Source organism: Ranitomeya variabilis, chromosome 1 (assembly GCF_051348905.1).
Source record: "Ranitomeya variabilis isolate aRanVar5 chromosome 1, aRanVar5.hap1, whole genome shotgun sequence".
Taxonomy (NCBI): domain Eukaryota; kingdom Metazoa; phylum Chordata; class Amphibia; order Anura; family Dendrobatidae; genus Ranitomeya; species Ranitomeya variabilis.
Genome location: NC_135232.1, coordinates 908,578,269 through 908,650,357, shown reverse-complemented (window position 1 = coordinate 908,650,357; position 72,089 = coordinate 908,578,269). Strand labels below are relative to the sequence as shown.

General features: G+C 45.0%; 1 protein-coding gene across 1 annotated transcript; it reads left to right on the top strand.

Annotated features, from left to right (window-relative positions):
- Window positions 1–26,345: 26,345 nt before the first annotated feature.
- On the top strand, window positions 26,346–69,565 carry CYP2U1 (cytochrome P450 family 2 subfamily U member 1). Its single transcript, XM_077279010.1, has 5 exons — window positions 26,346–27,083; window positions 45,949–46,584; window positions 50,903–51,064; window positions 53,776–53,943; window positions 68,130–69,565. Exons 1-5 carry the CDS (start codon window positions 26,588–26,590, stop codon window positions 68,306–68,308), a joined length of 1,641 nt encoding a protein of 546 aa, XP_077135125.1. The 5' UTR covers window positions 26,346–26,587; the 3' UTR covers window positions 68,309–69,565.
- The last annotated feature ends 2,524 nt before the right edge of the window (window positions 69,566–72,089 follow it).

Here is a 72,089-nt window from a genome sequence, read left to right as displayed (position 1 = left end):
AACCCGATGTTTACCCTGGTTACCCGGGGACCTCGGCATCGTTGGTCGCTGGAGAGCGGTCTGTGTGACAGCTCCCCAGCGATCAAACAGCGACGCTGCAGCGATCGGCATCGTTGTCGCTATCGCTGCAGCGTCGCTTCGTGTGAAGGTACCTTTACACCAGACGTGTGCTCAGGTCTGAAGTTGGCACATAGGCTCCAAATAATGTTGCCACTATAATACTGGACATGTTATGCCGCTCTCCCAGATATAATCACTATTCAGCTGTTCAGTTTGCATATCGTGGAAAATAAGTTCTGCATTTGTTTGTTACCTGCTAAATGTATTATCTTATGTCACTATCTGCTGGTCAGTATTTGTAACCGCTTCCTCTTGTTCATTCCAATTAACCCCTTAGTGACAGAGCCAATTTGGTACTTAATGACCAGGCCAATTTTTACAATTCTGACCACTGTCACTTTATGAGGTTATAACTCTGGAACGCTTCAACGGATCCCACTGATTTTGAGACTGTTTTTTCATGAAATATTATTTTTCATGTTAGTGGTAAAATTTCTTTGCTATGACTTGTGTTTATTTATGAAAAAATGGAAATTTGGCAAAAAAAATTGAAATTTAGCAATTTTCAAACTTTTAATTTTTGTACACTTAAATCAGAGAGTGGTGTCACACTAAATAGTTAATAAATAACATTCCCCACATGTCTACTTTACATCAGCACAATTTTGGAAACATAATTTTTTTTTTTTTTGTTACGACGTTATAAGGGTTAACCCTGCTGTTCTCTTCCCATGTACTATACACTTGTATTGCTCCTAAGTCACTATGACCAGGTTTATTAAATCTTGATTTTAGATACTCTAACTCAATTATTTTTATACCTTTTGCTTACTAGACTGTATGGAAACATGTTTGGAAATAAAAAAATAAAAAAATTGAAATCTTTATTTTTTTTATTAAAAAAAACTTAGTAATAAGCAAAACGAAAAATAGCAAACTACACATATGTGGTAAAAGAAACAAACCAAAACTAGCAAATCAAACATTTTGTGAAAAAAAATTAAAGATAATAAACACTTCAATTTGAACATATTTACATGGTAATGTAAATTTATGTATTCTTGCATGAAGAACAATAAACATGGGCTTTGCATAAGAATTTTTTTGCATCCAAAACATGTAATACTTGTTTTATTATCACAATAATAAGGGCAATAGCTGTACCTTTTTCCTTTTATTCTGGAAGCACCGAAGGTAGAGGCCATGGGGGTAGAAGTGCTTGTGGAGGCCATGGTTTCACTTTCCTGAGCATGTTGATGGATGCTCTGTACAAGGCCTGCTGCACCTTCAGTTCTGAAATCAAGGAGATAAGACAGGAAGACAGACTTAGGGTATGTGCACACGTTCAGGTTTTTTTGTGTTTTTTTCGCGCTTTTTCGTGATAAAAACGCTATAAAAACTTATTAAAAACGCATACATTATGCATCCTATCATTTAGAATGCATTCTGCATGTTTTGTGCACATGATGCGTCGCGGTAAAAAAAAAGCAGCATGTTCATTAATTTTGTGGAATTTCTGCGTTTTTCCCCATATTCTATGCATTTGGGAAAAAACGCACAAACGCGTCAAAAACGCGGTAAAATTGCTGTAAAAATGCATGAGGATTTCTGGCAGAAATGTCCTGTTTTTGTCAGGAAAATTTCTGCAAGAAATCCTGACGTGTGCACATACCCTTACTTAGCCAAAAAAAAATCATTTGCAGGCCTTTAGAGCTCAGCTTTACAAAATAAGGCCCTCTTACACAGCACGCTCTGCGCAGTCCGTTCTGCGCAGAATATACACGTGTAGTGCACAGCTAGTGATCTCTCTGGATGCGCTCTACATTTTAGTATAGACTGTGCACCAAAAATAATCAATATAAAGCCATTTTTATGGTGCGCAGATCTCAATGCATACACCCGGCAGAGTGCGTGTACGACCCCATTTAAATAATTTAGGAAATAAATAAATTGATATACAATAGTAGATGCAATAAATGGACCCAACAGAGGTTATAACTCCTTTATTTCACTGAAAATATGGCCTCACAGCTGTAAAAAATGTGTCCGGATCACTATGACCCAAACACGGAAAGTGTACAAATCGGCGTGTAGCAAAAAGTAAACACAAAAAAAAAATAAAAAAAATACTCATAGATAGGTCCCCCCAAATGAGGAAAAGTCAAGTAACCTCAAGTTTTAGAAACTTATAGAAAAAAATCTGCAGGGCCTCACAAATTCTCTACGGGTCACTATGACCCGAACACAACAGCAGGGTTAAAAGTTGACCAGCGATTTCTCATTTTTCCAACAAAATTTACAAAACCATTTTTGAAATGAATTTGGGGGGTCAATATAACAGAAAATACCCAAAAGTGACACCATTCTAAAAACTGCACCCCTCAAGGTGTGCAAAACCACATTCAAGACATTTATTAACACTTCAGGTGTGTCATGAGAACTAAAGCAATGTGGAAGGAAAAAAATTAACATTTTACTTTTTTCACCCAAAAATTTACTTTGGAACCAATTTTTTTATTTTCACAAGGGCATCAGGAGAAAATGAACCACAATATTTGTTGTGCAATTTCTCCTAAGTACGCCAATGCCCCGTATGTGGGGGAAAGCCACTGTTTGGGCGCATGGCAGGGCTCAGAAGGGAGGGAGCAACGTTTTGACTTTTTGAACCCAAAATTGGCTGGAATCAATGGTGGCGCCATGTCGCGTTTGGAGACCCCCTGATGTATCTAAGCAGTGGAACCCCCTACAATTCAAACTCCAACCCTAACCCCAACACACCCCTAACCCTAATGCCAACCATAACCACAACAATAACCCTAACACACCCCTATCCTTAATCACAACCCTAACCATAACCCCAACACACTCCTAACCGTAATTCCAACCCTAACCGTAATTCCAACCATAACCACAACCCTAACTTTAGCCCAACCCTATCCCTAATGGAAATAAATACATTTTTTTATTTTATTATTTTTCCCTAACTAAGGGAGTGATAAAGGGGGTTTTATTTACTATTTTTATTTTTTATTTTGATCACTGTGATGGGTTCTATCAAAGTGATCAGAATGAACCAATAGGAAAAAGTTCCTATTGTTGCCAGGTGCCAGCAGGCAGATCTCAGCGGGTGCACTGCGCATGCACCTGCCATTTTCTCCTGGGAGAAAATGCTGGCGGCCCGGGGACTTCAGGGGGAGTTGCAGGGACAAGTATACTCACTTTAGTCTGCATTGCAACCACAGCTACGCCTGTGACTGCAATGCACTCTCATGGCCTCAATACGCCTCCGTGCCCATCCTGGTGTCAGGACTCTGAAAATTTTTTATTACCTTTTTGTGCATTACTGCCCTTTTCCAAGATGACGTCTTTGGTCTCATATGCACTGTGTCTTCCTGCTATAAAACTCCACCCCAGCCTTCAGTCTGTGCTAGAGTATTCTGCCTTGCATCCAGCTCCTGACCTCTGGTGACTCCCTGGCTATATACCTGCTCCTGTGAACCTGTGGGGTTATCCTGCTACTCTGCTCTGAGTTCCTGCTGCATACACCAGTTCCAGTAATCCTCCTTCATCTGCTGCTCGTGTTTACTTCTATCTGCATTTGCTGTACATGTAAGCTGTTTCTGCTTTGCAAGAACCTGAGACTATTACCCAGACCTCCCTGGTTGAGCTAAGATATGATTTGAACTGCCTTATAAGCATATCTATCTGTGTTTTGGACTAAGCAAGGACTTATTTGTGTCAAGTATCCTCAAGAATAATTGTGCTTCATAGACTTTCTGCATGATTTTCCTCTGAAGTTCCCGGTGATGCGCCCTCTGCTGGATGTCCTCATATGAACTCGAGCGTGGGAACTTTTCCAAGGCTCCAGTTCATGAGGAAATCCAGCAGAGGGCGCATCACCGCAACTCAAGGTAACTACAGATCAACCTGCTTTCCATTCAGTACCCGGGGTTTTACAGGCAGGAGCCAGTGCATTAGCAGAGCTCCTGGCTGTAAAATGATTTAACCCCTTCAGATGGATTTACATCGTGGGACATAACGACGGAAGGTATGGAATATTGTTGTTTGTTTTTTTAACTTTGTTTCAGGACGATGGTCTTCAGGTGGATTAAGAGTCTAATAAAATATTACAACAACATGTGTCTTTATTTCATTAAAATACTTTGCAATAATGTGTGTGTGTTTTATTAACTATTTCGTACTATTGGATTAATAATGGATAGGTGTCATAATTGACGCCTCTCCATTATTAACCTGGCTTAATGTCACCTTACAATAGCAAGGTGACATTAACCCTTCATTACCCCATATCCCACCGCTACACGGGAGTGGGAAAAGAGAGGCCAAGTGCCAGAATAGGCGCATCTTCCAGATGTGCCTTTTCTGGGGTGGCTGGGGGCAGATGTTTTTAGCCAGGGGGGCCAATAACTGGAGCGTCCCCAGACGCAGGGCCGCGGGGCACTCGGTACCGGGCCTCTCTGTCTCAGTTCTGGGGTTGTCACGGTGGCTAGACCCGGTCCGTGACCCTGCTAAGGGGCATCCAATGAAAGGGTGTAAGTGGTGGTGCGTGGTGCAGGTCGCGATGAATAACGAGGACACATGGTTGCAGTCTCTTTACCTCTTTACTGAAGGCTTCAAGGTCCTCAATCCAGAGTACGGTTAACAGGGCTGTAAGAGACCGGCCGGTCCGATGGCACATCCAGAGTTCCCTTTGCAGGTGGGAATCTGTGCCTCCCTTCTAGCGCCTGTGTGTTGTAATACTTCCCTGCTGAGCACCACGGGATAGTCCTCACAACTGTTGTGTCTGTTTCTGATGTTCTTTCCCACAACTTAGGTCTGTTCTGATGTTCTTCTCCGTCCCCCAGATGATATGGATAGGACGCACCCGTATGACGGGTAGGCCTGGAGTTCTTCCGGGACCCTAGCGTCGCCCCTCTCCCACTGTTGCCCCCTATGTCTTCCTAGGTGATTTTGGTGAGACAGCCAACCTAAAATCAACTGTCCTGCCTCTGTTTGAAGTATTGCTTGGAGTCTAATACTTCCTCGGCGTTCTGGCCACCGGCTACGCGCCTCAATAGGATGTTGCCTCGATCTTACAGCACGACTCCTACTGGTGTTATCTCCTTTTTGCTTTGATCTCGTTTCTCACTCTCCACAATAAACCTCGCTTCTTGTCCTTTCTTGAGATACCGCCACGATGTAGTGCAGGCGCGGTTCCTTAACGTTCTTTCCTGTTCGCTAGGCCTCTGTCAGGATCCCATCCCTGATAGGGACCCCCCTGAATCTTCCCCTGCAACACCCTCTGCCACAGGATGTTGCTTGGTTCCAACCCAGTCAGCTTTCTGTCTAACTTTCTGCCTAACCCCCAGTTTTACCAGATTGTGAGGAGTGGCCTAATACATAGCGCCCTTAGCTCCCCCTGGAGGCCAGACTATGAAGTGTATTGGTGTCTGTGATACCTGGTCAGGTGAACTCCTTCAGTTCCATCAGACGTACCATCACTCCCCTTAGTGGCGGAGCATCAGTACTGCAACGACCAGGACTCTGGGGCGCTGCACTCCCCCCCGGTTAAATCTAGTACTCCCGGACTGGGAAGAAAACAACAATACATGTCAGCAAAAGATATACAAATTTTGAAATGCAATAAACAAATAACAAGTGAAAGTAACAATGCTTCCCTTTATGGGAGGTGAGGATTCTTGAACGTTACAAACATGGTTTATTATTTTTAAATAACAGTCTATAAATAACTTCTATTACCCAGCCGGGTATTCTACTAAGTGCAAATTTTTTAACAATAATTTAACTTTGCCTCTAAGGACGTGTAAGCTGAATCCACTAAAGGCCTATAATAAAACTAAAATATAAATTAACTTTTCTTCATCTTCCTTTCCTAAGTGCAATATTTTCTTTTTACTCTCTGATTGTCTCATGCAGGACCGCCTGTCTATCTGCCCAGGCCTACTGCCTCTTTTCTTAGTACAGTACCATTGAGCCATCTCTCTATGGCTCCTAGGAAGACTCACTCACTAACCCCTACGGGTTCACTCTCCTGCCCTCGTTCTCTAACACATTATTAAACATTTTCTATAATCAACTAACTAATTACATATAACTTTCCTATGCAAAACATTATTTCTAGCTATTCTCTCTCAAGGCGACATTGTATCTTAAATACAACTAACAAACATTCCCTTTAAGAGGGAGCCAAGTCTCTTTAAGGTGGTGCAGCTACTCATGCTGCAAGTCCGTGTAGGTAGGAACTCCAATGCTGTCCCAGGAACAGTTTCTTCGCAAAGAATTCTCTTTGTTGTAAAACCAGTAGAGGGCACCCTTAAGAGGGTGCAAACTATTTACAAAACAGTTTGTGAATCATTCACCGTCCATGATTCGGTAGTCTTTAAAACAGTGGTAAACAAAACAAAAAGGCAAAATAGGGATCCGGGGTCAACTAAGGGATCCCTTTAAGAGATAACCCTGATCGGGTTTTAGCAGCAGGAAAAACACAAAAAGACAAACAGTTAACTATATACATTCTGTAAAGCATTTATGCTTACTCAGGTTCTGGGCACCAGCTTACACCGCGGCCAAACCTCCGGCCACCACAGCGGTGGTGGTAGCAATGGTGCAGGTTGTGGTCTTTACCATAGTACAAGTCGGGGTAACCACCGTATAAATCCAACCAAAAAGAAAGTCAGACCGCACCCAATACCAACTTTGTCTTCATGGACATCAGAGCGCACGTCCACACCAGGGGGTCCTCCTGGTCATAGTCCACAATAAGTATATAAGCAAAGGACAGCGCCACATCCGGGAGTGTCAGGCAATAACACACTTTATTCTGCCTCCTGCGGCAACGTTTCGGTCCGAGGACCTTTGTCAAGCACAGTACAGTCACCTCTTAACCACCATTATATACCATTAAGACCACCCCCATAGTTAACACAGAACCAATGGCAGTGTCATGATCACATAGAAAAAAACATCAGTATAACAAATTACATAGAAACGCATAAAAACACAATTATACACTACCCAGTACATATAGTATTCGTCCCCTAGTGTAAACACACCCCCTGATCGCTCTTATGATAACATACCAGTCCCCAAACGTAGTCTCTGCAGCCCTGGCTATCCGGATGTAAACACACTGTGTCACCCTATCAGAACCGTGCTTCAGCCGTTGCCATAGTGCAGTGGGCGTGTGCAGGGCCAGTGCGGCCCAATCAGACACCAGTGCCGGTCACATGTGACCGCACTGAGTCATACAGGCAGCGTCCACTGTCACCCTCCTCCACAAGCACCAGCAACGCTGCGCACGCCTGGGCAAAGGATCCTCCCACCGAACTCCCACATCATCCCCATGGAAACAAATTACAACAGTTCACAATGCTCTATAAGAGCGCCGGTCCGGATACAGTTCAATACAACTATGGAGACACATTACAGCATTCCATAGTGTTTAGTACGCCGGTCCAAATACAGTTCATTATAATCATAAAAGCCAGTATTTATCCAGATGCGATGTTCCACTTTCTTCCTTCAGAGCACAAGTTCGATTCCAAAAAATGGACGGTCCACAACATCATTGTCCCAGTGCGCATATATTTATAGTCTTATCCTTACAAAGAAAGCCAGCACGCATTCTTTCAGGGCTCCACTTCTCCACTCAAGTGGATAATGTTGTGTCCATAGTTTCACAATTTTGACTTCACATAGCCATGTTGAAAAAGAGCATCGGGGATATCCATTATTACCCAGATCCAGTAACATTCTGATAGAAACCAATGCATAAATTCAATTTGATTGGTATTATAAAGCATCCCCCTGTTCCTTGGATATCACACCAACCCTGCAAAGATACATAAAAAACATACAGGGGGAAAACAAATCCAATCGTACAGTGTGTAAATTAATACCAAATTGGCGCAAAAGCAAAACCTTACATATATCAAATTGAATATATGAACATCTATCCATCTCACCAACATATATCTCTAGATGCAATTATATTATAAACTAAACATACGCTAATAGGGCTCAACAGCTAACAGCATTTAGAGTATCCATCATGTGTATCATAATTCATAATTTTCTTTAAGGGAGAAATAAATGGCTCAAAAGCTCCCATATAATAGGGGAATTAGGGATAATCAAAATTACACCACCGTACATGGGTACTACATCAAATCACATCATAAATTTAAAATCATGGTTAAAAGCAATACACCGGCGAGGATCCACAACCAACCCACTTAAACGCTTATAGGAGACAATTCTGTGGATATTCTATATTCATACCCCTTGGAAAGAGCGTGTCCAGGTCAAAAATCCATTGGAGTTCCCTTTTCTTCAAAATAGAGACCCGGTCTCCGCCCCGTCTCAACACAGGGACGTCATCTATTACTCTATATCTCAGTTGATTAACCGAGTGTTTCATCTCATGGAAGTGTCTGGGTACTGGAAGTTCAATGCGTTTAGTCCTAATTGTGCTCTTATGCTTGCTGATCCTGGCCCTAACCTCCATTGTGGTCTCTCCCACATAGTAGAGACCACAAGGACAGCTAAGGACATAGATCACAAAGCTACTTTTACACGTATATCGTCTCCGTATCTCATATTTCTTACCCGTGTGGGGGTGATAAAATACCGCCCCCTTCACCATGTTATTACAGCACGCACAATTAAGACATGGAAAGTTCCCCAAACTCGGGCGACTCAGAGTAGTCTGTAGATCCTTTTTAGAACTTCCAATATCAGACACCACCAACTCATCTTTAAGATTTTTATTTCTCCTGTAGGAGAATAGAGGGGGCAATTGAAATTCCTGAACATTGATATGACCTCTACTGAGCAATGGCCAATGCCTCCGTATCACTCCAGAGATCCGGTTGCTAAGGCCATTGTATGCCGTGACAAATGGAATTCTCTTATTGGTCATAACTCCTGTCTTAGGTTTTAAAAGTTCAACCCGTTCTTTAGATAGAGCCTTAGTTTTAAATCTCTCCAGATCAATTCTGGGATATCCTCTGGCAAGAAATTTTTGACACATTTCACTCAATCTACTATCCACTTGAGTGTCACTTGAGACAATCCTCCTCACTCGCAACAATTGGCTCCATGGCAAAGACTCCACCATGCGACGTGGATGCTCACTAGAGAAATGCAACAGATTGTTCCTATCTGTATGTTTAACAAATAGGTCGGTATAGAGGAGACCCTCAAATTTGTACACACAAGTGTCCAGAAATTGCATCCTGGATTGTGAGCACTCCATAGTGAACCCCAAGCCAGAATGCACACTGTTTAGGTACAAAAAGAACTGTTCAAGCTCAGTACGATCCCCATCCCACACCAGGAAGATGTCGTCGATGTAGCGCCGCCAGCCCCTAACATAGCTCCAGAACCGCGAACCATATACGTGTTCACCCTCCAGGACAGCCATATAGATATTAGCATATGTGGGGGCCACATTGGACCCCATGGCTGTCCCGCGGCGCTGCAGGTAGAACTCATCACCAAAGAGAAAAAAATTTCTCATGAGGACGAACTCCAGCAGCGCCAGGGCGAACCGTGCACAGTCCGGAGCCATGTCGGACCCGGCGAGCGCCACACCGACAGCAGCCAAACCTCTGGTGTGTTCGATGGATGTATACAGTGAGGTGACATCAAAGGAGACCAACCACGTAGAGTCACTGACCTGTACACCCTCCAAGGATCTCATAAAATCGCTGGTATCCCTCACATATGAGGGTGCAGAAGTGGCAAATTTTCTCAACAATTGGTCCAAAAAGACCGCTACCTTGTTACATAGGGACCCCCTTCCCGATACGATCGGGCGACCCGGGGGCCTCCGCAGATCCTTATGTATCTTTGGGAGGGTGTACAGGACAGGGACCACCGGGTGGTCTACCTTAAGATATGTAGAGAGTTTGATATCAATGAGGCCATTGTGCAAGGCTCCATCAATCAAACTGTCTAGTTCTGTTTTGTACAACTGGGTGGGGTTCACCTGAAGTTTCTCATAAACATTAGTATCAGAAAGCTGTGACATAATCTCGCCAACATACTGTGCCGTGTCCATCACCACCAAGGCCCCGCCCTTGTCGGCTGGCTTGATGGTGATGGACTTGTTTCTCCTTAGCACTCCAATTTCTCTCCGTTCAGCATAGGTTAGATTAGGACGAGATCTATTACTCACTTTCTTTAGTTTGGTTATATCATCCTTCACAAATTTACAAAAGGTATCAATAACAGGGTCCTGTACCGGAGGCACAAAATCACTCTTGTTATATAGCCCAAAAGTTTCTAGGGACATACACGTTGGTGAAACTGGAGATACCATCTTTTCTTTACCCGAAAAAAACAGTGCCAATTTAAGACGCCGAAAAAAATAGAATAAGTCATTGTCCACATTAAACCAATTAACGCTCCCTGTAGGGCAGAAGGATAAACCCCTTGAGAGTACTTTAGTTTGTAAATTAGAGAGAGTAAGCGAGGATATATTTACCACTAACGATGATGTTTCATTCACTTCTTCTTCACCTTGGACCTGGTTACCAGACCATGATTCACCTTTTCGATGTTTCCTGCCACCCCTGTGGCCCTTCCGTCTCCTTGGGGAACTCCGCCGGTCACTTTGCCTAAAAAATGAGAAGTCTCCATATTCGACAAACCACCATCATCCAGGTCAGTGACTCTACGTGGTTGGTCTCCTTTGATGTCACCTCACTGTATACATCCATCGAACACACCAGAGGTTTGGCTGCTGTCGGTGTGGCGCTCGCCGGGTCCGACATGGCTCCGGACTGTGCACGGTTCGCCCTGGCGCTGCTGGAGTTCGTCCTCATGAGAAATTTTTTTCTCTTTGGTGATGAGTTCTACCTGCAGCGCCGCGGGACAGCCATGGGGTCCAATGTGGCCCCCACATATGCTAATATCTATATGGCTGTCCTGGAGGGTGAACACGTATATGGTTCGCGGTTCTGGAGCTATGTTAGGGGCTGGCGGCGCTACATCGACGACATCTTCCTGGTGTGGGATGGGGATCGTACTGAGCTTGAACAGTTCTTTTTGTACCTAAACAGTGTGCATTCTGGCTTGGGGTTCACTATGGAGTGCTCACAATCCAGGATGCAATTTCTGGACACTTGTGTGTACAAATTTGAGGGTCTCCTCTATACCGACCTATTTGTTAAACATACAGATAGGAACAATCTGTTGCATTTCTCTAGTGAGCATCCACGTCGCATGGTGGAGTCTTTGCCATGGAGCCAATTGTTGCGAGTGAGGAGGATTGTCTCAAGTGACACTCAAGTGGATAGTAGATTGAGTGAAATGTGTCAAAAATTTCTTGCCAGAGGATATCCCAGAATTGATCTGGAGAGATTTAAAACTAAGGCTCTATCTAAAGAACGGGTTGAACTTTTAAAACCTAAGACAGGAGTTATGACCAATAAGAGAATTCCATTTGTCACGGCATACAATGGCCTTAGCAACCGGATCTCTGGAGTGATACGGAGGCATTGGCCATTGCTCAGTAGAGGTCATATCAATGTTCAGGAATTTCAATTGCCCCCTCTATTCTCCTACAGGAGAAATAAAAATCTTAAAGATGAGTTGGTGGTGTCTGATATTGGAAGTTCTAAAAAGGATCTACAGACTACTCTGAGTCGCCCGAGTTTGGGGAACTTTCCATGTCTTAATTGTGCGTGCTGTAATAACATGGTGAAGGGGGCGGTATTTTATCACCCCCACACGGGTAAGAAATATGAGATACGGAGACGATATACGTGTAAAAGTAGCTTTGTGATCTATGTCCTTAGCTGTCCTTGTGGTCTCTACTATGTGGGAGAGACCACAATGGAGGTTAGGGCCAGGATCAGCAAGCATAAGAGCACAATTAGGACTAAACGCATTGAACTTCCAGTACCCAGACACTTCCATGAGATGAAACACTCGGTTAATCAACTGAGATATAGAGTAATAGATGACGTCCCTGTGTTGAGACGGGGCGGAGACCGGGTCTCTATTTTGAAGAAAAGGGAACTCCAATGGATTTTTGACCTGGACACGCTCTTTCCAAGGGGTATGAATATAGAATATCCACAGAATTGTCTCCTATAAGCGTTTAAGTGGGTTGGTTGTGGATCCTCGCCGGTGTATTGCTTTTAACCATGATTTTAAATTTATGATGTGATTTGATGTAGTACCCATGTACGGTGGTGTAATTTTGATTATCCCTAATTCCCCTATTATATGGGAGCTTTTGAGCCATTTATTTCTCCCTTAAAGAAAATTATGAATTATGATACACATGATGGATACTCTAAATGCTGTTAGCTGTTGAGCCCTATTAGCGTATGTTTAGTTTATAATATAATTGCATCTAGAGATATATGTTGGTGAGATGGATAGATGTTCATATATTCAATTTGATATATGTAAGGTTTTGCTTTTGCGCCAATTTGGTATTAATTTACACACTGTACGATTGGATTTGTTTTCCCCCTGTATGTTTTTTATGTATCTTTGCAGGGTTGGTGTGATATCCAAGGAACAGGGGGATGCTTTATAATACCAATCAAATTGAATTTATGCATTGGTTTCTATCAGAATGTTACTGGATCTGGGTAATAATGGATATCCCCGATGCTCTTTTTCAACATGGCTATGTGAAGTCAAAATTGTGAAACTATGGACACAACATTATCCACTTGAGTGGAGAAGTGGAGCCCTGAAAGAATGCGTGCTGGCTTTCTTTGTAAGGATAAGACTATAAATATATGCGCACTGGGACAATGATGTTGTGGACCGTCCATTTTTTGGAATCGAACTTGTGCTCTGAAGGAAGAAAGTGGAACATCGCATCTGGATAAATACTGGCTTTTATGATTATAATGAACTGTATTTGGACCGGCGTACTAAACACTATGGAATGCTGTAATGTGTCTCCATAGTTGTATTGAACTGTATCCGGACCGGCGCTCTTATAGAGCATTGTGAACTGTTGTAATTTGTTTCCATGGGGATGATGTGGGAGTTCGGTGGGAGGATCCTTTGCCCAGGCGTGCGCAGCGTTGCTGGTGCTTGTGGAGGAGGGTGACAGTGGACGCTGCCTGTATGACTCAGTGCGGTCACATGTGACCGGCACTGGTGTCTGATTGGGCCGCACTGGCCCTGCACACGCCCACTGCACTATGGCAACGGCTGAAGCACGGTTCTGATAGGGTGACACAGTGTGTTTACATCCGGATAGCCAGGGCTGCAGAGACTACGTTTGGGGACTGGTATGTTATCATAAGAGCGATCAGGGGGTGTGTTTACACTAGGGGACGAATACTATATGTACTGGGTAGTGTATAATTGTGTTTTTATGCGTTTCTATGTAATTTGTTATACTGATGTTTTTTTCTATGTGATCATGACACTGCCATTGGTTCTGTGTTAACTATGGGGGTGGTCTTAATGGTATATAATGGTGGTTAAGAGGTGACTGTACTGTGCTTGACAAAGGTCCTCGGACCGAAACGTTGCCGCAGGAGGCAGAATAAAGTGTGTTATTGCCTGACACTCCCGGATGTGGCGCTGTCCTTTGCTTATATACTTATTGGGGTAACCACCGTAGTCTTGGTGGTGACGGTGGTTCGGTCACAGGAGGGTGTCTTCACCGCAGGGGGCTGTTTCGCTGGCACCTTGGTTGGGGGTGTCATGGGGTCTCGCCTCTTGTAGACATTCAAAGCGAACCACCCCTTCTCCCCAAAGTGCCGGGTGTAGGTAACTTGGTCCCCCGGGTAGAGGTCCCGGCCCAGATGACCCTCCCTCAGGTGGGACTCGACATCCCTCCGGTTGACAAACACTTCGGCATACAAGCCCGGCTCTTTAATAAAGCCCCAGCCTCCACGGAGCCTAAAGGCGATGACGATGCCCTGCCTGCGCGGGGCCTGATGAGAGGTGGGGTCCTTGCGGGCCCGGTCCTTTACTGCTAAGTCCTTTTGGTGATGAGCCTCCAGCCCGGCCTGGTACGCCTCCTCCTTCTTTTCCCACTGCCGTTCTAGCTGGGCCTGATATTCTTCCCAGCTGAGGGCTTGCACCATCTCTCCTTCTTGGATCGCCACCCCGGGGAACCCCATAAAGTTGGACCCGGGGTTCACCCAGCGGCACACTGTGCGCTCGGCATAGACCGCGCCCGGCAGGGTGACTGGCGATATCGGGGCCTTTAGAAGGTTCACTATGCCCATGGCCTGATCCCAGGGAAGGAGGTGCTGGAGCCGATAGGTCCCCGGGGGAGGTGTGGCTGCAACTGGGCCTATCAGCAGGTCCTCCGCTAGCAGGGCAGGGTCGGCAGGCTTACCGGCCGGTGCAACGTCCTCCCGCGTGGCTGGCTCCGCTGGTGGTGACATCGGTGGAGACGTCGGCAGCGATCCGAGCAGCGGTGCAGGAACCGAGGTCAGGGGATCCTCCGCTGGCGTTTCCTGGGATGCGGTCTTGGCTTCCACCCGCAGCTGGAGAAGTTGGTCAATTAAGTCCTCCATCTCGAGTTGCAGGAGACCCACATCGGCTGTGGAGACGGGGCTACGCTCCTCCGGGTAATTGGGGGAGTTCTCCACTTCAACCCCACACTCTGGGTCTGAGCGGTCAGCCATCGCATCTTCCACGTGGGTCACTTCCTGGTCTTTTTCCCGCTCTCTCCTCCTTGGGCGGTTTCTTTTTCTGTGTCTCCGCCCCCCATTGATGTTTATGAGGCGGATCTCAGCTGCTGACGGACACGTCCTCAAGGTACAGAAATATTTAGACTGGGCGGCCATTGTCTTTCGCGCTCTTCAGCTTGTCTATGCCCACTTCCACGCCCTTCTTCTTCTCCTGCGCCCTTCTTAGCGCTATAATGGCGGCGGTTTTGGCGGGAACTTTTGGCGGCCAGTGGCAATCCACAGTCTTTGCAATAAGTCACAGTCCAAGCACAATAAATCACAGTTCCAAGGCACACATGACCTGACTCTTCAGGCTTGAGTAGATCCTGTTTGTGACGCCAAGATTTGGAGCGCCCCCAGACGCAGGGCCGCGGGGCACTCGGTACCGGGCCTCTCTGTCTCAGTTCTGGGGTTGTCACGGTGGCTAGACCCGGTCCGTGACCCTGCTAAGGGGCGTCCAATGAAAGGGTGTAAGTGGTGGTGCGTGGTGCAGGTCGCGATGAATAACGAGGACACAGGGTTGCAGTCTCTTTACCTCTTTACTGAAGGCTTCAAGGTCCTCAATCCAGAGTACGGTTACAGGGCTGTAAGAGACCGGCCGGTCCGATGGCACCTCCAGAGTTCCCTTTGCAGGTGGGAATCTGTGCCTACCTTCTAGCGCCTGTGTGTTGTAGTACTTCCCTGCTGAGCACCACGGGATAGTCCTCACAACTGTTGTGTCTGTTTCTGATGTTCTTTCCCACAACTTATGTCTGTTCTGATGTTCTTCTCCGTTTCCCAGATGATATGGATAGGACGCACCTGTATGACGGGTAGGCCTGGAGTTCTTCCGGGACCCTAGCGTCGCCCCTCTCCCACTGTTGCCCCCTATGTCTTCTTAGGTGATTTTGGTGAGACAGCCAACCTAAAATCAACTGTCCTGCCTCTGTTTGAAGTATTGCTTAGAGTCTAATACTTCCTCGGCGTTCTGGCCACCCGCTGCGCGCCTCAGTAGGATGTTGCCTCGATCTTACAGCACGACTCCTACTGGTGTTATCTCCTTTTTGCTTTGATCTCGTTTCTCACTCTCCACAATAAACCTCGCTTCTTGTCCTTTCTTGAGATACCGCCGCGATGTAGTGCAGGCGCGGTTCCTTAACGTTCTTTCCTGTTCGCTAGGCCTCTGTCAGGATCCCACCCCTGACAGGGACCCCCCTGAATCTTCCCCTGCAACACCCTCTGCCACAGGATGTTGCTTGGTTCCAACCCAGTCAGCTTTCTGTCTAACTTTCTGCCTAACCCCCAGTTTTACCAGATTGTGAGAAGTGGCCTTATACATAGCGCCCTTAGCTCCCCCTGGAGGCCAGACTATGAAGTGTATTGGTGTCTGTGATACCTGATCAGGTGAACTCCTTCAGTGCCATCAGACGTACCATCACTCCCCTTAGTGGCGGAGCATCAGTACTGCAACGACCAGGACTCTGGGACGCTGCATAACCATGGACCCTCTCTAGGCTATTAATATCTGCCCTCAGTCACTGGCTTTACCACTCTGGTGGAGAAAATTGCGCGGGAGCCCACGGCAATTTTTTCCGCGATTTAACCCTTTATTTTACAAGCTACGGTGGCCAAATTTTGCACACACACACTACTAACATTAGTAGTGTGGAATATGCGGAATATGCAAAAAAAAAGGGGGTATGAGATGGTTTACTGTATGCAAACCATGTCTCATATCATGTCGGGTTTGGGAAGGAGAAATGAAAAGCCGGCAATTGAATTACCGGCTTTTCACATATATCGCGCTGAATTAAATATAAATACAGAATATATATATATGTGTCTCAATGACATATATATATATATATATATATATATATATATATATATATATATATATATATATATACACACTGTATATATGTTTTAACGAACATTTGAGCACATAAATCCATTAGATGTCGGTTTTGCAAGCCTGCGAGAAAATCTCGCAGTACGGATGCCATACGGATTACATACGGAGGATGCCATGCGCAAAATACGCTGACACACCCTGCCTACGGATGACATACGGACCACTATTTTGGGGACTTTTCTGCATATTACGGCCGTAATAAACGGACCGTATTTATATACGCTGAGTGTGAGGCCGGCGTAACACCGCTGCTTATTTCTCGCAAGTCACACTGCTGGTCCATGTGGAATCCGTATTTTTCTCGCCCCATAGACTTTCATTGGCGATTTTTTTGCGCAATACGGTGACAAATGCAGCATGCTGCGATTTTCTACGGCCGTACAAGACCGTATAATGCGGATCAGTAAAATACGGCTGATAGGAGCTGGGCCATAGGGAATCATTGGGCCGTGTGTTATGTGTATTTTACGGGTGTATTTTCTGCGCTCATAAGTCCGTAAAACTCGCCAGTGTGACGCCGGCCTAATACAGGACTATGCGCCCTGGTGGAGGGAGGCACACAGCAGGCTCCGTATAATGCCACCACTGTCTATAATACAGCCGGACTATATGCCCTGCTGGAGGGTGGCACACAGCAGGCTCCGTATAATGCCACCACTGTCTATAATACAGGACTATGTGCCCTGGTGGAGGGTGGCACACAGCAGGCTCCGTATAATGCCACCACTGTCTATAATACAGGACTATATGCCCTGGTGGAGGGTGGCACACAGCAGGCTCCGGATAATGCCACCACTGTCTATAATACAGGACTATGTGCCCTGGTGGAGGGTGGCACACAGCAGGCTTCGTATAATGCCACCACTGTCTATAATACAGGACTATGTGCCCTGGTGGAGGGTGGCACACAGCAGGCTCCGAATAATGCCACCACTGTCTATAATACAGGACTATGTGCCCTGGTGGAGGGTGGCACACAGCAGGCTCCATATAATGCCACCACTGTCTATAATACAGGACTATGTGCCCTGGTGGAGGGTGGCACACAGCAGGCTCCGTATAATGCCACCACTGTCTATAATACAGGACTATGTGCCCTGGTGGAGGGTGGCACACAGCAGGCTCCGGATAATACAGCCACTGTCTATAATACAGGACTATGCGCCCTGGTGGAGGGTGGCACACAGCAGGCTCCGTATAATGCCACCACTGTCTATAATACAGGACTATGTGCCCTAGTGGAGGGTGGCACACAGCAGGCTCCGGATAATACAGCCACTGTCTATAATACAGGACTATGCGCCCTGGTGGAGGGAGGCACACAGCAGGCTCCGTATAATGCCACCACTGTCTATAATACAGGACTATGTGCCCTGGTGTAGGGTGGCAAACAGCAGGCTCCGTATAATGCCACCACTGTCTATAATACAGGACTATGTGCCCTGGTGGAGGGTGGCACACAGCAGGCTCCGTATAATGCCACCACTGTCTATAATACAGCCGGACTATATGCCCTGGTGGAGGGTGGCACACAGCAGGCTCCGTATAATGCCACCACTGTCTATAATACAGGACTATGTGCCCTGGTGGAGGGTGGCACACAGCAGGCTCCGTATAATGCCACCACTGTCTATAATACAGCCGGACTATATGCCCTGGTGGAGGGTGGCACACAGCAGGCTCCGTATAATGCCACCACTGTCTATAATACAGGACTATGTGCCCTGGTGGAGGGTGGCACACAGCAGGCTCCGGATAATGCCACCACTGTCTATAATACAGGACTATGTGCCCTGGTGGAGGGTGGCACACAGCAGGCTCCGTATAATGCCACCACTGTCTATAATACAGGACTATGTGCCCTGGTGGAGGGTGGCACACAGCAGGCTCCGGATAATGCCACCACTGTCTATAATACAGGACTATGTGCCCTGGTGGAGGGTGGCACACAGCAGGCTCCGGATAATGCCACCACTGTCTATAATACAGGACTATGTGCCCTGGTGGAGGGTGGCACACAGCAGGCTCCGTACAATGCTACCACTATAATACAGGACTATGTGCCCTGGTGGAGGGTGGCACACAGCAGGCTCCGGATAATGCCACCACTGTCTATAATACAGGACTATGTGCCCTGGTGGAGGGTGGCACACAGCAGGCTCCGTATAATGCCACCACTGTCTATAATACAGGACTATGTGCCCTGGTGGAGGGTGGCACACAGCAGGCTCCGTATAATGCCACCACTGTCTATAATACAGGACTATGTGCCCTGGTGGAGGGTGGCACACAGCAGGCTCCGTATAATGCCACCACTGTCTATAATACAGGACTATGTGCCCTGGTGGAGGGTGGCACACAGCAGGCTCCGGATAATACAGCCACTGTCTATAATACAGGACTATGCGCCCTGGTGGAGGGTGGCACACAGCAGGCTCCGTATAATGCCACCACTGTCTATAATACAGGACTATGTGCCCTAGTGGAGGGTGGCACACAGCAGGCTCCGGATAATACAGCCACTGTCTATAATACAGGACTATGCGCCCTGGTGGAGGGAGGCACACAGCAGGCTCCGTATAATGCCACCACTGTCTATAATACAGGACTATGTGCCCTGGTGTAGGGTGGCACACAGCAGGCTCCGTATAATGCCACCACTGTCTATAATACAGGACTATGTGCCCTGGTGGAGGGTGGCACACAGCAGGCTCCGGATAATACAGCCACTGTCTATAATACAGGACTATGCGCCCTGGTGGAGGGTGGCACACAGCAGGCTCCGTATAATGCCACCACTGTCTATAATACAGGACTATGTGCCCTAGTGGAGGGTGGCACACAGCAGGCTCCGGATAATGCCACCACTGTCTATAATACAGGACTATGCGCCCTGGTGGAGGGTGGCACACAGCAGGCTCCGTATAATGCCACCACTGTCTATAATACAGGACTATGTGCCCTGGTGGAGGGTGGCACACAGCAGGCTCCGGATAATACAGCCACTGTCTATAATACAGGACTATGCGCCCTGGTGGAGGGTGGCACACAGCAGGCTCCGTATAATGCCACCACTGTCTATAATACAGGACTATGTGCCCTAGTGGAGGGTGGCACACAGCAGGCTCCGGATAATACAGCCACTGTCTATAATACAGGACTATGCGCCCTGGTGGAGGGAGGCACACAGCAGGCTCCGTATAATGCCACCACTGTCTATAATACAGGACTATGTGCCCTGGTGTAGGGTGGCAAACAGCAGGCTCCGTATAATGCCACCACTGTCTATAATACAGGACTATGTGCCCTGGTGGAGGGTGGCACACAGCAGGCTCCGTATAATGCCACCACTGTCTATAATACAGCCGGACTATATGCCCTGGTGGAGGGTGGCACACAGCAGGCTCCGTATAATGCCACCACTGTCTATAATACAGGACTATGTGCCCTGGTGGAGGGTGGCACACAGCAGGCTCCGTATAATGCCACCACTGTCTATAATACAGCCGGACTATATGCCCTGGTGGAGGGTGGCACACAGCAGGCTCCGTATAATGCCACCACTGTCTATAATACAGGACTATGTGCCCTGGTGGAGGGTGGCACACAGCAGGCTCCGGATAATGCCACCACTGTCTATAATACAGGACTATGTGCCCTGGTGGAGGGTGGCACACAGCAGGCTCCGTATAATGCCACCACTGTCTATAATACAGGACTATGTGCCCTGGTGGAGGGTGGCACACAGCAGGCTCCGGATAATGCCACCACTGTCTATAATACAGGACTATGTGCCCTGGTGGAGGGTGGCACACAGCAGGCTCCGGATAATGCCACCACTGTCTATAATACAGGACTATGTGCCCTGGTGGAGGGTGGCACACAGCAGGCTCCGTACAATGCTACCACTATAATACAGGACTATGTGCCCTGGTGGAGGGTGGCACACAGCAGGCTCCGGATAATGCCACCACTGTCTATAATACAGGACTATGTGCCCTGGTGGAGGGTGGCACACAGCAGGCTCCGTATAATGCCACCACTGTCTATAATACAGGACTATGTGCCCTGGTGGAGGGTGGCACACAGCAGGCTCCGTATAATGCCACCACTGTCTATAATACAGGACTATGTGCCCTGGTGGAGGGTGGCACACAGCAGGCTCCGTATAATGCCACCACTGTCTATAATACAGGACTATGTGCCCTGGTGGAGGGTGGCACACAGCAGGCTCCGGATAATACAGCCACTGTCTATAATACAGGACTATGCGCCCTGGTGGAGGGTGGCACACAGCAGGCTCCGTATAATGCCACCACTGTCTATAATACAGGACTATGTGCCCTAGTGGAGGGTGGCACACAGCAGGCTCCGGATAATACAGCCACTGTCTATAATACAGGACTATGCGCCCTGGTGGAGGGAGGCACACAGCAGGCTCCGTATAATGCCACCACTGTCTATAATACAGGACTATGTGCCCTGGTGTAGGGTGGCACACAGCAGGCTCCGTATAATGCCACCACTGTCTATAATACAGGACTATGTGCCCTGGTGGAGGGTGGCACACAGCAGGCTCCGGATAATACAGCCACTGTCTATAATACAGGACTATGCGCCCTGGTGGAGGGTGGCACACAGCAGGCTCCGTATAATGCCACCACTGTCTATAATACAGGACTATGTGCCCTAGTGGAGGGTGGCACACAGCAGGCTCCGGATAATGCCACCACTGTCTATAATACAGGACTATGCGCCCTGGTGGAGGGTGGCACACAGCAGGCTCCGTATAATGCCACCACTGTCTATAATACAGGACTATGTGCCCTAGTGGAGGGTGGCACACAGCAGGCTCCGGATAATACAGCCACTGTCTATAATACAGGACTATGCGCCCTGGTGGAGGGAGGCACACAGCAGGCTCCGTATAATGCCACCACTGTCTATAATACAGGACTATGTGCCCTGGTGTAGGGTGGCACACAGCAGGCTCCGTATAATGCCACCACTGTCTATAATACAGGACTATGTGCCCTGGTGGAGGGTGGCACACAGCAGGCTCCGTATAATGCCACCACTGTCTATAATACAGCCGGACTATATGCCCTGGTGGAGGGTGGCACACAGCAGGCTCCGTATAATGCCACCACTGTCTATAATACAGGACTATGTGCCCTGGTGGAGGGTGGCACACAGCAGGCTCCGTATAATGCCACCACTGTCTATAATACAGCCGGACTATATGCCCTGGTGGAGGGTGGCACACAGCAGGCTCCGTATAATGCCACCACTGTCTATAATACAGGACTATGTGCCCTGGTGGAGGGTGGCACACAGCAGGCTCCGGATAATGCCACCACTGTCTATAATACAGGACTATGTGCCCTGGTGGAGGGTGGCACACAGCAGGCTCCGTATAATGCCACCACTGTCTATAATACAGGACTATGTGCCCTGGTGGAGGGTGGCACACAGCAGGCTCCGGATAATGCCACCACTGTCTATAATACAGGACTATGTGCCCTGGTGGAGGGAGGCACACAGCAGGCTCCGTATAATGCCACCACTGTCTATAATACAGGACTATGTGCCCTGGTGGAGGGTGGCACACAGCAGGCTCCGTACAATGCCACCACTGTCTATAATACAGGACTATGTGCCCTGGTGGAGGGTGGCACACAGCAGGCTCCGTACAATGCTACCACTATAATACAGGACTATGTGCCCTGGTGGAGGGTGGCACACAGCAGGCTCCGTACAATGCCACCACTGTCTATAATACAGGACTATGTGCCCTGGTGGAGGGTGGCACACAGCAGGCTCCGTACAATGCCACCACTGTCTATAATACAGGACTATGTGCCCTGGTGGAGGGTGGCACACAGCAGGCTCTGTACAATGCTACCACTATAATACAGGACTATGTGCCCTGGTGGAGGGTGGCACACAGCAGGCTCCGTACAATGCCACCACTGTCTATAATACAGGACTATGTGCCCTGGTGGAGGGTGGCACACAGCAGGCTCCGTACAATGCTACCACTATAATACAGGACTATGTGCCCTGGTGGAGGGTGGCACACAGCAGGCTCCGTATAATACAGCCACTGTCTATAATACAGGACTATGTGCCCTGGTGGAGGGTGGCACACAGCAGGCTCCGTATAATGCCACCACTGTCTATAATACAGGACTATGTGCCCTGGTGGAGGGTGGCACACAGCAGGCTCCGTATAATGCCACCACTGTCTATAATACAGGACTATGTGCCCTGGTGGAGGGTGGCACACAGCAGGCTCCGTATAATGCCACCACTGTCTATAATACAGGACTATGTGCCCTGGTGGAGGGTGGCACACAGCAGGCTCCGGATAATACAGCCACTGTCTATAATACAGGACTATGTGCCCTGGTGGAGGGTGGCACACAGCAGGCTCCGTATAATGCCACCACTGTCTATAATACAGGACTATGTGCCCTGGTGGAGGGTGGCACACAGCAGGCTCCGTATAATGCCACCACTGTCTATAATACAGGACTATGTGCCCTGGTGGAGGGTGGCACACAGCAGGCTCCGGATAATACAGCCACTGTCTATAATACAGGACTATGCGCCCTGGTGGAGGGTGGCACACAGCAGGCTCCGTATAATGCCACCACTGTCTATAATACAGGACTATGTGCCCTAGTGGAGGGTGGCACACAGCAGGCTCCGGATAATACAGCCACTGTCTATAATACAGGACTATGCGCCCTGGTGGAGGGAGGCACACAGCAGGCTCCGTATAATGCCACCACTGTCTATAATACAGGACTATGTGCCCTGGTGTAGGGTGGCACACAGCAGGCTCCGTATAATGCCACCACTGTCTATAATACAGGACTATGTGCCCTGGTGGAGGGTGGCACACAGCAGGCTCCGGATAATACAGCCACTGTCTATAATACAGGACTATGCGCCCTGGTGGAGGGTGGCACACAGCAGGCTCCGTATAATGCCACCACTGTCTATAATACAGGACTATGTGCCCTAGTGGAGGGTGGCACACAGCAGGCTCCGGATAATGCCACCACTGTCTATAATACAGGACTATGCGCCCTGGTGGAGGGTGGCACACAGCAGGCTCCGTATAATGCCACCACTGTCTATAATACAGGACTATGTGCCCTAGTGGAGGGTGGCACACAGCAGGCTCCGGATAATACAGCCACTGTCTATAATACAGGACTATGCGCCCTGGTGGAGGGAGGCACACAGCAGGCTCCGTATAATGCCACCACTGTCTATAATACAGGACTATGTGCCCTGGTGTAGGGTGGCACACAGCAGGCTCCGTATAATGCCACCACTGTCTATAATACAGGACTATGTGCCCTGGTGGAGGGTGGCACACAGCAGGCTCCGTATAATGCCACCACTGTCTATAATACAGCCGGACTATATGCCCTGGTGGAGGGTGGCACACAGCAGGCTCCGTATAATGCCACCACTGTCTATAATACAGGACTATGTGCCCTGGTGGAGGGTGGCACACAGCAGGCTCCGTATAATGCCACCACTGTCTATAATACAGCCGGACTATATGCCCTGGTGGAGGGTGGCACACAGCAGGCTCCGTATAATGCCACCACTGTCTATAATACAGGACTATGTGCCCTGGTGGAGGGTGGCACACAGCAGGCTCCGGATAATGCCACCACTGTCTATAATACAGGACTATGTGCCCTGGTGGAGGGTGGCACACAGCAGGCTCCGTATAATGCCACCACTGTCTATAATACAGGACTATGTGCCCTGGTGGAGGGTGGCACACAGCAGGCTCCGGATAATGCCACCACTGTCTATAATACAGGACTATGTGCCCTGGTGGAGGGAGGCACACAGCAGGCTCCGTATAATGCCACCACTGTCTATAATACAGGACTATGTGCCCTGGTGGAGGGTGGCACACAGCAGGCTCCGTACAATGCCACCACTGTCTATAATACAGGACTATGTGCCCTGGTGGAGGGTGGCACACAGCAGGCTCCGTACAATGCTACCACTATAATACAGGACTATGTGCCCTGGTGGAGGGTGGCACACAGCAGGCTCCGTACAATGCCACCACTGTCTATAATACAGGACTATGTGCCCTGGTGGAGGGTGGCACACAGCAGGCTCCGTACAATGCCACCACTGTCTATAATACAGGACTATGTGCCCTGGTGGAGGGTGGCACACAGCAGGCTCTGTACAATGCTACCACTATAATACAGGACTATGTGCCCTGGTGGAGGGTGGCACACAGCAGGCTCCGTACAATGCCACCACTGTCTATAATACAGGACTATGTGCCCTGGTGGAGGGTGGCACACAGCAGGCTCCGTACAATGCTACCACTATAATACAGGACTATGTGCCCTGGTGGAGGGTGGCACACAGCAGGCTCCGTATAATACAGCCACTGTCTATAATACAGGACTATGTGCCCTGGTGGAGGGTGGCACACAGCAGGCTCCGTATAATGCCACCACTGTCTATAATACAGGACTATGTGCCCTGGTGGAGGGTGGCACACAGCAGGCTCCGTATAATGCCACCACTGTCTATAATACAGGACTATGTGCCCTGGTGGAGGGTGGCACACAGCAGGCTCCGTATAATGCCACCACTGTCTATAATACAGGACTATGTGCCCTGGTGGAGGGTGGCACACAGCAGGCTCCGGATAATACAGCCACTGTCTATAATACAGGACTATGTGCCCTGGTGGAGGGTGGCACACAGCAGGCTCCGTATAATGCCACCACTGTCTATAATACAGGACTATGTGCCCTGGTGGAGGGTGGCACACAGCAGGCTCCGTATAATGCCACCACTGTCTATAATACAGGACTATGTGCCCTGGTGGAGGGTGGCACACAGCAGGCTCCGGATAATACAGCCACTGTCTATAATACAGGACTATGTGCCCTGGTGGAGGGTGGCACACAGCAGGCTCCGTATAATGCCACCACTGTCTATAATACAGGACTATGTGCCCTGGTGGAGGGTGGCACACAGCAGGCTCCGTATAATGCCACCACTGTCTATAATACAGGACTATGTGCCCTGGTGGAGGGTGGCACACAGCAGGCTCCGTACAATGCTACCACTATAATACAGGACTATGTGCCCTGGTGGAGGGTGGCACACAGCAGGCTCCGTACAATGCCACCACTGTCTATAATACAGGACTATGTGCCCTGGTGGAGGGTGGCACACAGCAGGCTCCGTATAATGCCACCACTGTCTATAATACAGGACTATGTGCCCTGGTGTAGGGTGGCACACAGCAGGCTCCGTATAATGCCACCACTGTCTATAATACAGGACTATGTGCCCTGGTGGAGGGTGGCACACAGCAGGCTCCGTATAATGCCACCACTGTCTATAATACAGGACTATGTGCCCTGGTGGAGGGTGGCACACAGCAGGCTCCGTATAATGCCACCACTGTCTATAATACAGGACTATGTGCCCTGGTGGAGGGTGGCACACAGCAGGCTCCGTATAATGCCACCACTGTCTATAATACAGGACTATGTGCCCTGGTGGAGGGTGGCACACAGCAGGCTCCGTATAATACAGCTCCTCCCTCCTCTCAGCCCTGGTTATAGCTGCAGGGAGGGCAGGGCGCAGTGGTGGGTGTGGTATCGTATGGGGGAGTGGTAGATACCAGCCAATCAGCGGAGGTCCTGTTGTTTGGCAACATTCGCAGGGAGCAGGGCCGTATAAGTGCGCTGTGCAGACGGTGACAGGTAGTAGCCATTACCGCAGACGGTGACAACAGCCATTACTGCAGACGGTGACAACAGCTATTACCGCAGCCTGTGCAGACGGTGACAACAGCCATTACTGCAGACGGTGGCAGCGGTCCTTCCTGCAGCGGTTTCTCGTACGGTGACAGCCGGTGCGGAGGATGTTGGGCAGCGCCGTGTGGAAGCAGTATGTCGGCTCCTGGCTGCCCCTCGGGGAGGACGTGTCCCTGCCGTCACTCGTCGCCTACGCCGTGCTGTTTGTGGGGCTGTACTGGCTGCTGAGCGCCCTGTGGGCCTATTACCAGATCATCACCAGGAACTCCCCGCCCGGGCCGACCCCTCTGCCCTTCCTGGGGAATTTCGGCTTCATGCTGATGCCCGGGTGGCTGCTGCAGCTGCTGCAGTTCGGCATAGACGGCAATCGGCTGAGTCGGGCCCCTGCTGGAGCCACCCGGCGGGGCGCCTTCCTGTACCCCCATATCGTGCTCACTAATATGGCCAAGCTATACGGCAAGATCTATGGCATCTACATCGGCAGCCGCCTCATCGTCATCCTCAATGATTTCGACACCGTGAAGGATGCCATGGTGAACCACTCTGAGGTGTTCTCCGACCGGCCCAGTGTGCCCCTGGTCACCATCATCACCAAGAGGAAAGGTAGGTGGGCAGCGGGGGTCCATCCAGCATCAGGCGGCACAGCTGGGGGGTATTCGGTGTCCCTCACCGGCCCACTGTGACAGATAAGGCTACGGTCACACTTGTGGTTTGATATTCCGCGTTGTCTGCCCTGTTTTGTAGGAACTAATGGACATAAGTGGTGTAAGTGGACGTCTGGGGGCAGCTGATCATTGGGGGCTTCTCTAGGGTCTGTTATGTCACTGTTCATGCTGCGTCCTAATAACACGTCCCATGTAATGACCGCGGGGCCCTCTGCTCCGATCTGTGTTGCACATGAATTTCATTTATTCCTACAAGAAAACAAGTGGATTCCTAAACCCAGGTGTGAACAGAGCCTGACGCCAGCTACACATCGAGTTTTCATAGGTCGTACGTGGAATGCGTGGACAGGTCGCAAATCTGAGTGGATCTTGGCAGCTTCACATGAAGCCTTTGATGCTACTGAGTGCAGGTCTGGAGACCCGCAGACGTTCCATACACAGACCACCGGGCACAGATCTGTGACACCGGAGTGCTGGACTTGAGGCTCATTCAGGCTTTTCTTTCATTTTTTCACGTGTCTGAGTTACAGCAGATTGTCATCAGTGTGCAGTGATGGGCGAACGCCTGGATGATCTGGGCCGGCCAAACAGCTAAAAAAAAAGTTTGATTCGGGTACCAGAACAGTACCCGGACCCCATTCACATGAACAGGGGGCCTGAACATCCAGTGTTTGCCTCTGCTTGGCGGTAAGAACCAGACAGAGAGCTGCGGTTACAGCGCTGTTAGATGACAGCATGAGCCTGAAGCTGTAACCAGAGGTTTACCTCTGACCACAGGCATCGCCGGTGATGGGACTATTACTCCCGTCAGCCTATACCTGCCGCCACTAATAACTGCGAGAGCATTCAGTGACTGATGGGAGTACTCATCAGCCAGCATCTGCGTTCTAGATAGATAGTTTAAAAAAAAAATGGTGTGGGTTCCCCTATATTTTTGATAACCAGCCAAGCAAAACTGACAGCTGCAGGCAGCAACCCTCAGCGGTCAGCTTTATCAAGGCTAGTTATCAATAATAGAGGGGTCCCCATCCCATTTTTTTAAAATTATTTAAATAATTTAAAAAAAATGACGTGAGGTTCCCCCCCATTTTTTGACAACCAGCCAAGTTAAAGCAGACAGCTGGGAGATGGTATTCTCAGGCTGGTAAGGGGCCATGGGTATTGGCCCCAGCCGCAGCCGCCCAGAAAAGGCACATCTATTAGATGCACCAATTCTGGTGCTTTGCCCGCCTCTTCCCACTTGCCCTGTAGCGGTGGCAAGTGGGGTTCATATTTGTGGGGTTGATGTCTCCTTTGTATTGTCCAGTGACATCAAGCGCACGGCTTAGTAATGGTGAGGCATCTATTTTGCCTGGCTTGTTATCGGATATACAGGGAAACCCAAGCCGGTTCTTTTTCTTTGTTATTTATTTAGAGAGTAGGTGCCGGCTGATGAATACTCTCTTCAGCCGCCTCCTGCTCCAGCTGTTATTAGCGGCAACAGGCTTAGGCTGATGGGAGTAGTAGTCCCATCAGCCGTCGCCATTGATAGGAGGTATTCTTTTACCCTCCGGTCACAGCTGCCGGGCTCACGGTGTCATCTGACGGTGTGGGGGCCGCACTGACCGATGGTAATAATCTTATCGCCTTTCGGAGCCGCCGATTTTTCTTGTGCTGTCATGATAGCGCAAGGAAAACCCAGTGTTCAGGGTGCCAAACTATACTGTTTGGGTTCGCCCATCTCTATCCAAGTCTCTTTTTTACCATCAGTGATTTTCTCGTGCACAAAAAATATAAATTCTAAAGCTTCTCCCATTCATTGCAATGTTAAAACTGACCGTCACCTCAGTACCTCTACATCCCGCAGTAATAGCTCCATGCGCTGATCTTCACAGTGTCCGCACTGTCATGGTGGTGTGCCTGCAGTATATATTGCCTTATGATCTATATGGCAGCACTGCGTCTCCACAGACCCCACTATAGCGGTGTCCTCGGGAATATTGGGGCGGTAGCGTTCTAGCTGCCCACCCCATTTTTACTATGGACAATATCTGGAGAAAGAAGAGTCGCACGGCCCTCATATGCGTGAGATGGTTGGCTGACACTGTGGTGGCACGTCCGGATGGCATCAGTGTGTGTGGGGACGACAGATGGGAGGATTGATCACAGGACCCCCATGCATCAGCTAGTCCAGGATTGTGCAATGACCGGATACACCGATTACCGACCGTCATCTCCAGCTCTTGCTTTGATTAGCCTGGCTGGCTTGATATTATTATGGCGTGACACACACGGGAACAGTCCAGCTAATCAAAGGAAGAGCCAGCGATGACAGCAGGTAGGTGGCAATACGGTCACAGTTTACTGACCTAGTTTCGGGGCCAGGGTTCTGTCAATCTTCCCTAAATGGAATCTGTCACCAATTTTTTGGTATGTAATCTGAAAGCAGCGTGATATAGGGGCAGAGACCCTGATTCCAGGGATATGTAACTTACTGGCCTGCTTGGTGCAGTATTGATAACATCAGTGTTTTCTCTGCTGCAGATCTAGCATTTTTCTGAAGGCTGACCTCTGTATAACACCACTGATTAATAACTTTCTGTGTACATTGTGCATAGGCAGAAAGCAGACAATCAGTGGTTGGGAAACAGCTCATGAATATGGACGACTGCATGCGGCAGGTTTACTAATTAATTGACAGGTCTCTGTGTATTTGGACACTGACAGAAAGCTGTAAATCAGTGGCAGGGGTTATACAGAGCAGGACTACGTAGCACGAGACACCTAGTCCTCTAGTGATAATTCCCTGCTGATAAAACACTGATTTTATTTAACAACAATAAGCAGACCAGTAGGTGACACATCACTAGAAGGAGGGTCTCTGCCCCTACATCATGCTGCTTTCAGAATAAATGGCACAAACCGCCTCCCAAATTCCTTTTAGCATATGTGTATAGGTGACAGATTGTATGAACCCTATTTGCATGTATGGGACGCGGATTGGTGTTATAGGTGGCGTGTATGAACAGACCTTTCCTTGGATTGGTTTTTCATTAGGAGTCTTTCACTTCTAGTCTTTTGCTTCATGAATAATCCTTCTGCCATTTTCTTCTGTATCTTATGTCAGCTCAAATTAATTTATTCACTAGGAGACAATTGAGAAGAACAATTTAGCTTAATGACAACCTGACTTCTGATACCGTCTGCCTCAGGTTTAGGTTTCATGAATTCAGCCAGGTATGTCGCTCTCTCTGTACACATGCAGGTAGAGATCTGTTTGCCGTGCCACTTTGTACCCAGCACATTTTTCTCTGAAATACCGCAGCGTTTCAGGGTCAGACATACCAGTCAGTGCCTGATACACGCCACCTATGGATATGGCAGCATGCATCAGCTGTCAGGTTCCATTCAGGGTCCATTCACTCCATGATTGTTGTGGTTGAGAGTTCTTAAGATCTCTTGTAAACGATAATCACCCAGTGTAAACAAGCTGCTGATCACCAGTAAACGCTCGTTCGTCGGGTGAAGTGATCTTTTGTGCTTCACACAATGTCATCGCTCGTGGTAGCACATCGTTCTATGTAAATAGGACCTTTACTGCCATGAATAATGGCAGCCTATGGGCACTAGGTGATCTTCCAAGTTATGTTCAGTCTGAAATAATAATAATCTTTATTTTTATATAGCGCCAACATATTCCGCAGCGCTTTACACACATTATCATCACTGTCCCCAATGGGGCTCACAATCTCATTTCTATTGTATAAAAAGAGATGCAAGCTGATTGTCAGTTGTCATACTAAACCAACAAAATGTCTGTGAAGCGAGTAGGGCTCGATGACTGACCAATAACCCAGAATCCTGCAATTCACGTGAGATATTCTGCCCCCAGTACAGCATTGTGTCCCTTTAGCAGCTGTCTCTGAGACCCTTATAAGGGTAAGAACACACAGGGTGTTTTTGCTGCGTTTTTTTGCTGCTTTTTTATGCTAATTTTTAGCTGCTTTTTACAGTACCAGCAAAGCCTATGAGATTTCTGAAATCTCATACACACATTGGGTTTTTGTTGGATCAGTATTTTGTGCTTTGCAGCGTTTTTGATATAGGGCATGTCACTTCTTTCAGCGTTTTTCACCCATTGACTTGAATGGATGGTGAAAAAACACTGCAAATACGCAAAGTTGACTTTTCTTGCAGTGTATTTGCTGCAGAAAAGTCCAGGAGAGCTGGATGTGATGTCACACTCAGCTCTGCTACATCTAGATGGCAGGCTGCATGATGCGTCCATACAGCCTGTCATCCAGTAGAGTGGACCCGATCCCTATTCACTTGAATGGGGGGTCCGCCATTAGTGTTTGTCATATGCATGGCAGCACAGCAAAACTGCTTCTGATTGGCGGGGAAATCCTCCCCGCCGGTCATAGAGCCGCGGCTCCCCGCTGTCAGAAGACAGCAGGGAGCGATAAATGTGATCGGAGGTGTAAACTCATCACTGGTGACAGCTGATGGGACTACTGCTCCAATCATCTGACACCTACAGCCGCTATTTACAGTGAGAGCAAGAGCCGCGGATGGCACTATAAATAAATAATTTTAAAAAAAACGGTGTGGGTTCCCCCCTAATTTTGATAACCAGCCAGACAAAACTCACAGCTGGGGGCTGCAACCCCCAGCTTCAGCAAGGCTAGTTATCAAGAATAGAGGGGTCCTCATGCTTTTAAAAAAAAAAATATATATTTAAATAAATAATTTAAAAAAAAATGGCGTGGGGTCCCTCCATTTTTGACAACCAGCCTTGCTGAAGCTCACAGCTGTGTCCTACACAGAATCTGGGGGAGATAAAGCTTACAACCGGGAGTGCTGCTAATGCAACCGCTCCCGGCTGTAAGCGACTGGGGAATGGATGAGACGGAGCGGGCGCAGGCTCAGTAACTAGCGGTGATGTCACCGAGCCTGCGCTCCCTCACTGCCTGACCTGAAGTTACCTCTGCACTGTGGGAAAATGCCAGGGAGGAGGATACCGCAGGTAATATATCGATCTATTATCTATTCTATCTATCTATCTGCAGGAAGTTGTTTTTTTCTCTGTGTACACTCAACTTTATTGGCATGTACAAAGAAAAAAAAAACGCGTGAAAAAACGCATAAAAAACGCTGCAAAAAATGCACCTAAACCTGCGTTTTTGGCGCAGCTTCTTTCCTGCCAAAATGATCAGGTTTTGCTGCAGGAAAAAAAACACCCTGTCTGAACTTACCCTAAAAGTGACAGACCATCCGGATCTAAGCTATGAGAGCAGTTGGGAGAGATAACTGTTGGCCATCTGTCCTGAGCTCCCTCTTCCCTCCTCTTTTCACCCTGGGTACAGTTTGTCATGTGATGCAGCGATCACTGCCCACCATATCAAGTGGCGCACCATGGACCCTCCCATGACTTGCCTGTTTGATTTGTTACACCTCAGCCCCTGATATTGTCCTGTGATCACATTATTGCTATTGTAAGGTGACATTAAGCCTGGTTAATAATGGAGAGGTGTCAATAAGACACCTATCCATTAATCCAATAGTATGAAAGGGTTAAAAATACACACAGACATTAAGAATAAAGACTTTTAATTAAACAAACACACATTTTTGCCATCTTACACATCCAATCGAAGCCCTTGTTCTCCTGTAAAAAATCCAAAATAAAAAAGCAACACTATCCCATACCTGTCCGCCGTACAGTCAAGTCCCAGGCTGCAATCCATCTCAAGGGGTTAAATAGTTTACAACCGAGAGCGGTGCTAATGCGACCGTCCCAGTTGTAAACCACTGGGGAATTAATGAAATGCTGGGAGCAGAGCTTCAGTGACCAGCGGTGACGTCACGGAAGCTGCGCTCCCTCACAGCATGAACTCAAATGAACTCTTGAGTGTAGGAAAATGCCAACTGATTTTTCCACGCTGAAGAGTTCATGTTAGTTAATGCCGGCAGGGGGCGCAGCTTCGGTGACTGCACTGCTAGTCACTGAAGCTCCACTCCCAGCATTTCATTCATTCCCCAGTAGTTTACAGCCAGGACGGTCGCATTAGCAGTGCTCCCGGTTGTAAACTGTATATACCCCAGATATGGATTACGGTGTGGGACTTGACTGTACGCCGGACAGGTATGGGATATTGTTGTTTTTTTATTTTAATTTTTTTTGCAGGAGATCGAGGGCTTTGCTTGGAATGGCAGTAACAATAAAATGGTCAAACACTGTTTAGTGTTTTATTTCATTAACCCCTTCATGACCCCAGCTTCTCGGTTTTGCGTTTTCGTTTTTCGCTCCCCTCCTTCCCAGAGCCATAACTTTTTTTATTTTTCCGTCAATATGGCCATGTGAGGGCTTGTTTTTTGCGGGACAAGTTGTACTTTTGAACAACATCATTGGTTTTAGCATGTCGTGTACTAGAAAACGGGAAAAAAATTCCAAGTGCGGTGAAATTCTCTAAAAAAAAAAGTCAATCCCACACTTGATTTTTGTTTGGCTTTTTTGCTAGGTTCTCTAAATGCTAAAACTGACCTGGCATTTTGATTCCCCAGGTCATTACGAGTTCAGACGCCAAAAATGTCTAGGTTCTCTTTTATCTAAGTGGTAAAAAAAAATTCCAGACCGCTACAAAAAAAAAGCGCAATTTTCCGATACCCGTAGCGTCTCCATTTTTCGTGATCTTGGGTTGGGTGAGGGCTTATTTTTTGCGTGCTGAGCTGACATTTTTAATGATACTATTTTGTTGCAGATACGTTCTTTTGATCGCCCGTTATTGCATTTTAATACAATGTCGCAGCAACCAAAAAAAACGTAATTCTGGTGTTTCAAATTTTTTTCTCACTACGCCGTTTAACGATCAGGTTAATTCTTTTTTTATTGATAGATCGGGCAATTCTGAACGCGGTGATCCCAAATATGTGTAGGTTTGATTTTTTTTTAAATTTCTTTTATAGTTTTATTTTGAATGGGGCGAAAGGGGGGTGATTTAAACTTTTATATTTTTTTCATATTTTATAAAACCTTTTTTTTTTTTTTTTTAAACTTTTGCCATGCTTCTAGCCTGGGAGGCTAGAAGCTGGCACAATTCGATTGGCTCTGCTACATAGGAGCGATGCATAGATCTCTCCTATGTAGTAGATTTACTGCATTGCTATGAGCGCCGTCCACAGGGTGGCGCTCACAGAGGTCTTCAATAGACCTCTGGTTGTCATGCCGACGCATCGCTGACCCCCGATCACATGACGGGAGTCAGCGATGCGCTTATTTCCGGCCCGATGGCCGGAAGCGCAAGTTAAATGCTGCTGTCAGCATTTCACAGCGGCATTTAACTAGTTAATAGCGGCAGGTGCACTATTGCGGGCACATGTCAGCTGTACAAAAGAGCTGACATGTCCCGGCTTTGATGCGGGCTCACCGCCGGAGCCCGCATCAAAGCGGGGGTTCTGACCTCGGATGTACTATGCTGTCTGAGGTCAGAGAGGGGTTAAAAGACTTTATTCTATGTGTGTGTGTGTGTGTGTGTGTTTATTTAACCCTTTACATACTATAGACTTAGTAATGGATAGGTGTCTTATTGACACCTCTCCATTACTAAGCCAGCTTAATGTCACCTTACAGTACAAAGGTGACATTAACCCCTTATTACACCATATGCCAGGGCAACAGGGCAGTGGGAAGAGAGGCTAAGTACCAGAATTGGCGCATCTTACAGATACGCCATTTCTGGGGCGGCTGAGTGCTGATGCTTGTTGCTAAATATTATAGGGGGACCCCACGTCATTTTTTTGAGGGGTCCCAAAACCCCCCTGGTGTTTGTAGCCGGGGGGGGGGGGGGGGCAATAACCATGGTCCCTTCCTAGGCTATAAATCTCAGCCCACAGCTGTCTGCTAGCCTTTTCTGGCCATGAATAAGTCATCTTGTCGAAACACGTAATGTAAAGTAGTGTCATATGGTGCTATGTGTTGATGTTCACAATATATTCCTTATGGTACATCCATGGAGCTTTTTTTAATTATGGATAAATAAATTTTATTTTTTAAATGAGTATCAGGCTCCTTGCATCTTCTCGCCCGACCACTTGCACCAGTGACCCCATTCCGTCACATCTCCAGTCCCTTTTCCCGGCTGTCACCTCTCACCTAACAACAATATTCAACCTTTCTCTCTCTTCCGGTATTTTTCCCTCCTCATTTAAGCATTCCATCATACATCCATTACTTAAAAAACCATCCCTCGACCAAAACTGTGCCGCTAATTATAGACCTGTCTCTAATCTTCCCTTCATCTCTAAACTCCTCGAACGCCTGGTCCACTCCCGTCTTACCCGCTATCTCTCAGATAACTCTCTTCTCGACCCTCTTCAATCTGGTTTCCGCTCTTTATACTCTACTGAAACTGCCCTCACTAAAGTCTCTAGTGACCTACTAACAGCTAAATCTAATGGTCACTACTCCATGCTAATTCTATTGGATCTCTCTGCAGCATTCGACACTGTGGATCATCAGCTCCTTCACACTATGCTCTGCTCCATCAGCCTCAAGGACACCGTTCTCTCCTGGTTCTCCTATCTCTCTGACCGCTCCTTCACTGTATCTTTTGCTGGTTCCTCCTCCTCTCACCTTCCCTTTACTGTAGGGGTTCCTCAAAGATCAGTCCTAGGCCGCCTCCTCTTCTCTTTCTTCTCTTTGTTTGTCCAATAGGGGCAGTATACAATCAGTAGATTTGGCTTCCAGTACCATCTCTATGCTGACGACACCCAATTATACACCTCTTCTCCTGATATCAGGCCGGCGTTTTTAGAAAGCACCAGTGATTGTCTTACCGCTGTCTCTAACATCATGTCCTCCCTCTATCTGAAACTGAACCTGTCAAAAACTGAACTCCTCATGTTCTTTCCATCTACTTACCTACCTTTGCCTGACATTGCCATCTCCGTGTGCGGTTCCACCATTACTCCAAAGCAACATGCCCGCTTCCCTGGGGTCATACTTGATTCCGAGCTTTCATTCACCCCCCACATCCGATCACTGGCTCGCTCTTCTTATCTGCATCTCAAAAACATTTCTAGAATTCGCCCTTTTCTTACTTTCGACTCTGCAAAAACTCTTACTGTTTCACTTATTCATTCTCGTCTGGACTACTGTAACTCTCTACTAATCGGCCTCCCTATTACCAAACTCTCCCCACTCCAATCTGTCATGAATGCTGCTGCCAGGATCATTTTCCTCACCAACTGTTACACCGATGCCTCTACCTTGTGCCAGTCATTACACTGGTTACCCATCCACTCCAGAATCCAGTACAAAACTACTACCCTCATCCACAAATCACTCCATGGCTCAGCACCTCCCTACATCTCCTCCCTGGTCTCAGCCTACCACCCTACCCGTGCTCTCTATTCTGCTAATGACCTGAGGTTAGCATCCTCAATAATCAGAACCTCCCACTCCCGTCTCCAAGACTTTACACGTGCTGCGCGGATTCTTTGGAATGCACTACCCAGGTTAATACGATTAATCCCCAATCCCCACAGTTTTAAGCGTGCCCTAAAAATGCATTTGATCAGACTGGCCTACCGCCTCAACGCATTAAACTAACTATCCCTGTGTGGCCCATTCAAAAAGAAAAAAAACTTAAGCCATAATCAGGTTTAATCCTCGCATCATGTTTCTCATACACTTTATACAGTTAATAGCCCTCTGTGTCTGTACTGTTACATACTTAGGCTGATAACTGGTTCATGCAGCTTTACATGAACACCCGAGCCTTACACCATCGCTGGTCCGAATAACTAAAGCAATTGTTACCATCCACCTCTCGTGTCTCCCCTTTTCCTCATAGTTTGTAAGCTTGCGAGCAGGGCCCTCACTCCTATTGGTATCTATTTTGAACTGTGATTTCTGTTATGCTGTAATGTCTATTGTCTGTACAAGTCCCCTCTATAACTTGTAAAGCGCTGCGGAATATGTTGGCGCTATATAAATAAAATTATTATTATCTATATCCAGCTGGATTTTCTCCACGTGTGCATAAATGCATAAGGAGTGCAAATGTTTCTATTATGTTTTTCCTCTGATTGTTACAATCCTGGTTTTGGCTTACAAATACTGGGGTAAAAAACTCCCCAAATACTGAATGTGTGCACGAGGCCTTACAGCGTTATTGCTGGTGACATGTTCCCTTTAAACATTAAAACTCACCAAAATCTTATTGTGTGAACCTAAAGGGGAACTCGTCAGGCCAGATACTGATATTAGCGTGCAGATATTGGGTTAATCTGCAAGGTAATAGTGTCTGGAAGGTGACCGACCTCAGTACTAATGCTGTGTGCCCATGATGAGTTTTTTTTTTATTTTTATGCTGCATATTTTTGAAAAATGCAAGTAACCTATTTTATTTAATGGATGAATAAATGGTGCAAAAAAATTGCAACATCAAAAGCTCTTTGTGGGAACGTAACCTTAAAGTTCCAATAAAAATGGATGGATTTCTAGAAATCTCATGCCCATTGTGCTTTTTTTCTTTTTTTTTTATTCAGCATAAACTGACCAGCGGTGAATATTTCAAATCTGCAGCACCTTTCTTGCGGGTACAGATCCTCCCCATAGAGTTGCATTAGATGCAGAAAATCCGTAGTTAAAAATCGCACATGACCTTTTTTTGTTCGTTTCCACTGTGGAAGCGTTTAAATATCGCATGTAATTGGAACATGAAATGTATCATTAAAGTTTTATCAAAACCAAATTCCAGAAAGTATGAAAACCAAAGCAGCTTTATGTAAAATATGACATACCAAAAAGAGACAAAAAATAAATGTTGAATGAAAAAAAAACTAATTTACATAATATCCGCACAATCCTGGTCCTATGCTCAGTCTCCACCGCTGCTCCGGGTGTCTGCAGTGCTGTCATCACATCACCAGTGCAGGAGCCAATCGGTGAGCTCGGCAGCTCTCACTGGGATGTGCCATCTGCAGCACTATCAATGAGACTTCCGCCCAGCAGACAATGACAGACACTGGGAGCAGCGGTGGAGACGCAGCACTGGACCTAGAGAGGCTGAGTGATGAACAGTTTGTTTTATTTTTTTTTAACAAATTGTCCTTAAGGAAGGATATTCTAAAACTAGAAAACACATTTAAGGCTTCTTTCACACTTCCGTCGGTACGGGGCCGTCACGAAGCGTCAGCGCGACGTACCGACGGAAGTGTTTGCTTTCACATTTCCGTCTGCTTTGCCGAGCAGGAAAGATCGTGAGAGCGATATTTCCTGCTGGGCATGCGCAGTGTGAAACACTGGATGCAACGTACGGAAAAACGTTCCCTTGAACGTTTTTCCGTGACGACGGTCCGCCAAAACCCGACGCATCCAGTGGACGACGCATGCAACGTATGGCCATACATCACAATGCGTCGCTAATGCAAGTCTATGGAGAAAAAACGCATCCTGCGGGCAACTTTGCAGGATTCGGGTTTTCTCCAAAACGACGCATTGCGACGTTGGCGAAACGACGGAAGTGTGAAAGAAGCCTAAGTCCTGTATTCTTAAAATCAACACAAGGGTGGGTCGCTAATGAATATTCTTCAGTATCTATTTTGTTAAGATACATTTACAGAATTCAGGATCCTTGAGAGTGCAGTGAAATTACAGTCTGCAGCATTTCCTTCGAGTGGTCAGTAGGCAAGGCAGTGTAATAGAGAAATGGTCCAGTAGGGATATGTGCACATGATCTGAAACTAGCAGCCCTTTGGATGCAACATTTGATCACTACGTCCAAAGTGCTGCCTCCTACTGAATGCAGGTGAATCCGCATGTGTTCTCAGAACTGTGCAGATTTACTGTGTCCAATACATTATATTGGTGAAATTCCTATAGCGGAGACTAGGGTCTCTGCAAGAGAAATTAACTTGCTGCGGTCTGGAGAGATGCTCCACATGTCCGTCTCTGTGGGTGATCCGCTGGCATCTGTGGACACATAGTGGTCATGGGATTTCTTGAAATCCCATCCACTATGCTGTAATATCTGGATGCTGTAGAAATACTCAGCGTCCAAACCGCAGCTTTACTGACCGTCTGCACATAGCCTGGATGTTTAATTACCGTAATAGTAAAACAGCTGGAGATGCATTTGCAAGGCTTGTTATCAAGAATAGAGGGGTCCCCCAGTGAGAATGGTGATTTATGGTGAACTCTTTGACTTTTTTCATGGTGCTGAGGTGACCGCAGTTCAGCGCAACTGGGAAAGCAGCCTCAGTGATCCACGGTAACCTCCATGAGGTCACCGCTGCTCACTGATGCTGCGCTCACAGCTGCTTATTTTTACTCAGTGGTTCTCAGCCTGGATGGTCACATCTTGGCACCATCCAGGTTGAAAACTATTTATCTCCAGGCATGGATTACAGTGTGGGACAGAATGTCTGATATGGTTGTTCTTTATTTTTGTTTTATTACACAAGACTTTGGCTTCAATGGGATGGGCATTAGGTGAGTATAACTGTGTTTGTTATTTTTAAATAAAAGTGGAAAAGGTGTGTTTTGCTTTTATTTCAAAGAAAGGGCTTTATACTTGCTGTACTGTAATAGAGAGATGTCTTATAGATACCTCTCCATTACTAGTCCGTAGGCTTGGTGTCATCAGACAGTACAAAGGCGACATCAACCCCACGAATATTACCGACTTAACACCGCCACAGGGCAAGTGGGAAGAGCCGGGCAATGGGCAAAGCGTCAGAATTGACTCGTCTAATAGATATGCCTTTTCTGGGCGGCTGTGGGCTGCTATTTTTAGTCTGGGGGGTCAATATCCATGGCCCCTTACCAGCCTGAGAATTCCAGCCCCCAGCTGTCTGCTTTAGCAAGGCTGGTTGTCAAAAATGGACAGGACCTAACACCGTTTTTTTTTAAATTATTATTTATTTAAATAATTGAAAAAAACAGCATGGGGAGCTCTCTATTCTTGAGAACTAGCCTTGCTGACAGCTGAGGATTGCAGCCTGCAGCTGTCAGTTTTGCCTGGCCTAGTGCACAGTGACCTAATGCAGCCTGGTGCACAGTGACCTAATGCAGCCTGGTGCACAGTGACCTAATGCAGCCTGGTGCACAGTGACCTAATGCAGCCTGGTGCACAGTGACCTAATGCAGCCTGGTGCACAGTGACCTAATGCAGCCTGGTGCACAGTGACCTAATGCAGCCTGGTGCACAGTGACCTAATGCAGCCTGGTGCACAGTGACCTAATGCAGCCTGGTGCACAGTGACCTAATGCAGCCTGGTGCACAGTGACCTAATGCAGCCTGGTGCACAGTGACCTAATGCAGCCTGGTGCACAGTGACCTAATACAGCTCTGGCAAAAATTTAGAGACCACTGCACAGTTTTCTAAAAATCACCATCTCTACATGTCTGATAGCCATTCCATTCCAGTGTCAGTTGAATTCCAACCCAAGTACACCTCATTCTACTTAATGTGCTTCTGATTAGGTGATGAAGATGCATGCCAAGACACATGAAAGCTGTGATTAAAAATCATGGTTATTCCACCAAATATTGATTTCTGAGCTCTTCCTGAGTTAAAACATCAGTGTTGTTGTTTCTATATGAATAAGAACTTGTTTTTTTTGCATTATTTGAGGTCTGAAAGTACTGTTTCTTTCTTATTATTTTGTCGATTTCTCATTTGCTGCAAATAAATACAAACTTTTTAGCTTTAAATTTCGGAGACATGTTGTCAGTAGTTTATAGAATAAAACAACAATGTACATTTTACGCAAAAATATGCCTGTAAAGAGAAAAATCAGACAAACTGAACATTTTGAAGTGGTCTCTTAATTTTTGCCAGAGCTGTATAGGCTGGTGCAGGGTTCCTGTAATACAGCCTAGTGCACAGTACCCTAAAAGTGTAAGAATCTGCTGAGCACTTTTTCTTCTATACTGTGCACTTTTTTGGAGTACAAAACTTGAATAGAGCATCAAATAAGGGACATGATGGTGGTGTAGCTGCTGCTGGGAAAGGATGTGGTAGATCTGTGCCTGCTTCACACCCAAATTAAACAGATTTCTCTGGTGCACACAGGCAACAGGACGTTCCGCATAATTTCGTAGGCGAGGACCTTTGGACAAATGATGAGGCCAGAACACATTGAAGCAGTTTTAGATTGGATGGCTGAAAGTTCCTTCAGTTCCTTCGCATTGTCTTCCACCCAGTCTACTGCTGAAAGTGCAGAGTTGGCACTTGCTGCCCATGGGCACCTGTCCTGCACCTCACCCCTTGCAAATCAGCCAAGCTGTCTGAGCCCCATGTCATGCAGCAATCACTTCTGCTTTTTGAAGACTCGTCTGGCTGGGGTCCATGGGCCATTCACCTGGTCCTGCCCCACAAGTGGAAGATATTGAGTGCACTGATGCCAAACCACTTTTTAAATTTGAGGATAATGACATGGGAGTGCTAGTGTACATGGTCAATGGACCATCGCAACACATCTCTGATGCCGATGACGAAACAGAGGTGCCAACTGCTGTGTCTTTCTGCAGTGTGCAGACTGGCAAGGTGGGCAGGGGTGAGGAGTGGGTGGGGGATGATGAGGTCGAAAAACACCACATGGAGTGAAGGCCACCTCCTCTTCCACCTGCTCCTCAACCACCTCCTCCACTTGGACATCCACCTCTTGGTTCAAGATTATTTATTTATTTTTTTTATTCTGTTATTTTAAATAATTTCCTTTAAAAATCAAAACAAACACCAAAACAGTGTTGGCTACCTCCTCCTCTTCCACCTAGACCGGGACGTCCACCTTCTCTGTCAGTTGGACCTCCGCCACTTGATTCAAGAGTATTATTATTTTTATTCAAGTTATTTTCATATCCACGTTTGTTTGCAGGGCAATTGTCTTGCTCTTACTCCCACTTTTCTTCCTCTTTCAGCCCCCATAGCCTTTACTACGACCATTTTACAGCACAAAAGTTTGGGTACCTATTGGCTTCTATGGGGCTCGGGGTCTTTGGACTACAGTTCAAAAGGAACCTGATGAACCCAAACATCCACGGGTCCGCTCATCCCTAGCTATGTTGCTAAACTTGTGACTCTGCTTTGTTGGGAGTTGCAATTCTTCTTTTTCCTGTCATATCCTCCTGTATCTTTTACAGTTGTTTTTCTCAGCCATTTTCAGGCAAAGTCCAGGTCGCTGGAATACCGTCCAATAGAATTGCTGCAATGGAAGAGTTTTGTTATCAAGTAGATTAGATGACCCCGATACTGGATACAATCTCATTCTTGTTTTTCATGCAGTTTGCCCTTCAGAACTGAACTTCCTTTTCCAAAGCACGAACGCATGTATCAAAGGCTTAGTGACTAAAAATAGGAAATGAACAACAGCAGTAGAATTTACAGAAGACCCATCCACTCTCTTGCTGATGTGCCTGTGTCATTCAGTACTTGTATTCTCTATGAAATAACAAATTTATAGCATATTTATTTATAACTGTACTTTGTGTCATTCATCTGTTATTCCTCCTGGAAATGTTTGAATAAATTGGCAATGAGATGTGTTCCTGAGATACTTCTCTAACTTATAACACTCAGTTGTCAATTTATTTATGTATATGTGTGAGTTTGTACCGGTATAAACCACATTACATCAGCACCACACGTACCGGCGCCTGGAAAGCAGCACAGTTAGCGCTGTTCCCAGGTGCCGGGTGCTGAAGACCACTCTCATCATTCTCCCCTGCTCTGCCGGCAATCAGCGTGAGTAGGAGAGTATGTTGAGAGTTATATTCAACTGTGAGAGCAGGCAGCAGCCGATGAGACTGCGATTAACTCTCTGAGCTGAACTGCAGTGAACTCAGTGACTTTTTCTCACAGTGCTGAGGTCACCGCAGTTCATCCCGGCTGGGAGCGCAGCCTCAGTAACCAGGGGTAACGTCTTTGAAGTCACCGCTGCTCACTGATGCTGTGCTCGCAGCAGCACATTCACCAGTGGTTCTCAGCCTGGACGGTCGTAGCTTGGCACCGTCCTGGTTGAAAATTATTTACCCTCAGACATGGATTACGGCATGGGACAGAATGTCAAGGTTTTTTTTTATTTTTTTATTTTGGTTTTATTACAGGAGATGTTGTCGTCAATGGAATGGGCATTAGGTGAGTATAACTGTGTTTGTTATTTTTAAATAAAAATGGAAAAGTGTGTTTGTTTTTATTTCAAATAAAGGACTTTATACTTTTGTGTCCTTATTCACCATACAACTATAGGATTAGTAATGGATAGGTGTCTTATAGACGCCTCTCCATTACTAACCTGTAGGCTTGATGTCACCAGACAATGAAAAGGTGACATCAATCTCACAAATATTACCCAACTTGCCACCGCTACAAGGCAATAGGGAAGAGCCGGACAAAGTGCATGAATTGGCGCATCTAATACAGTGCCTTGCGAAAGTATTCGGCCCCCTGGAACTTTTAAACCTTTTCCCACATATCATGCTTCAAACATCAAGATACCATATGTTATTTTAAATTTTTGTGGAAATTCAAAAACTGAAAAGTGGGGCGTGCAATATTATTCGGCCCCTTTAACTTAATACTTTGTTGTGCCACATTTTGCTGCAATTACAGTTGCAATTCGCTTGGGGTATGTCTCTATCAGTTTTGTACATCGAGAGACTGAAATTCTGGCCCATTCTTCCTTGGCAAACAGCTCAAGCTCAGTGAGGTTTGATGGAGATCGTTTGTGAACAACAGTTTTCAGCTCTTTCCACAGATTCTCGATTGGATTCAGGTCTGGACTTTGACTTGGCCATTCTAACACCTGGATACGTTTATTTGTGAATCATTCCATTGTACATTTTGCTTTTCATGTTTGGGATCATTGTCTTGTTGGAAGACAAATCTCCGTCCCAGTCTCAGGTCTGTTGCAGACTCCAACAGGTTTTCTTCAAGAATGCACACAGGTGGATTATATTTATCATCATTAGGCATTTAGGACAACATTGGATCATTCAGAGATCCACAATGAACTTCTGGAGTGAGTTTGCTGCACTGAAAGTAAAGGGGCCGAATAATATTGCACGCCCCAATTTTCAGTTTTTGAATTTCCATAAAAATTTAAAATAACCAATAAATTTCATTCAACTTCACAATTGTGTTCCACTTGTTGTTGATTATTCACCAAAAATTTACATTTGGTATCTTTGTTTGAAGCATGATATGTGGGAAAAGGTTGAAAAGTTCCAGGGGGGCGAATACTTTCGCAAGGCACTGTAGATGTGCCTTTTCTGGGGTGCTGTGGGCTGCTGTTTTTAAGCTGGGGGAGGGTTAATATCCATGGCCCCTTACTAGCCTAAGAGTACTAGCCCCCAGCTGTCTGCTTTAGCAAGGTTGGTTGTCAAAAATGGGGGATTCCACGTCATTTTTTTTAAATTATTTATTTAAATAACTAAAGCATGGGGGCTAGTGATGAGCAAGTGTACTCATTGCTCGGGTTTTGCGAGTATTTTCCTCTTATTAGTATTTTAAAATGGTTTAAAATTTAGCAGCAATTTTTCAAATTTTTTTTTTTAAAGGGACCTATTTACTTTTCACATGACTGAGGGACATATATTTGGGAACCTGCCAAAAGAAATACTGTTTTAAAAACTGCACCACTCAGAGTATTACAATCTGATAACTTTTCATTGGAGTTAACAAAAAAACATTATCACTAATATGTTGCTGTAAGCCCAAAGTTTTAATTTTTACAAAGGGTAACAGTAGAACATTAACCCGACAATTTGTTGCACAGCTTGGCAGTATCCAGTATGTTGTCAGGATCTATTTTGTGGGCACATGGCAGGGTTAGTAAGGGAAGGATTGCTATTTGACACTTGGCTCGTACATTTGGAACAGATTGCATATACCATGGCACATTTGCAGAACCTTTGCAGTGCCAAAGCGGCAGAAACCCCAACAGGGTGACACTGTTTTAGAAATAACACTCCTCATCTGGGATGTGCTGAGCATTCTGAACCCACTGGTGCTTCACAGTATTTTATAACCTAATACTTCCATAAAAAATTACATTTTTCTAACTAAAATGTAACTTTAGCCTCAATTTTTTTTGTTTTCACAAGGGGTAATAGGAGAAAGTAGGACTCACAATTTGTTACGCAATTTCTCCTGAATGTGGCCGTATCCTATTAGTGTTTGGAAGATGTTGTTTCATGACGTGGCAGGGCTCAAGGGAGAAGGTACGCCATTTGATTTTTGGCAGTGCATATTTGACTGCAATAGGTTACAGAAGCCATGCCATATTCGCAGAAACCTTCCTAAAGTGACCTAATTTGGAAACTACACACATCAAGGAATTCTTTAAGGGGCGTAGTAAGTATTTTAACTAGTGTATCACAGAAGTTTATAAAGAAGAAAGCAAGCACTCATCACTGATGTGTCCAAAAATGATTTATTCGGTCAAGGATGTAACATGGGACACAACTTTTTACATAAAATAATTTGGCTTTGAAATTTTTAGTGATACAACATTTTTAACATTTGGTTGTTTTTCTTTTTCTCTCCGGAATTCACTGGGCAGGTTAGATGATGTGATTAGTTGTATAGCATTGGTTGTTCCAGACATGGCGATACCAATTATGTATAAATGGGTGTCTCCGGTAAAATTCTTGAATAACAGATACTTGAGTTTCAATCCATGGTTTACCTAAATATCTGTCATACCTCTTTTATAAAAGAAATGTATAAGGCAAAAATAAACTGAAATGTTGCTGTAACATAGTAGTAAATTAACTTACTTTTGTAAGAAATCAACAGATTATTCTGTTTTTCAGGAATTGTTTTTGCAAAATATGGTCCTATATGGAGACAGCAGAGAAGATTTTCCCATTCTACTTTACGGCACTTTGGCCTTGGGAAGCTGAGCCTGGAACCCATAATTATTGAAGAGTTCAAATACGTGAAGACAGAAATGTCAAAGTTTGGTAATAAAGGCTTTAGCCCCTTTCAGATCATCAATAATGCAGTTTCCAATGTCATCTGTTCCATAAGTTTTGGCAAACGCTTTGACTATGAGGATAAGGAGTTCAAGACCATGCTGGCTCTGATGTCCCGCGGACTAGAGATCAGTGTCAACAGTGAAGCCATCCTCAGCAACGTTTGCTCTTGGATGTACTATCTTCCATTTGGACCATTCAGAGAGCTAAGGCAAATTGTTATAGACATCACAGCCTTTCTAAAAAGGATCATAGAGGAGCATAAGCTTTCCCTGGACCCCGAGAATCCCAGGGACTTTATTGACATGTACCTCCTTCATATAAATGAGGAACAGCGATCGCAACTGGAGAGCAGCTTTGACACAGAGTACTTGTTCTATATTATTGGTGATCTCTTCATTGCCGGAACAGACACCACTACAAACACACTTCTTTGGTCTCTCTTGTATATGTGCCTTCATCCTAATGTCCAAGGTAAAGTATGCAGCTACTAGGCATTAAACTTCATCACAGATTGATACATTGTAAAATTCAATCAGTTTATGCTTTCTTATCTGAGAACAACAAACAGTATGGATTTCAGCACCTTATCACTTATTGGGATCTTTCTGTAGTTTTGATAAAACATATGTTCTTCCGCTGCAGCTCTGCTAGTCCTCAGATGGGCACCCGCTATTTTGTATTCATAAGCTCAGTCTAACCCCGCCCACATCACCGATTGGCCACTTTCAGTGCAATCAACGTCGGATTGGGGATACCTGAAGATAACCCAGCTCATCATTGAGAGGACTAGCGGAGCTTCAAAAATGGTGTTATGTCAAAACTACAGCCAAACGACCTGCAAGTGACATGTCGCTGGAATCAGTATATATCTATTCCTTATACTAATCTCAAATGGGGCAACATAAACCTAGTGACAGACTAGTTTCAGTAATCTTTTTGTCATCGTATACACATTAAAGTATAAAAGAGATAGGACAAAAGACTCTTAGCTAAAATGAATGAGAAGCTGGAATATGCACCGTTGCCCACCCACTCAAGAAGCATTTGACTCATCCCACCCAACTCATTGACCTAATAGGAGGCCTGCCCTTCACCCTTATAGCCAGCCTTTCTTATACTTTTCTGAATTCCTTTCAGAGTCATGGGTTGGCCTATTTACAGCTAAATAGATAGTGGAATCAATAAATCCCGCTGAATAGTAAATCATTATGTATACCAGGAGTTCATTAAAGTCTGTTGCTGGAGTCAGGCAGTGCCAGCTGATAATACCCAATGACAGTTTACATAGGCACAAAGTGCACAACTCTGTCACTACCTCACCAGTGACCTTAGGAGCAGGTCCGATAACTGATAACGGGAACGGAGAATCACATTTTTCTTTATGGAGAGCAAAGTATTTTAGCTTTAGTGTTTACTAGACAGGGCTCCAAATGGGTGACTTGGATTTACAGAAATGGAAAGTTTTACAACTTTCTAATAGACTTTCCAATAAACGTCTTTACACTCAGAGGGTGGAAGCCCTGCACAGAACTAGTCCTGCTCTCGGCTGAGCTGGAGGTGCAGAGGTAATGCAAGATGTGTGACTACCGATGATTTTAGCTCCTGGAGCATTGCCTAGACTGGACACATACACATGATGCCCATACACATTATGCTAATGCTGGCTGCACATGTAAATTCATGAGGAACGGCCATTTAATATGTATTAGAAGTTTGTCCAAAGGGGGTTTTCGGGAATTTTGAATTTTGCACGACTTAGCTTTTGTTTTCTGGGAAGATGAGCAGCTGCCGTTCAAGTATCTAAAAAATAAAGTAATCAATAAGAAAAAAGTTTTATTAAATTACAAATGATTAAAACGTTCAAATGACATCCCCTTTCCTCCTTCAAAAATAAAGAAATAAAAAAATAAATGTAATATTTTGTATAGTCATGTCCAAAAGAGTCCAATGTATTAAAAAATAAAATAATTTAAACCATACATTGTATCCCAAAAAGAAAACCGTAGCCACACTTGCCAAAAAATATACAATAAAACCCCTGAAAACGTCTTGTACCCCAAAATGGTATAAATAAAAACATTATCAGCTCAGGAAAAAAACCAGAGACCTCAACCAGCTTCATGGAAGGAACAGTAAAAAGTTACAGGTATCAGAAAATGACAAACAATTATTATTATTTTTTTTAGCATGGTTTCGGAATTTTTTGTAACTAATATATATATATATATCTCAATATGTAGTAGGTGTAATAATAATAATAAAAGTGCCTCCAACTAAAAATGTAGTTCTTCAGATAAGCTATGTTTCGTACCCCATGTCCATGGCATTGCAGTAGCATAGGTATCCATGGTTACAGCCACTAACAGCTAACTAACTGTCACTATACGTGTGATCGTAACCATGGATACCTACGCTGCTGCAATGCCCTGCACATGGGGTAAGTGACATAGCTTATCAGAACCATACTACATTTCTAATTGGAGGTATTTGCTAATAATAATAACAACCCCTTTTGTTTGGTATTGCTGTAATCATACAGACCCAGGGAATCATATCACCAGGCCATTTTTCCTGCAGAATAAACACTATAAAAACAAAACCCAAAAAACTATAGCATCATTGCGTAATTTTTCACAACCTTTTGGAATTTATTTTCTATTTTCTTCAGTGCATTATATCATTATACAAAAAACAAGCCCTCATATGGCTGTGTAGACAGAAATATAAAAAATATATTTCTCTTGAAAGATAAAATGAAAAAAAAAAAAAAGTATGGTCCTTTTAAAGGGTTAAGCTAGTGAATAAAATGAAAGCAATCTTCTTATACAGCATAGAAAGTATATTACAAGTATATGGTATTTCATTTATACAGTGATTAAGTGATTCTTAACATAAACCTGCAAATGATCTCTTCAGAGAGGAAGCAAACGTGAACTCTATACCGCCACCTATTGGAAGTAGTGATCCTGCATTATCAATCCTTTTAACGAGCCTTGCAATATGACTTAGGATAAAAGCCAAACCAGAATCCCAATTTGCAGACACAGTGTTTCTGGGTTTTGCCCCTTGTCAGTGCAAAGTATGAGACTGATTTGGCTAGGTGAGAGACTAGGACTGGCTAGGGGGTAAGATTTCTCCTTATGGAGAGTGACATTGAAGGGCTGGCACGCCAGTATGAGTAGACTTAAAGCCTTGCAGGCTCCTCTGGGAAATTATATATGCAAATTGTCTTTTCAGAGAGGATTTCCATATTTAATTTCCCAGAGGAGCCTGCAAGGCGTTTAAGTCTCCTCATAATGGCGTGCCAGCCCTGCAATGTCACTCTTCATACGGAGAAAACGTACTCCTCAGATAACATAAACCTGAAAACTCCTTTTAGGCTACGTTCCCATGATGAGTATTTGGTGATTTTTGCTGTTCAGAATTTCTGCACCTACAGTATGAGGGTATGTGCACACGATCAGTAATTGGCAGCGCTTTGGTCGCAGTGAGTGTCCGCTGCCTCCAAAGCACTGCTGCCTATTGAACGCAGGTGAATCTGCATGTGTTCACTGAACCGTGCTGATTCACCGTGTTGAATACATTGTATGGGTGAAATGTCTCCGCAAGATAAATAGACATGCTGCGGTCTGGAGAGACGCGCTGCATGTCCATGTCCACGGGTGAGCCGCGAGCGTATGTGGATGCATAGTGAACATGGGATTTCTTGAGATCCCATGCACTATGCTGTCACAGCTGGCGGCTGCAGGTTGGACGCTGCGGATGTACACAGCGTCCAACCCGCAGCGTTTCTTGATGGTGTGCACATACCCTTAGGCCACATGCAGACGTTAATTATTTGGTGATTTTTTTTTTAAGCCAAAACCGGGACAACAATATCAGATGAAAAATATAATTTTACTTACTTCTGTTTTGGTTTATAAATAGGGAGGTAAAAAACTCACCAAATACTCAACGTGTGTATGTGACCTTACTTTAATTATGCCACTTATTTTTTTCTGTGCATTTTTATGGCGTTTTTGCCTGTTTTTGGTGTGTTATGTTTTAAAAAACCTGCATTGTTTTTTGATACTTACCGGGATTTCGCTTTGACAAAACATTATTGATACAGTCATGTGCGGATTACATGCACTTTAAGTGCATTTCCACAGCAGAAACACACTAAAAACACGTGCATTTTTACCTGCAGATTTCAAGCATCTCATACAAGTCTATGGGGGAAAGCGTACCCACAAGAGGAAATTGCATCACAAATTTGAATCACACACCACAGGTCATTTTACACTGACTATAAAAACACGGGGAATTAGATTTCTATATATCCCATCCACTTTGCTGGAACTGTAAGGCCACGTGCACATGTTGAGTTTTTGGTGTTTTTCCCCTCTTTATTTGTAAGCCAAAATCAAGAGTGGGACAGTCAGAGGAAACGTATAATAGAAACATGTCACCACTTCTGTATTTATCACCCACTCCTGGGTTTGGCTTACAAATGCTGAGGTAAAAACCTCAACATATGAACGTGGCCTTAGACGTTGCATTTTTTGCCCAGCACAAGCACTCAGCAAAAACTCATTGTGGGAACTTAACGTAAGCTTCAAGGATATCAGAAATGCAGGCATCTGAGGATGGGGCTATGACGCTTCAGGCCACATAGCTGGCATGCAGGAGATGTGGAACACACAGCTACTTTTGGCGCCCTCGTCATGCTTAATCTGTAGTCTATTGTAAGAAAACACAATATTTTTCTTCCTTTTTTTTCCTCTAATTGTCTCTTCCTATTTAATAGAGAAAGTCCAAGCTGAAATTGACTCAGTGATAGGACGTGACCGGCCTCCTTCCCTGACTGACAAGATTCAGATGCCGTTTACAGAGGCCACTATTATGGAGGTGCAGAGGATGACGGTGGTTGTGCCGCTCTCAGTACCACACATGGCTTCTGAAAGTACAGGTAAGCACCAGCATCCAGAAGGAAGGTAGTAAGCCTTATATGACTGGGATTACCTGGCTGCCATATTATGACTGTCCTGCTGTCCAGGTAGCTTCATTTCACAAATAGTAATGGTAAATTGCTGCACCGCATGTTTTATTGCAGGAACTTCTACTGGAAATTTATTTATCTGAACTGGGTCGTTTCAGATGAATGGGACAATTCTAGAACTTTGTGCCACAATGTCTGTAAGTTCACCTTTAGGCCATGTTTCTGCATTAAACGCTGGGCAAACTCTGCCGTTTTTTTTTTTTCTTTTCATGGTGAGAAGCTTCTGCTCTCCTCACATCACCTGCTCTCCATTCACACCTTAGACCTTGTAACACTAATGAGTCACATGACATCGGGGAGGAAAAATGCCTAATTGGCATAATTTGGCCATTTTCACTTAGGCTACTTACACACTAGCGTTAACTGCAATATGTCGCAATGCGTCGTTTTGCCGAAAAAACGCATCCTGCAAAAGTGCTTGCAGGATGCGTTTTTTCTGCATTGACTAACATTAGCGACGCATTGACACACGTCGCAACCGTCGTGCGATGGTTGCGCCGTGTTGTGGCGGACCATCGGGAGCAAAAAACGTTACATGTAACGTTTTTTGCTCCCGATGGTCCGCTTTTTCCGACCGCGCATGCGCGGCCGGAACTCCGCCCCCACCTCCCTGCACTTCCCCGCACCTCACAATGGGGCAGTGGATGCGCTGGAAAAATGCATCAGCTGCACCCGTTGTGCGGCGGAGACAACGCTAGCGTCGGGAACCTCGGCCCGACGCACCGCGACGGGCCGAGCCCGACGCTAGTGTGAAAGTAGCCTTAGGGGTGTAATCAGTTTTGTTGCCAGTGTATAGGACATTCGGTTATTAGAGGGCACACCAAATTTACACTGTTATACAAGCCGTCCACTGACTACTTTACAGTGTATGAAAGTGTCATATCTTCAGTGCTGTCCAATGAAAAGATATAATAAAAATTTCCAAAAATGTAAGGGGTGTACTCACTTTTGTGATATATTGTGTATGTATACAGTGGGGAAAATAAGTATTTGATACACTGCCAATTTTGCAAGTTTTCCCACCTACAAAGAATGGAGAGGTCTGTAATTTTTATCGTAGGTACACTGCAACCGTGAAAGACAGAATCTAAAAAATTTATGATTTTTTCATAATATATTTTGATTTTATTGCATGAAATAAGTATTTGATACAATAGAAAAACAGAACTTAATATTTGATACAGAAATGTTTGTTTGCAATTACACAGGTCAGACGTTTCCTATAGTCCCTGAAGCATGGATTTTGGCTCATTCCTCCTTACAGATCTTCTCTAGATCTTTCAAGTTTTGGGGTTGTCGCTGGGCAACATTGAGTTTCAGTTCCCTCCAAAGATTTTCTATTGGGTTCAGGTCTGGAGACTGGCTAGGCCACTCTTAGTCCTTGAAATGCTTCTTACGGAGCCACTCCTTAGTGGCTTTAGCTGTGTGTTTCGGATCATTGTCATGCTAGAAGACCCAGCCACGTCCTGTCTTCATTGCTTTTGCTGAGGGAAGGAGGTTGTTGGGCAAAATCTCGCGATACATGACCACATCCATCCTCCCTTTAATATGGTTAAGTCGTCCTGTCCCCTTTGCAGAAAAGTATGATATTTCGCACACAATGCTTAACTGTTGGGATGATGTTCTTGGGGTTGTACTCATACTTCTTCCTCCAAACATGGCGAGTGGAGTTGTTACAAAAAAGATCTCTTTTAGTCTCCTAATAACATGACCTTCTCCCATGCCTCATCTGCATCATCCCGATGGTTATTGGTGAACTTAAAACGGGCCTGGACATATGCTGGCGTGAGCAATGGGACCTTGCGTGCCCTGCAGGATTATTATCCATGACAGTGTAGTGTGTTACTAATGGTAATGTTTGAGACTGTGTTCCCAGTTCTCTTCAGGTCATTAACCAGGTCCTCCCGTGTAGTTCTGGGCTGATTCCTGATGTTTCTCAGAATCATCCTTATCCCATGAGGCAAGATTTTGCATGGTGCCCCAGACCGAGGAAGATTGACAGTCATCTTGTTTTTCTTCCATTTTCTAATAATTGTGCCAACAGTTGTTGCCTTCTCACCAAGCTGCTTGCCTATTGCCTGTAGCCTATCCCACCTTTATGTAGGTCTACAATTTTGTCCCTGGTGTCCTTAGATAGATTTTTGGTTTTGGCCATGGTGGAGAGGTTGGAGTGTGATTGAGTGTGTGGACAGGTGTCTTTTATACAGGTAATGAGTGCAGAGTAGGAGGGCTACAGATTTTTCTATTTTCAGCAGCATTCGATGTAAAACATAGACCCCATTTATGCCTGTAGTAAAAAAAACAAAAACAAAAAAAAACCTTGTCTAGTGATATCTGGTCCAAGAATGCTTCTGCTTCACTAATATCATCGGTCATTAAAAGTTGAAGACTTGGGCAGTACCAGACTTAAAATAGCAGGTTAACCTGATACCAGTTATTAAAACTTTTTTAAATAATTATTTAATTTTTTTTTAAAGATGTTTTAGTTAATTCATGATTTATCAGATGGTCATAGAAAAAGATATAAACCCCTATCGAGTCCAACTGATGCCTGATCGAAGACACTTTACTGGGTCTGTATGAGCAGGTTCAATAGTGATCTGTTTTATTTTTCTTCCCAGTCTTCCAGGGTTATACTATTCCCAAGGGGAGTGTGGTCTTGGCAAATCTCTGGGCAGTACATAGGGATCCAAAGGTGTGGGAGAAACCGAATGATTTCAACCCCAGCAGATTTCTGGATGAACATGGACAGATCCTGAAGAAAGAAGCCTTTATTCCATTTGGAATTGGTAAAAACACTTTATTATTCTAAGTGACCTGTATCAGTAAAGCTCAGTCCACACTACGTCTGTGCGCTCAGGATAGATGCAGGGGCACTGTAAAGTTTACCACTTCCTTGCAGTGGCCCTCGGAATAGGAAAGCCCAGTTTGCGGCACTTTCCTACACCGTTAAGCAAATGTATGACTATGCATACCGGGCAAATGGAGGCAGAAAGAACACACATTTGTCTCCGTCTGGAGAATGCGGGCCTATGGCGTATGCTGTGTAGGGTAAGGCCACATGCACACGTTCAGTATTTGGTCAGTATTTTACATCCGTATCTGTAAGCCAAAACTAAAAGTGGAACAATCAGAGGAAACGTGTAATAGAGACACGTCACCCCTTCTGTATTGTCACCCACTCCTGGTTTTAGCTTACAAATACTGAGGTAAAATACTGACCAAATACTGAACGTGTGAACGTGGCCTAAGTGCACATATACCTGTGCAGAAGTGTCAGGCCGTATGTAATGCATGGAAATGAAAAATGCTTATCACAGCGAGTTACACAATATCTGAAACACTGAAGTTACAAGAAAAGCGTAGCTCACTGGGTTCCTCTCAAACCCCTATTGCTACAAATTCAGACCAATACTGCCACTGAAGGTATATCAAGTATAAATTGGAGGGATATCATAATTAATCAAACAATAATCTTTATTACAAAAAAATCACACAGCAGAAAGAAGGGACAGTACAAACGAGGCCCTAAAAAAAACCTTAACAACAGTTGGGGCAGCGTGGTTGAAACAAAGTGTAACTGGCACGTACACATTCTAATTTACAATTTGTTATAAACAATACATCGAGTGGGTGTTGGTAATCTACACTGGCAGTAACCCCTGTGGAGCAGCAGAATATTTACCCAGTCATAGCTTAATAATACAGACCATGTGCCATTGTTGTTAGTAGAACCACACTGCCCAGCACACCAATGCGCGTTTCGCGTGTAGCTTCGTCAGGGGGTATAGAGGCAAGGTCTCCGTGGGTATATATATGTTTATTACCTTGCCAATCACCTGTGGTCAATGAGAAAGTGCCACCCCTTTTTCATCCAAATCACCCTGGCTGGCGTTAATAGGTCCATGCAGCGTTTGCCAGACAGATCACGTGGGACATCGAACAGGGTGGAGGAGGGATGATCGGCAGTACCCATAATTCACTGTAGGATTAGGTGCACGCACCCCACCCACCACGCGTCACTCAGCCCGACTGGTGTCAGAGAATCCCCGCCACGCACATGGGCACAGCAGGACCTTCTGCTTAGAAGCGGGGCGGGGAGAGGGAGGACATTTCAGCGCAGAGGTGCGCGCACCCACAGTGAAGCAACCGGCACCATTTTGTTACCTGGCACCCGAACTGGCATTAAGTGACGCAGGACTAAAATTGTATATAACATGCATTATAATTATGCGCTTATGCATAGTGTCCAGCAAAAGAAAAAAGGAATGTAGTCAGCTTACCGGTCTTAGACGAAATCCCCAGACCTGCCAACGCCCAGCACGGTTCGGGGTGAGCGCCCACAGCAAATGAAGACAAACAGAGAAATGATCCAGCTGGAGGTGGAGGCAGTTCAGACTTTGTGAGACTTTACCTCTCTGACATCCTTTTTGTCAGAAAGCAGGCTGTAGTCAGCCTATATATACAAAGGTATACCCACTCAGACTAACATAATGATACAAGGAGAAAAAATGAGTTTTGGCAGGTATATATATGGTAAAAATAGTACAAAGTTTATTAACACTGATATATAACAAAAACAGTTTCACACACAAGAAATAAAATGATACATAGTGCTGAAGGCAACCCAGCAGGGTGTACATACCCTCCAAAAAACCCCACCCCCATAATGCCAATCAATTCCTTAGTCTAAGGTGCATGTGCATATTTATCATGGCATAGGTGGACATGCCTATCGCCACCCTGGACTCTAACACAGCTGTAATCCTGGCGTGGGGTAATAGTGAGTCCTATGGGGGGCTAGCAGGCACTTACCACAGGGAGGGGTATGGAGGGAATAAAGACCGGGTGTCCACGAAAAGCCTCCCGACGCGCGTTTCGCGTCCCTTGTTGTCCGCTTTCTTTCGCGTCCCTTGAGAAAGCGGACAACAAGGGACGCGAAACGCGCGTCGGGAGGCTTTTCGTGGACACCCGGTCTTTATTCCCTCCATACCCCTCCCTGTGGTAAGTGCCTGCTAGCCCCCCATAGGACTCACTATTACCCCACGCCAGGATTACAGCTGTGTTAGAGTCCAGGGTGGCGATAGGCATGTCCACCTATGCCATGATAAATATGCACATGCACCTTAGACTAAGGAATTGATTGGCATTATGGGGGTGGGGTTTTTTTGGAGGGTATGTACACCCTGCTGGGTTGCCTTCAGCACTATGTATCATTTTATTTCTTGTGTGTGAAACTGTTTTTGTTATATATCAGTGTTAATAAACTTTGTACTATTTTTACCATATATATACCTGCCAAAACTCATTTTTTCTCCTTGTATCATTTTGTGAGACTTTATTAGACAACTAAAGCGATAAATAGTTCTTCAAAAAGAAAAATGTTTGCATAGCAAACACCTGGCACACCAGTGAGGAGGATCAACGCGTTTCAACTAAGAAGTCTTACTCATGATCTACCATGATCATGAGTAAGACTTCTTAGTTGAAACGCGTTGATCCTCCTCACTGGTGTGCCAGGTGTTTGCTATGCAAACATTTTTCTTTTTGAAGAACTATTTATCGCTTTAGTTGTCTAATAAAGTCTCACAAAGTCTGAACTGCCTCCACCTCCAGCTGGATCATTTCTCTGTTTGTCTTCATATGCATAGTGTCCGGTTTGTTGCTTCAAGTTCAGTAATTCCTCAGTTTCATGTGGTGTAATGCCATCTAGTGACCATAATCCATATTAAATCTTCACTACAAAAAGGGTGACAAAATGGTTACAATAAGGCTGTGTGCACACGTTGCGGATTAGGCTTAGGAATTTCTGGTGCGGATTCTGTCTCTCCTGGCAAAAAACGCACCTGCGGATTTTTGTGCGGTTCCGCAGCGTTTTTTTTGTGCGTTTTTGCTGCGGTTTTCTTGCGGATAAGCTGCATTTTTTACCCCTGCGGTTTTCTATAATGGAATGGGTACAAAAACGCTGCAGATTCACAAAAAAGAAGTGACATGCTACTTCTTTTAAACCGCAGCGTTTCCGCAGCGGATTTTCCGCAAAGTGTGCACAGCATTTTTATTTCTCATTGATTTACATTGTACTGTAAATCAGTTGCGGATCTGCAGCGTTTCTGCACTGCAAAAAACGCTGCAGATCCGCAGAGAATCCGCAATGTGTGCACATACCCTAAACAGGTACAATAGGATCTTATAGATGTAAGTAATACAAGGGAAACCATTTGATTAGTAAAAGACACACCCATAGAATTTGAAGTGGTGCAAAACATGCAATTAAAATGAATATATGTAGGCCTCACATCACGAGAGTTCAGAGTTAGAATCTTGGAATATATTAGAGACATAAAAATGCCGCCAAAACTGTGGAACCGGATCAATTAATAAAACTAAAAAACATCCCTAAGCATTTTAGAGATCATCACGATTGTAACTGGCGGCTGCTCCATTTCCGAGGTATAGATAAGGTCCATCTAGGAGCTAGGGCTGGTGCTGCATCAGAGGGAGATCAAATGGATCACCACACTCAATACTGTAAAACCAAAAGGCCATAATGATTTAGTTAGTTTTGCTCCTTTTCTTTAGAGCTCTACGCACTGTAGTGAATGGGGTTTAAGTTATGGGGTTCTTGATTTACTTATTATCATATGTCCTCCCTCTCCCCGCCCGGCGTCTAAGCAGAAGGTCCTGCTGTGCGCATGTGCATGACAGGGATTCTCTGATGCCAGTCGGTCTGAGTGAGGCGTGGTGGGTGGGGTGCGTGCGTCCAATCATACAGTGAATCACTGGGTACCGCGCATCGTCCCTCCTCTCCCTTGCTCTCCCCGTGATCTGTCTGACAATCTGTGCAGTAGTGATCTTTGGCGCGGTGACCACGGGGGATAATGGATGATTGCTGGTCGCTCACGTGACGCCTCTTTGTTTCCTCCTTCCTCCCCACCTGGCGCCCACCGTGGCTCTGCACTGCAGTCTCCATGGACCTATTAACGCCAGCCAGGGTGATTTGGATGAAAAAGGGGTGGCACTTTCTAGTGGACCATAGATGATTTGCAAGGTAATAAAAATATATATACCCACTGGGACATTGTCTCAGTACCCCCTGACGAAGCTACACGCAAAACACGCATTGTGTGCTGGGCAGTGTGGTTCCAGTAACAACAATGGCACATGGTCTGTATTATTGAGCTATGTCTGTTTAAATATTCTGCTGCTCCACAGGGGTTACTGCCAGTGTAGATTACCAACACCCAGTAGCATCAATTGGATTTTGTCTTCTGCACTGATTTCATTGCCTTGTATTTTTTAACATGGCGGTGTACCTGTATACTCAATGTATTGTTTATAACAAATTGTAAATTAGAATGTGTACGTGCCAGTTGCACTTTGTTTGAACCACACTGCCCCAACTGTTTTTAAGGGTTTTTTAGGGGCTCGCTTGTACTGTCCTTTCTTTCTGCTGTGTGATTTTTTTTTTTTGTAATAAAGATTGTTTGATTGATTAATTATGATATTGTTCCAGTTTATACTTGATATACCTTAAGTGGCGGTATTGGTCTGAATTAATTTCTATAGTGGTTACCCCCACGTTACTAATTTTTGATGTACTATTGGTCTGCAAATCCTTTTCATTATATTCTCCATTGCTACAAGCATGGAAGACGTTATTTATGTCTCAACCCGGACAGCATTCACACGTCAATGATTTTCTTGTACGAAAATTGGTCTGAGTTTTATCAGTGTTTTTATTTAAGAGAGTGTCAGTTTGTTCAGTGTGTCAGGTTTTTACCCTCAAAGTCTGAGTTTAATCCGTTTGGCATCTGAGTGCTGTCCAATTTATTGCTTTCACGGACCCATAAACTCGGATTGCCAATTTTAATCTGACATGTAGATCAATGTTGGCCAAGTCTCCGCAAATTTTGCGAAATTTACAGTGCATCAGTGTAGAGTCGGCTGTCAGTCAGTCAGTGTAGGGGCGTGGTTTTAGCCACCATTCACTGTGCTGAGTGGTGACTGGAGCCATGATGGCCCACCTCTATGACTGAAAGCTGGAGGCTGCCACACATTTCCTCTTGGTAGCTGAGCTGGCATGCTATTAACCTGTAGATTCCTGTTCTCATGACAGGTTCTCTTTAAATAGCAAAATGCTGCTGGCAGATTCCTTTAATGACCTTTTTCCTGTATTCCAAGTCATAATATGATTTTTTTTTTGTGTGTGTAACTTTTTTTTTTTTTTTTTTTTTTTTACATATTAGAGCATTTTAAATGGAATATTTTCAATATTTGTAGACTTTTTTTTAATAAACTTTGATCCCGAGGACATGATTTTTGATATAATACTATGACATCGGGAATACGTGAAGCAAGAGTGGACCCTCTGGGTCACGGCACTGAGGCTCCAACGGACGAGTGAACCTGGGGACAACCCCTATACAGGGACTGTGAGGAGCAGGCCGGTGGGAGTCAGATGCTGCAACAGCTGGAACCAAGAGGGACGGCTTAGGAGAGAAGAAGCACAGGACAGGGTACAAGCGATGCTAGTGTAAGAGAGGAGCAGGAATATAAGCACTGCTAAATAAACAGGACGGAACAGGGAACTGGCCAGAAGCACGTATGAAATGCACACGATAATCAGGCGCCGCCAGAATGGCGGAACCGCCTGATATATCCTGTGCTGAAGGCTGATTGGGAGGCAAGGGCTGCTGGGAAGAAACTGAGAGGGTTAATTGGAGTAAAGAACGCGCGCCCGCGACCTAAGAGGTTTGCAAGGAGCAGACACCGGTCGGGAGAATGGATGGAGACGTGCACCATGCTGAAGCCCCCTAGTGGCCGCAAGGGAGGACGGAGGAACAGCGTGGCGCTAAAAGGAAGAAGGCGGAGCAGAACCCCCGGGGACAGCGGCGGCAGAGACTTCAGCAGCGGAGACGACCAGAGCAGCGAGGCGGAAGCGGGAGAGCGGACCCAGGAGCAGAAGGAGCGACCGCGACGGAAGCGACGACAGCGCGACGCCTGGAGAGGTAAGTAGAGGCAGAAGCGGAGGGAGCAGCGGCAATGACAAATACACAGCAGTACTTTTGTATTGCAGCACTATGTCTGCCAGCAGAATGTAGACCGGCCCTGTCAGAGCTGATGGTAGTATTAAGGCATATATGGGAGCCATTTTTAGGCCACGGCTGCCATACCACCATTTATCACATGTTTACTTTACATGACCATAATTTTTGAAACATACGATAGTTTTTTTGTTAGGAAGTTATAAGGGTTAAAAGTTAATCAGCAATTTAATTTTCCAACAAAATTTACAAAAAATTTTTTTAGGGACCACATCACATTTGAAGGAACTGTAGGGGGCCAATAAGGACAGAAAACACCCAAAAGTGACACCATTCTAAAAACTGCACCCTCAAAGTCCTCAAAACAACATTCAAGAAGTTTATTAATCCTTCAGGTGCTCCACAGAAATGAATGCAACGTGGAAGGAAAAAATTAAAATTTTTGTGAAAAAAAGCAAAAATGTTCCTTTATCTCTAATTTTTTTATTTTTACAACGGTAACCGGAGAAATGGACCTCAAAATTTGCTGTTCAATTTCTCCTGAGTATACCAATACCCCATATGTGGGGGAAAACTACTGTTTGCGCGCATGATGGCGCTCAGAAAGGAAGGAGCACCGTTTGACTTTTTAGAAGCAAAAATGCTTGGAATCTAGAGTGGACGCCGTGTTGCATTTGGAGAGCCCTTGATGTGCCTAAATAGTGGAAATCCCCTATAAATGACCCCACTTTTGAAACTAGATCCCTCAAGGAACATATCTAGATGTGTGGTGAGCACCTTGAATCCCCAGGCGCTTCACAGAAGTTTCACATTGGCAGAGCCCCTGATGTGCCAGAACAGCAGAAACCCCCAATAAGTAATGTAATCTTACAAACTACACTTCTCAATGAATTCATCTAGGGGTGCAGTGAGCGTGTTGACACCACATGTGCCTCACAAGAATTTATTCCACTGGGCGGTGAAAAAAAGAGTAATTACTTTTTTACCACTAAAATGTTGTTTTAGCCCAAATTTTTCATTTTTATAAGGGCTAATAAGAAAAAAATTGACCTCAGTTTTTGTGTGCAATTTCTCCTGAGTGTGCCAATACCCTACATTTTATAGTGCAGATTTTACTGTTATGATTTGCAGATACTATGACCCACTGGGAGAGCGCCTGAGGTGCCAGAACAGCAAAATCCCCTATAAGTAACCCCATTTTACAAATTACACTTCTTAATGAATTAATCAATCTAAGGATGCAGTGATCACATTGACACTACAGGTGTGTCACAGAAATTTATACCTTTGGGCAGGGAAGAAAAAATAATTACATTTTTACTAGGAAAAAAATAGTTTTAGCATCAGATTTTACATTTTCACAAGGGGAAATGGGTAAAAATGGCACAAAGATTTATCACCCAATGTTTGCTGAACGTGGAATTACCCCATAAGTACTGCTTAGACATATGGCGAGACTCGGAAGGAACAGAACGCTATTTGCCTTCTGGAGCCCAGATTTTACTACAATAGTTTGCAGACTCCATATACAGAGACCCTAAATGCTAGAAAAGCAGAATACTCCCCCTCAAGTAACCCCGTTTTGGAAATTACACCCCTGCCAAACATGTGGATGCAAAATGTGGTTTAGGCACCCTGGGGCTCAGAAGGGAGGGGGGCATTTGGATTTGGGAGTGCAGAATTTACTGGGTTTTTTTTAAGGAGGGTGGGGAATCATTTAGCTTTTCCAGAGCCTTTGTACTACCAGTAACATGAGAGCCCCCTATATTTCCATTGACTGATGACGGATTTGACTGGGGACTTGTTTTTTGTGGATTGAGTTGAAGCTTTTATTGGGAACATTTTACATAATATTTTTGATCACATTTATCCTGTGCTCTACGCTGAGCACTTACAACTGGGTTTCCATCTAAATCTCCGAATGACACGATTCAGATGTAACCCCAAAGGGATGCATTCACTATAGTGAAGCAGCAGAGTTACTCTTGCTTCAGTTCAGTGTTGTCCTTCTTTTCAAAGGTGTAAAAACTGTTGCCAACTGAGCTTTTATGCACGGCTAAAAAAACGGACACCACCGGATCACTGGTCAGATATCGTCCAGTGTCCCCATCTGTCTTATTATAGGGAATCTTCCTTTGAGGGTTCCCTCTGAATCACGTATTTCAGAGATTTACTTGGAAACCCTGGTGTAAACGCTCAGCGTAGAGTGCAGGATAAATGAGAGTTGAACCTTACTGCGATCTTTGGGAGCCAGAATGAACAAATCAACGGCAGGTGAAGAATTGGTTTTATTTACCGTATTTTTCGGATTGTAAGACGCACCCCAAATTTCGAGAAGAAAAATAAGAAAAAAAATATTTAATAAAATAGTGGTGCTTCTTATAATCCAATCGTCTTATTGTTTACCGGGGGTGGTGGGTGCCGTGAAGCGGGGTCCCAGTGTCACTGCTGGAGGAGGCAGGAGTGGGGTGATGCCGCAGGCTAGGATGAGGGGGGGCTCCGATGTGCGGCGTGATGGTGCTGGGGTCTTGTGCTATCTGGTGCTGCGTGTGTCTCCGGTGCCCTGCGGTGCTGCGTGTTGGTCCGGCGCTGCCTGGGGCTCTGCCGACATTATTCGACAGGCCAGAGCCCCGGTAATTCCACGGTTCCCTGTGCAGTGGACGCCGGCGCATGCGCAGATGGTGATCTCGGGACCAAGATCTCGAGAGATGAGATCTCAGCGCTGAAATCTCATCTCTCGAGATCTTGGTCCCGAGATCACATCTGCGCATGCGGCGCCCCCGGTTGCGGCCATATTCCCGGAGTCCACCGCACACTCACAGGGAACTGTGGAATTACCGGGGCTCTGGCCTGTCGCAAAATGTCAGCAGAGCCCCGGGCAGCACCGGACACCCACGCAGCACCGGTGACACCCACAGCACCAGCCAGCAACAGCCGGACACCCAGCCTGCGGCCTACACACACGGTATCGGTCAGGCTTGTTTGCTTTGTAAGATGCACTCCCCATTTTCCCCCCAACTTTGTGGGAAAAAAAGTGCGTCTTATAAAGCGAAAAATACTGTATATTTTAAGCCTTTGCTCGTGGGGTATAAGTAATTAGATTACTTTTTTCTTCGGGTCGGTGCAATTACAGCGATACCAGATTTAGATGTTTTTTATGTTTGGCTGCTGTCACACACTAAAAGACCCTTTTTTTTTTTTTTTTGCAAAAACTAGTTTTTGCATCACCATATTGTGAGAGCTATAATTTTCCTATATATCTAATGACAGTCATGTGAAGGGCTTGTTTTTTGCAGGACATGGTTTTTATTGGTACCATGTTTGGGCAAATGACATTCTTTGATCTCTTTCTGTTTTATTTTGGGATACAGAATGAGCAAAACTCAATTCAGTAATTTTTTTTGGGGGAGGGGGGAGTTTATGCCATTTCACATGTAGTAAAATTGATAAGGCGGCTTTATTCTTCAGGTCAGTACGGTTACAGCGATGCCACATTTATTTAGTTTTTTTTCTGTTTTGGTGCTTTTACACTATAAAAACTATTTTATAAAAAAATATTCTTGCATCACTATAACTTTTTTTATTTTTCTGCTGATGGAGCTGTATAGCGGCTTGTTTTTTGCGGGACAAGATGACATTTTCAACAATACCATTTTTATTTTCTTTTTGATCTTATTTTATTCCACTATGATTTTTTTAGTTTTACGGTGTTCATTAAAGGGGTTAGCTAGTGTGACAGTTTTATAGATCTGGTCGTTCCTGAAGCGGCAATACCAAATATGTGTACTTTTTCTGTTCTGGCAATGCTTGCCTCCACCCCAACACACGTTTCATATTAACTTCCTCAGCGGGCGTTAGTTAATATGAAACGTGCGTTGGGGTGGGGGGGGAAGCATTGCCAGAACCGCAACAGCACGGTGGATCACTTCTGGTTTCTTACATCAATAGGTAAATAATTCCTTCCCCTTCTAGTTATTTATTTGGACATCCATACATTGTATTAGGCACATAGCCACTGGGCATATACTTAGTATACACTGATGCACTTGCACTTTCTTTCCTATATGGATGCCTTAAAAAACGCCCATTAGGGTAAATCATAATAAGTCTGGGACATATATATTTTGCACACAAGCCTATTGAAATGTGAATAGGATCCCTCTAATTTGATCCGTTTTTTATACAATACGTTAACAATATAAATGCGGGTTTTATCTGAGATGCTTTCCTTACACAAGAGGCATCTTGGTACTACTATCTAATTATGTTTGTGATTATCTATTTTGGTGATTTTAAAACTAATCAATAAAATCTAAGAATATTTTTTAGCATAAGCACTGTGTAAGTCGTTATCTTGGTATGCCCTGGGCAGTGGATTGATTTCAGGTCATACCATTTGATTTTTTGCTCTCAGATGAGGTAGCAAAAATCTGCTGACAGATTCCCTTTAACCACCTAGGTGTCACAATCTGAGGCCAGCTTTACTCATCTGTTTTTTTTCTTTGCGTATATAAAAAGCTACCGTAAATGATTGTGCGAGTTGGATCTGTTTTTTTTTTTTTTTTTTTCTGCAACACACGGTCTTTAAAAAAACAAAGGGAGTGAACAACCCCATAGACTATAATGGGTACAGGTTCTGTTATTAAAAAATATGCATGTGAGAAAATTAGACGTGAAGTGAAACTAAGGGCTAAGAGCTAGGATCTAAAACATGCCACTGCAGCTTTACACCAGGCGTCGGTACAGATGGTCACAGCCCCTGGGCCGTGCATTCACAGCATAGACGTACAGTATGTAGATATGCAGGAAAACACTCTCCGCAAATTACATACATGTAGCTCATTTTACTTTCAGGGGTTAAATATGAGGTGATGTTCTAGGTCAGAACTTGTTTAGTTAGGGTACAAGAGAAATAGAGGAGGGGGTAAAACAGGATAAATGTTACATGATGTGAGTAAGGTATCTTCTACATGATAGGAACACACAGTATTGATGCCCACGCTCAGTGGCGTGCAGGATGCAACTTTTTTAACTTAAAATCATTACAAGGGGAATGGAGTAGAGAGACGGCAAATTACAAATCGTTTGATGACTTTGTTGCAAATCCTAAAGTCACTGAGAGGTATTCGCACCCAAAAAACTGGAGGAAATGTAATGATGTGACCCAATCTGCTAATAGTTTACATTTGATTTTTTTTGTGTGTGTGTGTATATGTCTGAAATGTAAATTAGCGAATGTCCCGAACACCCCTTACTCATTGCACACGTGACTCGGATGAAAAGGCGGCTCCACTTCTCACCTATCGCAACAGGCTGACAATGAGCTCAGCGCACCCCACACTCTGCTCTTTCATCCATACCACACTTTTCACTGACATTACCATCTGTTTAATGAGGACAGTGGAACACCAGCACTAAATAATACGCTAGCACACATGCCACCCAGCTTTCCCGGTCACCTGACAGGTACACTTCTTGCACTCTGGCATCCGTAAGGTAACACAGCCAGGCTATACTTTCCCTCGTCAGGGTTGTGCGTAGGTTTAGAGCAGAAATTTATTACATTTCAGATTTAATGTATGATAAAGTACAGTGCTTACAAAAATGACAAAAAAAGATGAAATAATAAAAAAAAACAAGTACACGAGGCAAAGACAGTATAAACGAAAAAGGGATAAATAAAGAAAGCCCTTACAGATTAGATCTGAGAGCGATGCTTTAGGCTATGTGCCCACTTTGCGGATTAGCCTCAGGAATTTTTTGTGCGGATTCTGCATCTCTTGGCAGAAAATTCAGGTGCGGATGTGTCGCGTTTTTGCTGCGGATTTACTGCGGATTTTGTGCGGATTTCTTGCGTTTTTACTCCTGCGGATTTCTATAATGGAATGGGAACAAAAACGCTGCAGATCCGCAAAAAAGAAGTGACCTGCTCCTTCTTTTAATCCGCAGCATTTCCGCACGGAATTTTCCGCACCATTAGCAGTGTTTTTTTTTTTCTCATTGATTTACATTGTACTGTAAATGACTTGCGGACCTGCAGCGTTTCTGCATGGTAAACTCTGCGGATCCGCAGGAAATCCGCAACGTGAAGTTGGATCGCCCCCAGGCGCAGGGCAGTGGGGTACTCGGTACCGGGTCCCTCTGTCTCGGTTCTGGGGATGTCACGGTGGCCCGACCCGGTCCGTGGCCCTGCTAAGGGGCATCCAATTAAAGGTGTAGTTAGTTGTTTGTACGATGTTTGTGACTCCACCTGTGGTATTCGGTCAGGATGACCGACACTGCTAGGGGTCCGCTGGGGTGATGTTATGGCAGCTAAATGGAATACCTTCCCACAGGTGAAGTATGTCCCCAGGGCTTCCCAGTAAGGTAGATGATGATGGTGTAGGTCGCAGTAAATAATGAAGACACAGGGTTGCAGTCTCTTTACCTTTTACTGAAGACTTCAGCACCACAATCCAGAGCACTGCTAACAGGGCAGGCAGAGTCCGGCCGGTCCGAAGGCACATCCAGAGTCCCCTTGCAGGTGGAAATCCGTAGCCTTCTTACTAGCGCCTGTGTGTTGTAGTACCTCCCTGCTGAGCACCACGGGATAGTCCTCACAACTGTCATGTATGTTTCTGATATTCTCTTTCTACGTCCCCCAGATGGTATGGATAGGACGACCCGTATGACGGGGTAGGCCTGGAGCTATTTTATAGGGACCCTAAAGACGCCCCTCTCCCACAATTTGCCTCCGTTGTCTTCATTAGGTTAAAGGTTGGGCAGCCAACTTGGAATTAACTGTCCTGCCGTAGTTTGAAGTAATGCGTAGAGCCTATTACTCCCTCGGCGTTCCGGCCACCGGTTACGCGCCTCAGAAGGATGTTGCCGATCTTAAGGCAGAACTCCTCCCGGTATTATCTCCTTGTGCTGTGATCTCGTTTCTCACTCTCCTCAATATACTCCGCTTCTTGTCCTTTCTTAGGATGCTGCCGCATGTGGGGCAGGCGCAGCTCCGTAACGTTCTATCTCTCTCTGTCAGGATCCCACCCCTGACAGGGACCTCTGTCTGCAGCTCAGATGTTCCTCCTTCTCCCCTGTCTGCCTGACAGGTCTTTCCTGGGTCTCACCCAGTAGCGTTCTCCTCTAACTTCCTATCCAACTCCCAGTTTTATCCGAGTGTGAGGAGTGGCCTAATAGATAGAACCGTTTGCTCCCCCTGGTGGTTGGAGTGTGAAGTGTAGTGTGTGACTGTGATACCTGGTCAGGTGAACTCCTTTAGTACCATCAGACGTACCATCACTCCCCCTTGTGGAAGAGCGACATTACTGCAACGACCAGGACTCTGGGGCGCTGCACACACATACCCTAACAGAAGGAGATAACCGCAGAAATGAGGACAAACCTACAATTGATGTTGTCTTAATACGTTTCTCGGGATGAGTTATTATAAAGGGTCTCGCCAGCCCCATCACCCCTCATCATGGTCAGCTGAGAGGAGGATGGGTAATTGTATGCATGGAAAGATGGGGTGAAGACATTCTTCTACTTTATGTCATACTTTATGCCACAGGAACCTCTTAGTAGATTAATATGACTGCCATATTTCCAAGCACACGTTGACCATCTTAGACACACCAGCCACATCTTTGACAGATCCATAATTCAGGGTGATATCACATGTGGTTTCCCAAGGCTTGAACCCACAGAAGAGATTGTGTCCCGATCAGATATATGCATTGATCATGTTGATATCAGATTATTATCAATATGGCATAAAAATCTAGCATTTCCATTGCCAGGTGATGTTCCAGGTATGGGCTAAAGACGACCTGTCTGTCTTAGAGGCAGTTATCTTCACCTTTTATGTGGCACCTATTTGCTAACGAGGAAGTACAGTGATAGTTTGTTCTTTGTTTGGTCTCATTTTATTTTCTGTTTGTGCTTTTTAGGTCGACGGGTTTGTATGGGTGAACAGTTGGCCAAGATGGAGCTATTTCTGATGTTCGTCAACCTGCTGCAGTCTTTCAGTTTTTCGTTTGCTAATGACACATTTGAACCAATGCTGGAGGGACGGTTTGGCTTGACACTTGCTCCGTACCCATTTGATATCAAGATTGATAAAAGATGAGTTCTGAAGCTGAACCTGTGACTGGTCGAACTCAACATGTAATCAAGACGATTATCCCAAGTTTGTTTTTTTTTCCCTTTGAAAAGATTGGTCTAAAACATTTCAACCGCAGTCACAGGACAACCTAAGGTGGTGGAAGTAGAGAGTTTCATCCTTACTTACGGTATACAGCGTGCAGTATATACGGTGTACAGAGAATACAGTGTTCTCCTCTCTTGGTTCAGATGTGTACAGTGTATAACTGATGCCACGTAACATTATAGCTCTTCTGCAACATGCCGAAAACACAGCACTTGAATGTTGGCATGGCGCTTTCCTTACTGACTGTGTGGGCCTCTTCAAAATATTAAGAGCCTAGATTCTTAAATAGTTTCAGTGATCTGTTTTATAAGATGGCAGAATAAGTCCCAGTTCAGACTTTAATACATTTGTTGAGAATGAGGACTCACTTTAGATGAGTCAACGCCTTACTGACCACCATTTGCCTTTCTATACAGGTCATTAGGTGGCCTACATCAGCATGTTTTCACAGCACTTTACTTCTAAAGTAGTGCTTCATGGTTTCCTGCACCACAATGAAGTGGATGCGTGATAATCTAATGACAGCTGAGCTATTGCTCCAATGGCCAGGATGGGAAATGCTTCTGATCCTATACCTTTGATCGGCTTGATCACCTGTCGATCAGAGACTGGTAAACCCCTGTGCTGTCAGCCCGAAGGATCTAACAAGGACTCCAGAACCTTTCTGTACACTCACCCTGTTGTGAAGGCACACTAAGGGTCCTTTTACACATAAAGACAAATTTGTAAAAATGAGCTGATTTGACACCGATTTATACACAACAATGTTATTTTTCACTTAATTCTTTACACAGGTGAAAAATTACCATCCTATATTTTATTGTTTGGTATTTCAAGGAACAATCTACCCCGTGCAAAAGGCCCGAACTACAACCCAAGTCTCACAGATTAGAAAATATACTACAGTATATTGCCATACTTTTGTATACTTAGTTTTCAGAAACATGTAATGTTATAATCCCTTAATGGGGATACAAAAATGTTATATGAAAAATAACTAAAAAAAGCAATCATTTATAATAAATTGCTTGCCCAATCATTGATAACAAAAAAAAATATTTTTATGAATCCACACAACTGTGATAACTGTAAGAAATATTTTCCATTTATTTTCGTGTACAACATGATTTTTTTTAAAATTAATAAATTGCACATTAATTTCAATGCCCCCCCCCCCCCCCAAACACAGTCCAAAAATAATTTCTCCCACATAGCTTCATACACCCAAGTCAATGAAGAAAAAACTAAGCTATGGATGCAAAAATGCAAATGAAAACCCTTTATTCATTAGATCCCAAACAGGCTCGATCACTAACGGGTAAGTATTTGTCCTGTACCAGAAAGAAAACCACATTCAATCCCAAAGAAAAAAAAAATGGTACAATTGGGAAAAGGGAATGTACGTAATAAAAGACAGAAATTGTAACCAAAGTTCTTTATTAGTGTCTTTCTGATAACTACAGTGATATTTCTGGTTTTTCAATCATACAGCAGATATGTATTTTTATAACATGGGTAGTTTAGGCTGATACTGTCTCCTAATATAACATCCTTACTATTGCCAATCATTTTGATATCAGAATGAATTCCTGATTTTTCTGCTTTCTATTTATTCCTCTATCTAAAGAGTAAGTATCCGTAGTCAGGTTTTCAGTAAAAGGTCACATGCACATTTACTGCATTAAAGACAATTTGTCAGAAGGTTTTTGCTATATAATCTGAGAGCAGGGGCAGTGACCCTGGTCCCAGCTTTGTGTCACTTGATAAGCTGTATGTTGCCGTTTCAATAAAATCAGAGTTTTATCAGCAGAAGATTATCCCATCCTTGCCTCCTGGCCCACTTTTTCTGTGTAACCCCACTCCCACCACTGATTAGCAGCTGTCTCTCTGTCAATGTATCGTGTACACAGAATGCTGCCAATCAGAGCGGTGTAGGTGGGGTTATACAGAGCTCAGCATTCAGAGCACTGCTAGATCAGCAAAAGGGAAAACAGTGATTGTATGAAAACAACAACATGTAGACCAACAAGTGACACATCACTGGAATCAGGGTCTGAGCTCCTATATCATGCTTTTCTCAGATTAGATAGCAAAAACTTGGCAAGTATCTGCATCCCGCGAAATGCTCCGGTCTGAATGTCCACTTTTTATGCCATTGAGCAAAGTACACACAATCTGAGATCCCTCCAACATTATAAACCTAGATTACTGTGACTGTAATGTTACAGCGGAGTAATAATAGAAAAATTACAAATCATCTGAAGTAGTTGGTAAAAAATGCTCCTACAATGCAGCAATCTCTCGTGAAGCTGGAAGCTAGAGAATAGAACTGGAATAAAATGTAAATTACTAAAGAAATAATATGAATAAATGTGTCCGTAATATATAATACAGAGAAATTACCAAAACTGCAGCTTTCCTAATCTTATCTGCTTCTCTTGTTGGCATTGCCCTGCCACTAACACATAATAATATGTATACATGTATATGAATGTTGATTTGCTTTTACAGTGGCATTTCCTTTTGTAATATAGCCAATGATGAAAATAAAAATAACTAAGAAAAAATTGTGGGGAGTTTGTATGTCTTCAGAAAATAAAACATTCCTAAGTATTCTGTATATTGGCCAAATGACTATATTCGCTATAGAAATTCCCTTGTGCAATTATATCAGATTTTCATATTGTCTGAATGAAGGGCCATTAATTTAATATTTCCTGTTCTTTTCCACGTTTGTCACATTTAAATGTTTCAGATCACCAGACAAGTTTAAATATTATTCAAAGATAACACAAGTAAACACCACAAAATGCAGTTTTCAAATGAAGGTCTTTTTTAAGTGAAAAAGAAATCTCACTGATAGATATATTATGTGTAGACATTAATTTTATCTGTTCTAACCTGTCAGTGTGATTTTACTGTACACCGCACTGAATTGCCGGCTTTTCTATAGAACACCGGTGCGTATTTCTCGCAAGTCACACTGATGGTCCGTGTGTAATCCGTTTTTTTCTCGCACCCATAAACTTGCATTGGCGATTCTCTGCCGAGATACGCTGACAATCACAGCATGCAGCGATTTCACTGGGATCCTGAATACGGCCGAGAAAACAACGGATAATAGGAGCTGCCCCATAGATTAACATTGGTCCGAGTTCTATGCGATTTTTTTTTATCGCAGCGCACTCGTCCGTATTACGGTCTAGTGTGACTCCGGCCTTACTGTAGTTATTATTCAAAAGCTCCAGGGTTAAGACTGATCAACTATGGCGTTCCTGCAAACTCAGCAGGATATTTAGATGACTGTTGCTGACTGTATACACATACTGTTCAGTGTGAAAAATGTTAAAGGGGCATTTCCATTGATCACGTAGTGATCAGTGTGGGCCTGCAACCTCTGGGATCCCCAGAATTGAGAAGGACGAGGACAGAGCAATTATCCCGTTCACTTATTTCCTGCTCAGTGGCGACAAACCACTTGGTTGTATATGGGGAAACGAGACACAGTGCTATGTTTTCTTCCTTAAGATCGGTGAGCGTAGCAGAGGATGGACTCCAACTAATCAGCAAGTAAATGCACATCCTAGAAAAAATGTTTATGATAGCAGAACCTATGGCAAGGACTTCTAACATTTTATACAAGTTATGAATAAAAAAAGAAAGGCAGGGAAAAATTGATAGGGTCAGTTACTATCAATTC

Excerpts from the sequence above, each read along its gene's own strand:
- CYP2U1 (XM_077279010.1), top strand. The coding sequence starts at position 26,588 with ATGTTGGGCAGCGCCGTGTGGAAGCAGTATGTCGGCTCCTGGCTGCCC. Across the intron at positions 46,585-50,902 it reads CCTTCATCCTAATGTCCAAG|AGAAAGTCCAAGCTGAAATT; the intron begins GTAAAGTATGCA and ends CCTATTTAATAG. Across the intron at positions 51,065-53,775 it reads CATGGCTTCTGAAAGTACAG|TCTTCCAGGGTTATACTATT; the intron begins GTAAGCACCAGC and ends TTTTCTTCCCAG.